At 44.6% G+C, this 72,089-nt stretch overlaps 3 protein-coding genes across 3 annotated transcripts; 1 reads left to right on the top strand and 2 right to left on the bottom strand.

Moving 5' to 3' along the window:
* The first annotated feature begins 51,906 nt into the window (after positions 1–51,906).
* On the top strand, positions 51,907–57,091 carry LOC124693247 (galactoside 2-alpha-L-fucosyltransferase-like). Its single transcript, XM_047226719.1, has 2 exons — positions 51,907–52,174; positions 55,509–57,091. Exons 1-2 carry the CDS (start codon positions 51,907–51,909, stop codon positions 56,933–56,935), a joined length of 1,695 nt encoding a protein of 564 aa, XP_047082675.1. The 3' UTR covers positions 56,936–57,091.
* Positions 57,092–57,219: 128 nt separating this feature from the next.
* LOC124693246 (photosystem I chlorophyll a/b-binding protein 5, chloroplastic-like) lies at positions 57,220–59,299 on the bottom strand. The gene is made up of 6 exons (XM_047226718.1): positions 59,035–59,299; positions 58,822–58,954; positions 58,164–58,276; positions 57,916–58,020; positions 57,718–57,806; positions 57,220–57,638 (listed from the first exon to the last, which is right to left on the bottom strand). Exons 1-6 carry the CDS (start codon positions 59,235–59,237, stop codon positions 57,502–57,504), a joined length of 780 nt encoding a protein of 259 aa, XP_047082674.1. The 5' UTR covers positions 59,238–59,299; the 3' UTR covers positions 57,220–57,501.
* Positions 59,300–62,928: 3,629 nt separating this feature from the next.
* LOC124688500 (ethylene-responsive transcription factor ERF109-like) lies at positions 62,929–63,975 on the bottom strand. Its single transcript, XM_047222171.1, has one exon. The coding sequence runs from the start codon at positions 63,858–63,860 to the stop codon at positions 63,102–63,104; it is 759 nt and encodes a 252-aa protein (XP_047078127.1). The 5' UTR covers positions 63,861–63,975; the 3' UTR covers positions 62,929–63,101.
* Between the last annotated feature and the right edge of the window lie 8,114 nt (positions 63,976–72,089).

Here is a 72,089-nt window from a genome sequence, read left to right as displayed (position 1 = left end):
ACATCTGACAAGTGTATTAGGTGTGTTGGGGACACAAGAGACTTCTTGTATCTTAATTGCGAGGGTTGCTTGAGAGGGATATCTTTGACCTCTACCTCCACGAGTTCGATAAACCTTGGGTGATTCACTTAAGGGAAACTTGCTTGCTGTTCTACAAACCTCTGCTCTTGGAGGCCCAACACTGTCTACGAGGAATAGAAGCGTGCGTAGACATTAAGCTATTTTACGGCGCCGTTGCCGGGAGGTAAGGTAAAAGGTATTCACATCCTCCGACTACTAAGCTATTTCCTAGCACTGTTGCCGGTGTGTGAGTGCTCGAAGCTATTTCCTTTAGATCCTGCAATTGCATCTTTTTGTTTCTTGTTTTTATTTCACTAGTTAGGCTTAATGGAAAACAACAACAAAATTAGAGATCTTTATGAAATTTATATTGAATTAGGACATGAGGTGTTTGAAGAGAAAATTAAAAAACCTATGGAACTTTATATGCATGCTAATGGCAATGTTATTAGTATGAATGCTTTGAACACCATTGTTGCTAATGCTATGGAAAATTCAAAGCTTGGGGAAGCTGGTTTTGATGAGCATGATATTTTTAGTCCCCCAAGCATGGAGGAGAAAATTTACTTTGATGATACTTTACCTCCTATATATGATGATTACAATGATGACTATCATATTTTCGAGTCCACCTACTATTGAGGAGAAAATTAATTATGATTACAATATGCCTCCTATATATGATGATTATGGTGATGAGAATAATAATGATAGCTATTTTATTGAATTTGCTCCCACTACAATTAATAGTAATGACTATGCTTATGTGGAGAGTAATAATTTTATGCATGTAGTTCATGATAAGAATGTTTCATGTGATAGTTATATTGCTGAGTTTTTTCATGATGCTACTAAAAATCTTTATGAGAGAGGACAATATGGTTGTAGGGATTTTCATGTTACTAAAACACCTCTCTTTTTGCTGAAAATCTTGAAGTTGCGCTTGTCTTGTTTTCCTATGCTTATTGCATTATGCTTACATGACTTGTTTATTTACAAGATTCCTTTTCATAGGAAGTGGGTTAGAATTAAAAGTGTTTCTTATTTTCTTTTGATGCTCTCTTTTGCTTCAACTCTTATTTCTTGCGAGAGCATCATTAAAATTACTGAGCCCATCTTAATGGCTATAAAGAAAGCACTTCTTGGCAGATAACCCATGTTTTTATTTTGCTACTGTTTTGTTGTGTCTTGGAAGTTGTTACTACTGTAGCAACCTCTCCTTATCTTTATTCTATTGCATTGTTGTGCCAAGTAAAGTCTTTGATAGAAAGTTAATACTAGATTTGGATTTCTGTGCAGAAACAGATTTTTAGCTATCACGAATTTGAGTTGTTCTCTCTGTAGGAAAATCGTAAAATCTTAAAAAAAATCATGCGTAATACTCAGATATGTACGCAACTTTCATTCAATTTGAGCTTTTCCATCTGAGCATGTTAAGTGCCTCGAAAAAATTCGTCTTTACGGACTGTTCTGTTTTGACAGATTCTGCCTTTTATTTCACATTGCCTCTTTTACTGTGTTTGAGTGGGTTTCTTTGCTCCATTAAATTTCAGTAACCTTGGGTAATGTCCAGAAGTGTTGGGAATGATTGTGTCCTCGCTGAACATGTGAGTTTTTGATTATGCACTAACCCTCTAATGAGATTGCTTTGAGTTTGGTGTGAAGGAAGTTTTCAAGGATCAAGAGAGGAGGATGATATAATATGATCAAGAAGAGTGAAAAGTCTAAGCTTGGGGATGCCCCCGTGGTTCATCCCTGCATATTTCAAGAAGACTCAAGCATCTAAGCTTGGGGATGCCCAAGGCATCCCCTTCTTCATCAACAACTTATCAGGTCACCTCTAGTGAAACTATATTTTTATTCCGTCACATCTTATGTGCTTTACTTGGAGTGTCTATGTGCTTTTATTTTCTTGTTTGTTATTTTCATTCTCTGAATAAATCGGATCCTAACATGCTTGTGTGGGAGAGAGACACGCTTCGCTTTTTCATTTAAACACTTGTGTTCTTCGTTTTATTTTTCATGTTCATGGCAAAAGCTGAAAGCCGCAGCACTTATTGCTATTCGGTTGGAAATAGAAAATGCTTCATGTGGTAGTTGGTATATTGTCTTGAATAATTTGATACTTGGCAATTGTTTTGAGCTCTCAAGTAGATCATGTTTAAGCTCTTGCATCATGTAGTTTAAACCTATTAGTGGAGAACTACTTGTAGAGCTTGTTGAAATTTGGTTTGCATGATTGGTCTCTCTAAGGTCTAGATATTTTACTGGTAAAAGTGTTTGAGCAACAAGGAAGACAGGTGTAGAGTCTTATAAGGCTTGCAATATGTTCTTATGTAAGTTTTGTTGTACCGGTTCATACTTGTGTTTGCTTCAAACAACCTTGCTAGCCAAAGCCTTGTACTGAGAGGGAATGCTTCTCGTGCATCCAAAACCTTGAGCAAAAACTATGCCATGTGTGTCCACCATAACTACCTACTATGTGGTATTTTTCTGCCATTCCAAGTAAATACTTCATGTGCTACCTTTAAACAATTCAAAAGTTATTATCTCTTATTTGTGTCAATGTTTTATAGCTCATGAGGAAGTATGTGGTGTTTTATCTTTCAATCTTGTTGGGCAGACTTTCACCAATGGTCTAGTGGCTTCATCCGCTTATCCAATAATTTTGCAAAAAGAGCTGGCAACGGGGTTCCCAGCCCCAATTAATCAACTTTCATTAATAATTCTCTTCACATGTTTTGCCCTGATTCATCAGTAAGCAACTTAATTTTGCAAATAGACACTCCTCCATGGTATGTGAAATGTTGGAAGGCACCCGAGGATTCGGTTATCCATGGCTTGTGAAAGAAAAAGGTTGGGAGGAGTGTCATCTATAAATAAAACTAAAGTACATGTGTAAACAAAAGAGAAGAGGGATGATCTACCTTGCTGGTAGAGATAACGTCCTTCATGGGATCCGCTCTTTGAAAGTCTGTTTGACGAGGGGGTTAGAGTGCCCATTACCATTCGTTGACAACAACAAACACCTCTCAAAACTTTATTTGTATGCTCTCTATATGATTTCAAAACTTGAAAAGCTCTAGCACATGATTTAATCCCTGCTTCCCTCTGCGAAGGGCCTTTCTTTTACTTTATGTTGAGTCAGTTTACCTACTTCCTTCTATCTTATAAGCAAACACTTGCGTCAACTGTGTGCATTGATTCTTACATGCTTGCTTATTGCACTCATCATATTACTTTGTGTTGACAATTATCCATGAGATATACATGTTGAAAGTTGAAAGCAATTGCTGAAAATTAAATCTTCCTTTGTGTTGCTTCAAAACCTTCTATTAAGAATCTATTGCTTTATGAGTTAACTCTTATGCAAGACTTTTTTATGCTTGTCTTGAAAGTACTATTCATGAAAAGTCTTTGCTATATGATTCAGTTGTTTAGTCATTATCTATTTGTTAGTAAACTATAGACCATTCCTTCGAGTCACTTCATTCATCTCATATGCTTTACTATAGTATTGATCAAGATCATGTTGGTAGCATGACACTTCAGAAATTATTCTTTTTATCGTTTACCTACTCGAGGGCGAGTAGGAACTAAGCTTGGGGATGCTTGATACGTCTCAAACGTATCTATAATTTCTTATGTTCCATGCTAGTTTTATGACAATACCTACATGTTTTATTCATACTTTATATCATTTTTATGCATTTTCCGGGACTAACCTATTAACAAGATGTCGAAGTGCCAGATCCTGTTTTCTGCTGTTTTTGGTTTCAGAAATTCTACACAGGAAATATTCTCGGAATTGGACCCCACGAAGACAGAAGTCAATATTTTGCCGAGACGGACCCAGAGAGCCAGAGAAGGGCCAGAGGGGGGCCAAGGGGCTCCCACACCATAGGGGGGCGCGGGCCCACCCCTGGTCACGCCAGATGGGGAGGGCACCCTGGGGCCCCTCCGAGGCCGCCCTTCCGCCTATATATTGTCCCAGATGCGAAAACCCTAAAGATATCAGTCATATTCCACGAAAAGTTACGTAGCCGCCGCCATCGCGAAGCCAAGTTCGGGGGACAGAAGTCACTGTTTCGGCACACCGCCGGGACGGGGAAGTGCCCCCGGAATCCATCTCCATCGACTCCATCACCATCTTCATCGCCGTTGTTGTCTCTCATGATGAGGAGGGAGTAGTTCTCCCCCGAGGCTGAGGGCTCTACCGGTAGCTATGTGGTTCATCTCTCTCTCCCATGGTGTGACTTTATGTGATCATGAGCTTTGTAATCTAGTTGAATATGTAGATGTTACTCTTGTCTATTATGCACTCTAGAGGTTACTTTAATATGAACTCCGGAGTTACTCTCCACGATGTGATGGTGACAGTGTGCGCATCGTGTATGATTCCTTTATGACGTTGTGGAGCTTGTTTACTCCGGCTTGAGGTGTGCTTTTGCAGCCCTACACAATGAATGGTGTTTGTTATCCAACAAGAGAGTGTTTGAGAGTAGCATTTATTTATTCAATTATGTGATTGATACGTCCAAAATGTATCTACTTTCCCGAACACTTTTGGTATTGTTTTGCCTCTAATTTGTGTATTTTGGATACAACTAACACGGACTAACGCTGTTTTCAGCAGAATTGCTCTGGTGTCTCGTTTTTGTGCAGAAATCCAACTTTCAGGAAAATCCCCGGAATTTATGTCAAAGGTCTTAACTTTCCGGAAGAATTACGGAGCCAGAAGGGCAAGCCAGGTGGAGGCCCGAGGCCCCCACACACTAGGCCGGTGCGGCCCAGGAGGGGGGGCGCGCCGCCCTACTGTGTGGCCGCCTCGGCTGGCCTCAGATGCCCTCCTCTGGACTACTTAAGGGTTTCAATCTAAAAACGCGAGGCGAGAAGTCGAAGTCGCCAGAAACCCTCCAGAACGCCGCCACATCGCGAAAATCCGTCTCGGGACCAGAAACTCCGTTCTGGCACTCCGCCGGGACGGGGAATTGGAGGAGATCATCGCCATCATCACCACCGACGCCTCTCCATCGACCAGCCATGTTTCCCCCATCCATGTGTGAGTAATTCCCCCGATGTAGGCTGAAGGGGATGGTAGGGATTGGATGAGATTGGTCATGTAATAGCATAAGATTGTTAGGGCATAGTGCCTAGTGTCCGTAATTGGTACTTTGATGATATTGTTGCAACTTGTTATGCTTAATGCTTGTCACTAGGGCCCGAGTGCCATGATCTCAGATCTGAACATGTTATTATTTCATCATGATATGCATTGTTTTATGATCTTACCTGCAAGTTGTATACACATGTCGTCGTCCGGAACCCGAGGCCCCGAAGTGACGAATCGGGACAACCGGAGGGGATGGCAGTGATGTGAGGATCACATGTGTTCATGGAGTGTTAATGCTTTGCTCCGGTACTTTATTAAAAGGAGTACCTTAATATCCAGTAGATTCCCTAGAGGCCCGGCTGCCACCGGCTGGTAGGACAAAAGATGTTGTGCAAGTTTCTCATTGCGTGCACGTACGACTATATACGGAACCCATGCCTATGGATTGCTTTGTACTTGGACACCGTTTTATTATTATCTGCAAATGCCCTGCTTTGATTGTTACATGAGTTTCTCTCATCCATGCAACGCCCGTCATCCATCCATGTACCTACAGTATTTTAATCCTGCTGTTTACTAAAATCACTACTGCTGTCTCTGTTACTCTGCTGCTGTTATTTCACTACTGCTACTGCTATAAACTATTACTACTGATAAACTCTTGCGAGCAAGTCTGTTGCAGCTGAATTGACAACTCCGTTGTTAAGGCTTTCAAGTATTCTTTGTCTCCCCTTGTGTCGAATCAATAAATTGGGTTTTACTTCCCGCGAAGACTGTTGCGATCCCCTATACTTGTGGGTCATCAAGACTATTTTCTAGCGCCGTTGCCGGGGAGCATAGCTTTATTTGGAAGTTCACTTGGATTGATATTGTTTGCTGCAAATTCTCCATCATGGGTAAATCTTGCGATCCTAAAGTCGCCATATTACCATCCACTACAAGAAAAGGTACAACTCTGAGTACCTCTGCTGCTCTTGATTCACCATCTGTGATGAGTCAACTTGTTTCACCGCCGCAAGCTTCACTTGCTGGTACTTCTGCTGAATCTGAAAACTCTTATAATATTGATAATGTTTCTGTTGTGCTTGATGATAGTGGTTCATTGGGATCTTTTCTAGATGCTACAATTGCTAGGTCTAGACAAATTGAAAATACTGAAACTCCTAATGCTTGCTACACTCGTTAATTCACCTGAGTCTGTTGATTATTCTAGTGATGATCCTGATGAGGATTATGTGGAGCTTAATGATGATTTTATTGATAAATGCAATGCTATTACTGATGCAAGAAAAATTAAAAAGTTTCTCGCACAACATACTGTTAGATATAAGCTATCTCCTGATCCTAAATTTGCCACATCTCCTATAAACATTAAGGATAAAGATTATGATTTTTCTCTTGATCTATCTCATATAGCTGTTGTAGAGAAAGCACCCTTTTGTGGCACTGAAAAAGAAAGTGCTGTAGAACATATGAATGAACTTTCTTCTATGAGTAGCTTGTTTTCTGATGATGTCAAGATGCGTACTTATTTTGTTGCTAAAAATTTTCCTTTCTCATTAGAGGATGATGCTAAAACTTGGTATAATAATTTGCCTCCTGGTTCTATTAAAAGTCCAGGTGATTTGCTTAATGTTTTCTTTCGGAAATACTTTCCTGCTAATGCTCAACATGCTGCTTTACAGAAAATTTATAGCTTTGACCAGGAAGATGGAGAGAAACTTCCTGAAGCTTGGGCAAGATTTTGTTCTCTTATCAGAGCTCGACCTGGACATGATTTGGAAAAGCATGATTTACTTGATATATTCTATAGTGGACTAACCGTTGAGTCTAGAGCATATCTGGATAGTTGTGCTGGTTGTGTTTTCAGGAAAAGAACTTTAGACGAAGCTGAAGAATTATTGGCTAAAATAGGCCGGAATCATGATGATTGGACTACACCTGAACCAACTCCGACACCAATATTGAAGAAGAGGGGTTTGATTAAATTAAATGATGAAGATATGAGGGAAGCCAAGAAGTCTCTTAAGGAGAAAGGTATTAAATCCGAAGATGTGAAAAACTTACCTCCCATAGAAAATTTATGCGAGATAATTCCCCCTTCATCCATGATTGAGGTAAACTCCCTTCAACGCTTTACTAGGGAAGATATTCCGTATTCAAAACCTCCTGCTCAATGCTTAGATGAGTTTGATAATTATATTGTTAAGCAAGAAAATTTTAATATGAGAGTAGAGAATCATCTAATGGAAAATTCTCAAGCTATTAGCAATTTGCATGATATTGTGGAGAGAATCTCCAATGATGTTAAGATGCTTGTTAAACATTTTCATATGGTTCAAACTCAAATTGATCAACTCACTAAAGTGCAAAATGACTTATTAAAAAATAATTCTAAAGAGAAACATGCTTATGAAGTAACAACTAGAGGCGGTGTTTCTACCCAGGATCCTCTATATCCTGAAGGGCATCCCAAAAGAGTTGAACAAGATTCCCAACGAATTGAACCTAATGCTCCTTCTAAGAAAAAGAAGAAGAAACATAAAAATGTCGTAGAATCCTCTGAACCTGTTAATGATCCTAATGGTATTTCTATTTCTGATGCTGAAACTGAAAGTGGTAATGAACATGATAATGATAATGATAAGAATGATGCTTCTGATAAAGAAGAAGTTGAAGATGAAAATGAAAAGCATGCTAAAAATAAAAAGTATACTAAAGAAGATTTTACTGCTAAGAAACATGGTAATGAAAGGGAACCTTGGGTACAAAAGCAAATGCCTTTTCCTGCTAAGAAACTAAAATCAAAGGAAGAAGAACATTATAATAAATTTTGCGATTGGATGAAACCTTTATTCTTGCAAATCCCTTTGACTGATGCTATTAAATTGCCTCCTTATTCAAAGTATGTGAAAGATATTGTCTCTAACAAAAGGAAAATTCCTAATGAGGAGATTTCCACTATGCTTGCTAATTACTCTTTCAATGGCAAAGTTCCAAAGAAGTTGGGCGATCCAGGTATACCGACCATTCCTTGTTCTATTAAGAATAATTATGTTAGAACTGCTCTATGTGATTTGGGAGCCGGTGTTAGTGTTATGCCTTTTTCTCTTTATAAGAGACTTTACTTAGATAAGTTGCTACCTACTGATATATCTTTGCAAATGGCTGATAAATCTACTGCTATTCCTGTTGGTATATGTGAGGATGTTCATGTTCAAGTTACTAATAACTGCTTGATATTAACTGATTTTGTTGTGTTGGAAATGCCCGAAGATGATAATATGTCTATTATTCTTGGGAGACCTTTTCTTAACACCGCAGGGGCTGTTATTGATTGCAATAAAGGAAAGGTTACTTTCAATGTCGATGACAAGGAGCATACTGATGTCTACGTTCCCCCTCCTTTCCTGTAGACAGTGTTGGGCCTCCAAGAGCAGAGGTTTGTAGAACAGCAGCAAGTTTTCCCTTAAGTGGATACCCAAGGTTTATCGAACTCAGGGAGGAAGAGGTCAAAGATATCCCTCTCATGCAACCCTCGCAACCACAAAGCAAGAAGTCTCTTGTGTCCCCAACACACCTAATAGGTGCACTAGTTCGGCGAAGAGATAGTGAAATACGAGGTGGTATGAATAAGTATGAGCGAGTAGCAACGGTGCCGGAAAATAGCTTGCTGGCGTGTAGTTGATGGTGGTAGTATTGCAGCGAGTAGTAACACGGTGAAACAAGTAAACAAGCAGCGATAGCAGATATTTAGGAACAAGGCCTAGGGATTACACTTTCACTAGTGGACACTCTCAACATTGATCACATAACAGAATAGATAAATGCATACTCTACACTTTTGTTGGATGATGAACATATTGCGTAGGATTACACGAACCCTCAATGCCGGAGTTAACAAGCTCCACAATTTGTTCATATTTAAGTAACCTTATAGTGTAAGATAGATCAACATAACCAGATAGATCACATCAATACCATCATAATGATAATTAACTCCACAATCTACAAGAGATCATGATCATAGCCTACGACAAGAACCACACGGTGCACACACTAGTCACCTTTACACACGTGCAGGAGGAATAGAACTACTTTAATAACATCACTAGAGTAGCACATAGATGACTTGTGATACAAAACTCATATGAATCTCAATCATGTAAAGCAGCTCATGAGATCATTGTATTGAAGTACATGGAGAGAGATTAACCACATAGCTACCGGTACGGCCCCGAGCCTCGATGGAGAACTACTCCCTCCTCATGGGAGCAGCAGCGGTGATGAAGATGGCGGTGGAGATGGCAGCGGTGTCGATGGAGAAGCCTTCCGGGGCACTTCCCCGCTCCGGCGGGGTGCCGGAACAGAGACTCCTGTCCCCCAGATCTTGGCTTCGCGATGGCGGCGGCTCTGGAAGGTTTTCCGTATCGTGGTTCTTCGCATCAGGGTTTTCGATCCAGGGGCTTTATATAGGCGAAGAGGCGGCGCAGGAGGGTCGAAGAGGCGGTGGCACCATAGGCTGGCGCGGCCAGGGCCCAGGCCGCGCCACCCTATCATCTGGGGCCCACAGGGCCCCCCTCTGGCGGCTCTCGGGTGTTCTGGATGCTTCCGGTGAAAATAGGAACCTGGGTCTTGATTTCGTCCGATTCCGAGAATATTTTGTTACTAGGATTTCTGAAACCAAAAACAGCAGAAAACAGAACCGGCACTTCGGCATCTTGTTAATAGGTTAGTTCCGGAAAATGCACGAATATGACATAAAGTGTGCATAAAACATGTAGATAACATCAATAATGTGGCATGGAACATAAGAAATTATCGATACGTTGGAGACGTATCGGCATCCCCAAGCTTAGTTCCGCTCGTCCCGAGCGGGTAAAACGATAACACGAGATAATTTCGGAGTGACATGCCATCATAATCTTGATCATACTATTTGTAAAGCATATGTAGTGAATGCAGCGATCAAAACAATGTATATGACATGAGTAAACAAGTGAATCATAAAGCAAAGACTTTTCATGAATAACACTTCAAGACAAGCATCAATAAGTCTTGCATAAGAGTTAACTCATAAAGCAATAATTCAAAGTAAAAGCATTGAAGCAACACAAAAGAAGATTAAGTTTCAGCGGTTGCTTTCAACTTGTAACATGTATATCTCATGGATATTGTCAACATAGAGTAATATAATAAGTGCAATAAGCAAGTATGTAGGAATCAATGCACAATTCACACAAGTGTTTGCTTCTTGAGGTGGAGAGAAATAGGTGAACTGACTCAACAATGAAAGTAAAAGAATGGCCCTTCGCAGAGGGAAGCAGGGATAAATCATGTGCTAGAGCTTTTCAAGTTTTAAAATCATATAGAGAGCATAAAAGTAAAGTTTTGAGAGGTGTTTGTTGTTGTCAACGAATGGTAATGGGTACTCTAACTACCTCGCCAACCAGACTTTCAAGAGCGGCTCCCATGAATTTTTATTTTTGGGTGGCACTCCTTCCAACCTTTCTTTCACAAACCATGGCTAACCGAATCCTCGGGTGCCTGCCAACAATCTCATACCATGAAGGAGTGCCTTTTTATTTTAGTTTTATTATGATGATGACACCCCCCCAACCTTTGCTTACACAAGCCATGGCTAACCGAATCCTTCGGGTGCCTTCCAACAATCACATACCATGGAGGAGTGTCTATTTGAGTTAATTAATTCGGGACTGGGAATCCCATTGCCAGCTCTTTTTGCAAAATTATTGGATAAGCGGATGTGCCACTAGTCCATATGAGAGTCCGTCAAAAGTAAATGACAAGGTTGAAAGCTAAACACCACATACTTCCTCATGAGCTATAAAACATTAACACAAATTGAGAAGCATTTTGAATTATTTAAAGGTAGCACTCAAGCAATTTACTTTGGAATGGCAGGAAATACCACATAGTAGGTAGGTATGGTGGACACAATTGGCATAGTGGTTGGCTCAAGGATTTTGGATGCATGAGAAGTATCCCCTCTCGATACAAGGCTTAGGCTAGCAAGGTTGTTTGAAGCAAACACAAGTATGAACCGGTACAGACAAAACTTACATAAGAACATATCGCAAGCATTATAATACTCTACACTGTCTTCCTTGTTGCTCAAACACTTTTACCGAGAAAATATCTAGACCTTAAGAGAGATCAATTATGCAAACCAATTTTAACAAGCTTTACGGTAGTTCTCCACTAATAGGTTTAAACTACATGCAAAAACTTATGATCCACTTGAGAGCTCAAAACAATTGCCAAGTGTCAAATTATCCAAGACATATGAGGCATTTTCCTTTTCCAACCAAATAAAGATAAGTATTGTAGCTTCCAACTTTTATCATTGAACATTAAAAGTAAAACGAAGAACAAGTGTTCATATGAAAAAGCGGAGCGTGTATCTCTCCCAATCAAGGATTGCTAGGATCCGATCTTATTCAAACACAAACAAAACGAAAATAAACACACAGACGCTCCAAGTAAAGCACATATGATGTGACTGAATAAAAATATAGTTTCGGGGGAGGAACCTGATAAGTTGATGAAGAAGGGGATGCCTTGGGCATCCCCAAGCTTAGACGCTTGAGTCTTCTTGAAATATGCAGGGATGAACCACGGGGGCATCCCCAAGCTTAGACTTTTCACTCTTCTTGATCATATATCATCCTCCTCTCTTGACCCTTGAAAACTTCCTTCACAACAAACTTCTCATAAACTTCATTAGAGGGGTTAGTACTCAAAAAAAAATTTGAATCCACCTTGGTCCTGTAGTGACATATTGCAAGAACTCAATAAAACATTAGCTACAGCTCTCTACGTCTAGAAAACCTCGCTTAAAGTCCACAAGAGACAATGCAAAAAACAGAGACAGAATCTGCCAAAACAGAATAGCCAGTAAAGACGAATTTTAATAAAATACTTCCGTTGCTCAAATCAGAAAACTCAAAACTAATGAAAGTTGCGTACATATCTGAGGATCACTCACGTAAATTGGCATAATTTTCTGAGTTACCTACAGAGAATTTTGCCCAGATTCGTGACAGCAAAGAAATCTGTTTCTGCGCAGAAATCCAAATCTAGTATCGACCTTCGATTAGAGGCTTCACTTGGCACAACAAAACACAAAACTAAGATAAGGAGAGGTTGCTACAGTAGTAAACAACTTCCAAGACACAAATATAAAACAAAGTACTGTAGCAAAATAACACATGGGTTATCTCCCAAGAAGTTGCTTTCTTTATAGCCATTAAGATGGGCTCAGCAGTTTTAATGATGCACTCGCAAGAAATAGTATTTGAAGCAAAAGAGAGCATCAAAAGGCAAATCCAAAACACATTTAAGTCTCACATGCTTCCTATGCAAAGGTATCTTGTACACAAATAAATTCATGAAGAACAAAATGACAAGCATAAGAAGATAAAACAGGTGTAGCTTCAAAATTTTAAGCACATAGAGAGGTGTTTTAGTACCATGCAAATTTCTACAACCATATTTTCCTCTCTCATAATAGCTTTCAGTAGTGTCATGAGCAAACTCAACAATATAACTATCACATAAAGCATTCTTATCATGAGTCTCATGCATAAAATTATTACTACTCCCAACATAAGCATAGTTATTCTTATTAATTGTAGTAGGAGCAAATTCAACAAAGTAGCTATCATTATTATTCTCATCAAGTGTAGGAGGCATAGTATTATCATCATAAAAATTACTCTCCATAGTAGGCGGCACCAAAAGACCACTATCATTATAATCATCATATATGGGAGGCAAAGTATCATCAAAGAAAATTTTCTCCTCAATGCTTGGGGGACTAAAAATATCATGCTCATCAAAGCCAGCTTCCCCAAGCTTAGAATTTTCCATATCATTAGCAACAATGGTGTTCAAAGCGTTCATACTAATATTACTACCGAGCATGCAAATAAGATTCCATAGGTTTTTTAATTTTCGCATCAAACAATCCATGTTTTAAATCAGGAAATAGAATAAGAAGCTCATTGTTGTCCATTATGCCAAACTAGTGTAAACAAGAAACAAAAAGATGCAATTGCAGGATCTAAAGGAAATAGCTTTGAGCACAAACACAATGGCGCCAGAAAAGTACTTTACCTGGAACCGAAGTATGAGTGCCTTTTTACCTTTCCTCCCCGGCAACGGCGCCAGAAAAGTGCTTGACGCGTAGTTGACGAGGGAGGAAAAGTGCTTAGTTGCCGGGCTTGCCAATGTGTGAGTGCCGTTTACCTTCCCTCCCCGGCAACGGCGCCAGAAAAGTGCTTGATGTCTACGTTCCCCCTCCTTTCCTGTAGACAGTGTTGGGCCTCCAAGAGCAGAGGTTTGTAGAACAGCGAGCAAGTTTTCCCTTAAGTGGATACCCAAGGTTTATCGAACTCAGGGAGGAAGAGGTCAAAGATATCCCTCTCATGCAACCCTGCAACCACAAAGCAAGAAGTCTCTTGTGTCCCCAACACACCTAATAGGTGCACTAGTTCGGTGAAGAGATAGTGAAATACAGGTGGTATGAATAAGTATGAGCGATAGCAACGGTGCCGAGAAAATAGCTTGGCTGGCGTGTAGTTGATGGTGGTAGTATTGCAGCGAGTAGTAACACGGTGAAACGAGTAAACAAGCAGCGATAGCGATATTTAGGAACAAGGCCTAGGGATTACACTTTCACTAGTGGACACTCTCAACATTGATCACATAACGAGAATAGATAAATGCATACTCTACACTTTTGTTGGATGATGAACATATTGCGTAGGATTACACGAACCCTCAATGCCGGAGTTAACAAGCTCCACAATTTGTTCATATTTAAGTAACCTTATAGTGTAAGATAGATCAACATAACCGAGATAGATCACATCAATACCATCATAATGATAATTAACTCCACAATCTACAAGAGATCATGATCATAGCCTACGACAAGAACCACACGGTGCACACACTAGTCACCTTTACACACGTGCAGGAGGAATAGAACTACTTTAATAACATCACTAGAGTAGCACATAGATGACTTGTGATACAAAACTCATATGAATCTCAATCGTGTAAAGCAGCTCATGAGATCATTGTATTGAAGTACATGGAGAGAGATTAACCACATAGCTACCGGTACAGCCCCGAGCCTCGATGGAGAACTACTCCCTCCTCATGGGAGCAGCGGCGGTGATGAAGATGGCGGTGGAGATGGCAGCGGTGTCGATGGAGAAGCCTTCCGGGGGCACTTCCCTGCTCCGGCGGGGTGCCGGAACGGAGACTCCTGTCCCCCGGATCTTGGCTTCGCGATGGCGGCGGCTCGGAAGGTTTTCCGTATCGTGGTTCTTCGCATCGGGGTTTTCGATCCAGGGGCTTTATATAGGCGAAGAGGCGGCGCAGGAGGGTCGAAGAGGCGGTGGCACCATAGGCTGGCGCGGCCAGGGCCCAGGCCGCGCCACCCTATCATCCAGGGCCCACGGGGCCCCCTCCGGCGGCTCTCGGGTGTTCCGGATGCTTCCGGTGAAAATAGGAACCCGGGTCTTGATTTCGTCCGATTCGAGAATATTTCGTTACTAGGATTTCGAAACCAAAAACAGCGAGAAACAGGAACTGGCACTTCGGCATCTTGTTAATAGGTTAGTTCCAGAAAATGCACGAATATGACATAAAGTGTGCATAAAACATGTAGATAACATCAATAATGTGGCATGGAACATAAGAAATTATCGATACGTTGGAGACGTATCACATACCGTTTATTTTTCCAAGAGGATTGATAAAGTATGTGGAGTTAATACTATTTCTAATGTGAGAACTATCAAAGTTGGAACTATTGATTGTCCTATATATGAGCCTAAAGAAGGATATCAAAATTTTATGATTGGATCCATATCAATACAATTCAAGGTAACATGATTGATTTGAGGTTTATTTCTTCTTATGTTATGTAAAATTTATTTGGTGGCAAGACTTGATCAACCTTGTTAACAAATACTTTTTATATGCATAGAGGAACTAAACAACATCTCTTTCTTTCTCCACTTGTTTTACTCGCTGTAGCAATACCTTTGTATCTTTATTTTATTGCAATGTTGTGCCAAGTAAAGTCTCTAATAGAAGGTTGATACTAGATTTGGATTTCTGCGCAGAAACAGACTTCTATCTGTCACGAATTTGAGTAGGTCTCTCTGTAGGTAACTCAGAAAAATCTGCCAATTTACGTGCGTGATCCTCAGATATGTACGCAACTTTCATTAGTTTTGAGTTTTCTGATTTGAGCAACGGACCTCTTAAAAATTCGTCATTACTGGCTGTTCTGTTTTGGCAGATTATATCTCTGTTTTTTGCATTGTCTCTTGTAGACTTTAAGTAAGGCTTTCTAGACGTGGAGAGCTGTAGCTAATGTTTTATTGAGTTCTTGCAGTGTGTTACTACAGTACTAAAGTGGATTAAAGTTTTTTGAGTACTAACCCCTCTAATGAAGTTTATGAGAAGTTTGGTGTGGCAGAAGTTTTCAAAGGTCAAGAGAGAAGGGTGATATAATGTGATCAAGAAGAGTCAAAAGCCTAAGCTTGGGGGGAGGTATACCGGCATCACTCATTCTTTGCATATTATAGTTGCTGGATACTTGCACATACTTGTTTAGCTTCTTAAAGTGGTTTTCTAATAAGAGGGAGATGATATTTGGGGAAGTGCTGCCTGAAAACAGATTCTGGACTGATACCAAAAAAATTCTCAAAAACAGCCAGAACGTTATTTTGCAAAGCCAATTTTTTTGCATGTTCCCCAGGTTGTTATCTAACTTTCATTAGCTGAACACTTTTCAAGCTGGGCAGCGGAATAATTTCTTAAAAATCGATTCTTATCTATCTGTCAAGTTTGACGAATTCCTGCTGCTTTGTGTTTATGTGACTCTTCTAGTTTTCATTTTCTTATTTTTGCTTTGTTTCTTTCCTAAAACACAAAAAGACCAAAAATATTTCTGTTGTTGCTCTTCACCATTTGTTTATTTTGGTTTTCTTGCTTTTATTTTGCTTTATTTGCTATCGTTGATTTGCTATAAGAAAATCCAATTTTTTTTTGCTTTGTTTGCTTGCTTCCTTTTGTTCTTGTTTCCAATTCGAAAACACCAAAAATATTTGCTGTTCTTCTTTGGTTTTATAAAGTTCATTATGAGTTCAATGGTCTTCGGTGGCTGGAGCGTGGTTTTCATTTCATATTATCCAAGCTACACAAGTGAAAGGCAATAATGACGATCTACGACAATTCGACTGTGGTGAGAGGCTGATATGAACTCTATTTGTTTTCATTTTTGTACATATACTCATCCATGTGAGCATGCTTAGTTGGTTCATGTGAGTTATATGTCATTTAAGAAAGTCTAGTAGTTCATGATCTCTCATGATTAGCTCCAATTTATTAATATGAGTAGCATGTCATGGATGTTTGCTTGCATTGTTTTATTCATAAATAGGTATGACATTGTGGTATCCTCCTCTGAATAATCCATTTGAATCGACTTGGCACATGCTCACGCATGCACATGACTGAACAAAAGTCAATTAAGCCTCGATGATTTACCTTGCTTCAGAGTTCTTGTATCACTTTTATGCCTCCGTTAATTTATTTTGCCGCAAGCATGATTATGACGATGGATTGCTCTCTTGATTGTCGCTCCCAGTCTATTGCTAGCCTTCACTTGTACTCGAGCGGGAACGCTGCTCGTGCTTCCAAACCCCTGAAAACCAAGTTGTTCCAAAGTGTCCACCATAAATACCTATGCATGGCATTTCAAACCATTCCAAGTAAATTCTCTTGCGCTACCTTTAAACCTTCAAAATGCTTCTCAATTTGTGTTAATGTTTTATAGCTCATGAGGAAGTATGTGGTGTTTATCTTTCAACCTTGTCATTTACTCTTGGCGGACTTTCATAATGGACTAGTGGCACATCCGCTTATCCAATAATTTTGCAAAAAGAGCTAGCAACGGGGTTCCCTGCCCCGATTAATCAAACTTCATTAATAATTCTCTTCACATGTTTTGCTCTGATTCATCAGTAAGCAACTTAATTTTGCAAATAGACACTCCTCCATGGTATGAGATTGATGGAAGGCACCCGAGGATTCGGTTAGCCATGGCTTGTGTAAGCAAAGGTTGGGGGGAGTGTCACCCATAATAAAACTAAAATACGTGTATAAACAAAAGAGAAGAGGGATGATCTACCTTGCTGGTAGAAATAACGTCCTTCATGGGAGCCGCTCTTGAAAGTCTGGTTGGCGAGGTAGTTGGTGTACCCATTACCATTCGTTGACAACAACAAACACCTCTCAAAATAATTTTACTCCTGTTTTTAAAAATGAAAAGCTCTAGCGCATGTTAATCCCTGCTTCCCTCTGCGAAGGGTCAATCTTTTACTTTCATGTTGTGTCACCATCCTTTCTTTGAGTACTTTCTTGAGAGCACAACTGTCATTCTTATTATAATATGCTTGTCCCAAAATATGATTGACTGTGGTATAACTTTGATGCTTTGATCTTTGACGATCTCTATTTCTAGTCTTTCTATGAACCTCAGAGGTGCCTGAGTATTTATGTTTTGCTGATCAAATACGGGCAAGCGAGATACCACTTTATCATACCCTTTTATGAACATTGCAATCCTGCTTATAGACATGATTCATGATGCTTATTATTAATTGTTGGTACCTTTCCATGATTGACATAGCTAATAGATGATCTTATTTGCATGTATCTTATTATGAATTGCCTAAGTACTTGTCCATATCATGAGAATATTTACATCATATGAACAAATGTGTTCGTGAAAGTTCTTTTATCGCATCAGTTGTTAACTGAATTGCTTGAGGATAAGCAATAAGCTAAGCTTGGGGGGAGTTGATACGTCCAAAACGTATCTACTTTCTCGAACACTTTTGCTATTGTTTTGCCTCTAATTTGTGTATTTTGGATACAACTAACACGGACTAACGCTGTTTTCAGCAGAATTGCTCTGGTGTCTCGTTTTTGTGTAGAAATCCAACTTTCAGAAAAATCCCCGGAATTTATGTCAAAGGTCTTAACTTACCGGAAGAATTACGGAGCCAGAAGGGCAAGCCAGGTGGAGGCCCGAGGCCCCCACACACTAGGCCGGCGCGGCCCAGGAGGGGGGCGCGCCGCCCTACTGTGTGGCCGCCTCGGCTGGCCTCCGACGCCCTCCTCTGGACTACTTAAGGGTTTCGATCTAAAAACGCGAGGCGAGAAGTCGAAGTCGCCAGAAACCCTCCAGAACACCGCCACATCGCGAAACTCCGTCTCGGGACCAGAAACTCCGTTCTGGCACTCCGCCGGGACGGGGAATTGGAGGAGATCATCGCCATCATCACCACCGATGCCTCTCCATCGACCAGCCATGTTTCCCCCATCCATGTGTGAGTAATTCCCCCGCTGTAGGCTGAAGGGGATGGTAGGGATTGGATGAGATTGGTCATGTAATAGCATAAGATTGTTAGGGCATAGTGCCTAGTGTCCGTAATTGGTACTTTGATGATATTGTTGCAACTTGTTATGCTTAATGCTTGTCACTAGGGCCCGAGTGCCATGATCTCAGATCTGAACATGTTATTATTTCATCATGATATGCATTGTTTTATGATCTTACCTACAAGTTGTATACACATGTCGATGTCCGGAACTCGAGGCCCCGAAGTGACAGAAATCGGGACAACCGGAGGGGATGGCAGTGATGTGAGGATCACATGTGTTCACGGAGTGTTAATGCTTTTCTCCGGTACTTTATTAAAAGGAGTACCTTAATATCCAGTAGATTCCCTAGAGGCCCGGCTGCCACCGGCTGGTAGGACAAAAGATGTTGTGCAAGTTTCTCATTGCGAGCACGTACGACTATATACGGAACACATGCCTATGGATTGCTTTGTACTTGGACACCATTTTATTATTATCCGCAAATGCCACTGCTTTGATTGTTACATGAGTTTCTCTCATCCATGCAACGCCCGTCATCCATCCCCGTGCCTACGGTATTTTAATCCTGTTGTTTACTAAAATCACTACTGCTGTCTCTGTTACTCTGCTCGTTGTTATTGCACTACTCGCTATCTGCTATAAAGCTGTTACTACTTGATAAACTCTTGCGAGCAAGTCTGTTTCCAGTGCAGCTGAATTGACAACTCCGCTGTTAAGGCTTTGAAGTATTCTTTGTCTCCCCTTGTGTCGAATCAATAAATTGGGTTTTACTTTCCGCGAAGACTGTTGCGATCCCCTATACTTGTGGGTCATCAGTGATCATTGTTGAGAGTGTCCACTAGTGAAAGTATGATCCCTAGGCCTTGTTTCTAAGCATTGAAACACCGTTTCCAATAAGTTCTGCTACATGTTCGCTTGCTGCCATTTTTATTTCAGATTGCAACTACTACTTATAATCATCCATATTACTTGTGTTTCACTATCTCTTCGCCGAACTAGTGCACCTATACATCTGACAAGTGTATTAGGTGTGTTGGGGACACAAGAGACTTCTTGCATCTTAATTGCAGGGTTGCTTGAGAGGGATATCTTTGACCTCTACCTCCCTGAGTTCGATAAACCTTGGGTGATTCACTTAAGGGAAACTTGCTGCTGTTCTACAAACCTCTGCTCTTGGAGGCCCAACACTGTCTACAGGAATAGAAGCGTGCGTAGACATCAGCGTATGACGTGGGCATTACCCTTTGGGTAACTGACATTGCCCTATCCTGTGAGGCCCAACTGGAGGCCCATGAAGATACCCGATGGTAAGGCGGGCCACTAGGACGGTGTTGGAGAAGATTCCCTGAAGAACAAGACAGAGAGGAGCCGAACAAGGAAATTTTAGAGCTAGGTCTTTTGTAAACCTAGTCGTACCCGGACAAATCTCTTGAGACCTGGCCTTTATAGAGGCCAGGAGAGGGCCTGCCGAGGGACAGACGAACAATCTTATTAACTTTAGCCACAATAAGTCTAGAGCTAGGTCGCCGCATCACTTAGTCTCTCGACGAGATCACAGCCGAAACCTTCGGCACCCCATTGTAACCCGATATTTTCATAATCAAGATCAGACAGGCAGGACGTAAGGGTTTTACCTCATCGAGGGCCCCGAACCTGGGTAAATCGCTCTCCCCGCTTGTCTGTTAACCGATGTCTCGTGTCAGCCTACATGATTTCCATCAACCCTAAGCCCCAATCGGAGGGCATTGCCGAGGAGTACCCTCGATAGTTGGCACTGTCTGTGGGAAGCCTGTCGGCACAAGGCAGGTCATCGGCAGTACCAGTCACGTCGGTGGCGTTCGTGCTCGAGTCGCCAACACCGTCAGATCCGAAAGATTCAGTTCGCTGCGGGTCCTTCGTGTTCATACCGCACACCGAGGCATCGCATCCGATCTCTGCAGAATCACGCGGCAACATGGATACTACTTTCGGTGGTGTTCACTTCATCATCGATTCCAGAGGGTTCCTTCGCCTCCCTAGTTCGAACGCATCAAGTCTAAGAACTTCGGTTCCAGAAGATATCGCGCCAGCAGCGACCTCGGCAGCCTTATCCAGGAGTGCGGAAGAAGGCAGTCGAGGCAACTTCGGCGCCATAGTGGAGCAAAGGAAAAGACGAAGGGACTCACGTCGCGAAGAAGAAGAGCAAATCGCGACTCACCCCCGACAATACAAACGAGGATGCCACAGCACGCAGTCGCACAAGAATCGCCTTTGCACACCTTACCTATCAGCCACAGAGCAACTCGAAGCACCATGTTATCTGCACTCTTATATCGATCCAAAGGATGGCCATGAAAAATCCAGTCATTTGCTTAGGAATTGTCGGCAGTTCCTCGAAATTCGGCAGTTCTGCGACGACCTTAGGGCCAAGGCCACGGCAAGAGTTCATACGATGGAAAGGAGAGCAGGATCCTACAGTTATCCGCCAGACCATACATACCAGCAGGAGGAGACAAGTACGTATCAGCCGAAGTGTTTCCAGAAACTCGCGGACATGTCAACATGATCCACAAAACCAGCTTTTCAAAGAGAGAGGTCAAGAAGTTCTCGCGAGAAGTAAAGTACGCGGAAGTTGCCATGGTCGACACACCCGAATTCATCGATTGGTCAGATCAAAGCATATCTTTCAGCAAGGCGGATCACCCAAAGGCCGTTCCAAGACCTGGACATGATGCCCTAGTCCTTGAAGCGCAGATCGGAGGATACAATATGAGGAAAGTATTCATGGATGGAGGAAGCGGCCTGAATCTGTTATTTACCAGCACAATGAAAGCAATGGGCCTAACAGTCGACATGCTAAGAGAGTCCGATACAGGATTCCATGACATCATACCGACTCGACCCGCTTATTCCCTCGACAAGATATCGCTGGACATAGTTTTCGGCACACCTAGCAACTTCAGAAAGGAGAAGATCGAGTTTGAAGTAGTTGACTGGGATTCTCAGTACCATGCCATCCTCGGCAGACCTGCGTTTGCCAAATTCATGGCAGTACCCCATTACGCGTACCTGAAACTGAAGATGCCAGGCAATAATGGGACAGCGATAACCATTCATGGAAGCTTCTCCCGTTCAGATAGTTGCGACAGAGATTTCCAAAAGATCGCCTCGAAATTCGGGGCTAGGGAAGAACTTAACGCAGTTGATGCCATCACGGACCACACGAAGCCACCAGCCGATAATCGAAACGTAAGATCCGATGAGTTTGACGTCGCGAAAGAATCAAAGAAGCAGCAGGTGCATCCCTCTGACCCGTAGAAGATAGTCAACACTTCGACGGACCTTCTTGTCGCATAGGAAAGCGCGCTCATCGAGTTCCTCCGTGAGCGCTGGGAAATATTTGCATGGGAACCATCCGACATGCCAGGTATTCCCAGGGAACTCACTGAGCACGCCCTCAATGTTGACCCAAAGGCCAAACCAGTACAACAGTCGATGCGCCGGTTTTCTGAGCCAAAGAGAAAAGCAATCGGCGAAGAGGTTAGTCGGCTCCGCAAGGTAGGATTCATTCGGGAGCTCAAGGAAGCTGAGTGGGTGGCCAATCCCGTCATGGTGCCAAAGAAAGACACAACCTCTCTTCGCATGTGCATCGATTACACAAGTCTTAACAAGCATTGTCCTAAGGATCACTTCCCACAGCCTCGTATCGATCAGATAGTCGACTCCACAGCAGGATGTGATCGTCTCTCTTTTCTCGATGCATACTCCAGGTACAACCAGATCAAGCTCAAGAAGGAAGACCAGGAGTTAACCGCGTTCATCACCCCGCATGGCGTATTTTGTTACAACGTCATGACTTTCGGGTTGAAAAACGCAGGAGCAACCTACCAGCGGTGCATGCAAGCTTGTCTTGGAGAATAGATCGGAAGGAATATCGAAGTTTACATTGATGATATCGTGGTAAAGACGAAGCACGCCGCCACTCTCATCGACGATTTGCGGGAAACCTTCGACAACCTCGACAAGTATAAAATCAAACTGAACCCGAATAAATGTTTCTTTGGGGTGCCTGGAGGGCAAGTACTCGGGTACTTCATCTCAGCCAGAGGAATAGAGGCCAATCCCTTGAAGATCAAAGCTATTCTCGACATGGAACCGCCAAAGAATTTGCACCAAGTGCAGCAATTGGCAGGACGGCTGGTAGCACTCAGCAGATTCATTGCCAAGCTAGGAGAGAAAGCTTTGCCCTTCTATAGCCTGATGAAGAAGTCAGAAAAATTCGAGTGGACAGACAAGGCGCAAGAGTCTTTTGACAATCTGAAGAAGATATTATCGACATCTCCAGTACTTGTGACTCCACACGAAAAGGAAACACTACTTATGTACATAGCAGCAACGGTGCAAGTCTTCAGCAGCGTCCTGGTTGTCGAGCGAGAAGAAGCAGGAAGTGTTCACGGCGTGCAAATACCCATTTACTACCTCAGCGAAGTGCTCACGCCAGCAAAGCAGAGGTACCCCCATCACCAGAAGTTGGCATATGCAGTATGGAGAACAGCTCGTAAGCTACGCCATTATTTCACGGAACACCCGATCATTGTCGTGAGTGAGGCACCGTTGAAGAATATACTCACTAACCCAGAAGCCACGGGTCGAGTGTCCCAATGGGCCATCGAGATAGCGCCACACGACATTATCTACGTCAACCGAACGACGATCAAATCCCAAGTCCTTCCAGATTTCGTGGCAGATTGGATCCAGTCACAAACACTGGCAACACCCGACATGTCTGGTTCATGGACAATGTACTTCGACGGGTCTAAGAGGAGTACAGGCGCAGGAGCAGGGGTGATACTGATATCGCCACAGGGAGACAAGATGAAGTACATCCTACGTATGAATTTCTCCCTGCCGACAAATAATGAAGCAGAATACGAAGCGCTGTTGCACGGAATGAAGATGGCAAAGGCATGTGGGGCAACTCGCCTGGAAATTTATGGAGACTAGAATCTGGTGGTACAGCAGTCGATGAATTTATGCGACGCGGTCAGTGACAACATGATCACCTACTGACAGTTATACCAGAATATGGAATCCAAGTTTGAAGGGTGCGAACTTAAGCATATCGGCAGAGCTAGCAACGAGGAAGCCGATGCCCTGGCAAACATTGGATCCATGTGTTCCCCCATTCCAGACGGAGTGTTTTACGAAGTTATCACTCGACGATCGATAAAGGAGAAAGCGTCGGCACCTCCTAAATCATCGGCTGATGATCCAGAGGCAAGCCTGTAGCAAACTGCCGAAGAAATTTCACCTCGATCTGCAGAGAAGGTCCTCCTCCTCGAACCCCTATGGACCAAACCATTTTTAGCGTACCTGACAGAGCAGCAGTTACCAGAGGATCCGGTGGAAGCAAGACGAATTGTGAGATGATCAAAGGCCTTCACTATTGTAAACGGAGAACTCTACAAGCATAGCATATCTGGTATATTTCAAAGGTGTATCGCCATCGACGACGGAAAAGCACTGCTACGTGAGATACACGAAGGAACCTGTGGACACCACACAGGCAGCAGGGCCCTCGTGGCCAAAGCTTTTAGAGCAGGATTTTACTGGCCAACGGCGGCATCGGATGCCCGAGATCTGGTTATGAAGTGCGACCCCTGTCAGCGTTTTGCAACAAAACCACACGCTCCCGCAACGGATCTGATGACAATACCTCTGGCATGGCCCTTCGCACAGTGAGGACTCGACCAAGTTGGACCACTGCCGAGATCGTCACCTGGAGGTCATACATATTTCCTATCCACGGTCGATAAGTTCACCAAATGGATCGAAGCTGTGCCTGTCCGAAATCAGAAAGCCGAAACTGCCGTCCGATTCTTCAGGGGAATAACTTGTCGATTTGGCATGCCTCACAGCATCGTCACATACAATGGAACTAATTTTGACTCCAAAAAGTTTCGGAAGTTTTGCGATGACTGTGGCATTAAGCTAAAATTCGCATTGGTGGCACACCCCCAAACCAACGGCCTGGTCGAAAGGATCAATGGTCTAATAGGATATGGCCTCATGAAACGCCTTACGGGTGCGGCTGGGACCTGGGTCGAAGAATTACCAACTGTGCTCTAGATTTTACGCACTACACCCAACAGGTCAACCCAATACACCCCGTTCTTCTAGGTACACGGAGCCGAAGCGGTTTTGCCAGCCGATGTTCGGTTCGAAGCCCCTCGGGTGACCGCGTACACGGAAGCTACTTCCAACATCGGGATGCAGGATGCCGTGGCCCTCCTTGATGAAGCTCGGGACATTGCCTTGGCAAGAACAACGGTGTATCAGCAGGCGCTAAGAAATTATCACAGTCGACGAATACGCAATCGAAGTTTCAGTATTGGAGATATGGTACTGCGGCTGAAGCAAGAAAGACATTCGAAGCTCGAATCTCCATGGGAAGGGCCGTTCATCATCACTAAAGTGATACCAGGCGGAGTTTATCGGCTTAAGAATCCAACTTCAGGAGAAGACGTTGAAAATCCATGGAACGTCGCACATTTACGACGGTTCTACGCATAGGATATAATTATACCCTGATACGTCTCAAACGTATCTATAATTTCTTATGTTCCATGCTACTTTTATGATGATACTCACATGTTTTATACACACTTTATGTCATATTTATGCATTTTTCGTCACTAACCTATTGACAAGATGCCGAAGAGCTAGTTGCTGTTTTCTGCTGTTTTTGGTTTCAGAAATCCTACAAAGGAAATATTCTCGGAATTGGACGAAATCAACGCCCAGGGTCTTATTTTTCCACGAAGCTTCCAGAAGACCGAGGGAGATACAAAGTGGGGCCACGAGGTGGCGCCACACTAAGGCGGCGCGGCCTAGGGGGCCCGCGCGGCCCTGGCGTGTGGGGCCCTCGTGTGGCCCCCCGCGTTGCCCTTCCGCCTACTTAAAGCCTCCGTCGCGAAACCCCCAGTACCGAGAGCCACGATACGGAAAACCTTCCAGAGACGCCGCCGCCGCCAATCCCATCTCGGGGGATTCTGGAGATCACCTCCGGCACCCTGCCGGAGAGGGGAATCATCTCCCGGAGGACTCTTCATCGCCATGATCGCCTCCGGATCGATGCGTGAGTAGTTCACCCCTGGACTATGGGTCCATAGCAGTAGCTAGATGGTTGTCTTCTCCTCTTGTGCTATCATGTCAGATCTTGTGAGCTGCCTGTCATGATCAAGATCATCTATTTGTAATGCTACATGTTGTGTTTGTTGGGATCCGATGAATATGGAATACTATGTTATGTTGATTATCAATCTATCATATATGTGTTGTTTATGATCTTTCATGCTCTCCGTTGCTAGTAGAGGCTCTGGCCAAGTTGATACTTGTAACTCCAAGAGGGAGTATTTATGCTCGATAGTGGGTTCATGCCTCCATTAAATGCGGGACGGTGACGAACGTTCTAAGGTTGTGGATGTCTCGTTGCCACTAGGGATAAAACATCAATGCTTTGTCTAAGGATATTTATGTTGATTACATTACGCACCATACTTAATGCAATTGTCTGTTGTTTGCAACTTAATACTGGAAGGGGTGCGGATGCTAACCCGAAGGTGGACTTTTTAGGCATAGATGCATGCTGGATAGCGGTCTATGTACTTTGTCGTAATGCCCAATTGAATCTCACTTTACTCATCATGATATGTATGTGCATTGTTATGCCCTCTCTATTTGTCAATTGCCCAACTGTAATTTGTTCACCCAACATGCTATTTCTTATCGGAGAGACACTTCTAGTGAACTGTGGACCCCGGTCCAATTCTTTTACATCTGAATACAATCCACTGCAAACATTGTTCTTTACTGTTCTTCGTATACAAACATCATTTTCCACACCATACATTTAATTCATTGTTTACAACAAGCCGGTGAGATTGACAACCTCACTGTTAAGTTGGGGCAAAGTATTTGGATTGTGTTGTGCAGGTTCCACGTTGGCGCCGGAATCCCTGGTGTTGCGCCGCACTAAACTCCGTCACCAACAACCTTCACGTGCTCCTTGACTCCTACTGGTTCGATAACCTTGGTTTCTTACTGAGGGAAAACTTGCTTCTGTACGCATCACACCTTCCTCTTGGGGTTCCCAACGGGCGTGTGCTTTACGCGTCATCAAGCTCTTTTTCTGGCGCCGTTGCCGGGGAGATCAAGACACGCTGCAAGGGGAGTCTCCTACTTCCAATCTCTTTACTTTGTTTTTGTCTTGCTTTACTTTATTTTATTTACTGCTTTGTTTGCTTTCTTATATAAAAATACAAAAAAATTAGTTACTTGCTTTACTTTATTTATTATCTTGTTTGCGTTCTCCATATTAAAAACACAAAAAATAAATTAGTTACTTGCATTTACTTTACTTATGTCATCATGCTTTCCTCTAAGTTCACTCCGAAAGATATACCGGTAGGGCAAGGGTCTATCATTGGAAGAGATAATATAGAAGAATTTTTACCCATGTTAGTATGGATGAAAATTTTGAAGATATACCATTATTAAAAGTTGCTCCTACTTATGAAAGTGCTTCTGCCTGTTTAGTACACATGTTGGAAACTAGATTCGTTAATCTCAATCCCATAATGCAACATATGTTTCTTACACTTTCTGATATGGAGATGGGAGAAAAGAGAGATTTTGTTTTAAAAGTCCTTGTTAGAGAATTTGAAGATATAGCTAAAGAAGCTAGAAAAGTTTTTATTGAGCATAAGATGCTTGGTTTGTTCACTGATTTTAAAAGAACACTTGAAAAGATGGACATGGATAGATTAAAGTACACTAATAATGTCAATGGTGAGGGGGAGATTAAAGCACCGATACCTGGCAAGCTCTTAGGAATGCATGAGGCTCTAGAAAAGAATTTTGATTGGCTTGTTCCTGAAAATTTGTTTGATGAGAATAGTGCTTGCACGTAGTTGACGTATTGCAACGGCGCCAAAGTAGCTTCCTTGTGACGGTAAAGCACTCGTCCGTTGGGAACCCCAAGAGGAAGGTGTGATGCGTAAAGCAGCAAGTTTTCCCTCAGTAAGAAACCAAGGTTTATCGAACCAGTAGGAGTCAAGAAGCACGTTGAAGGTTGATGGCGGCGAGATGTAGTGCGGCGCAACACCGAGGATTCCGGCGCCAACGTGGAACCTGCACAACACAACCAAAGTACTTTGCCCCAACGAAACGAGTGAGGTTGTCAATCTCACCGGCTTGCTTTGTAACAAAGGATTAGATGTATAGTGTGGATGATGATTGTTTGCGAGAAAACAGTAGAACAAGTATTGCAGTAGATTGTATTCGATTAAAAGAATGGACCGGGGTCCACGAGTTCACTAGAGGTGTCTCTCCCATAAGATAAATAGCATGTTGGGTGAACAAATTACAGTTGGGCAATTGACAATAGAGAGGGCATGACAATGCACATACATGATATGATGAGTATTGTGAGATTAATTGGGCATTACGACAAAGTACATAGACCGCTATCCAGCATGCATCTATGCCTAAAAAGTCCACCTTCAGGTTATCATCCGAACCCCTTCCAGTATTAAGTTGCAAACAACAGACAATTGCATTAAGTATTCGTAATGTAATCAATAACTACATCCTCGGACATAGCATCAATGTTTTATCCCTAGTGGCAACAACACATCCACAACCTTAGAACTTTCTGTCACTCGTCCTGCATTTAATGGAGGCATGAACCCACTATCGAGCATAAATACTCCCTCTTGGAGTTAAGAGTAAAAACTTGGCCGAGCCTCTACTAATAACGGAGAGCATGCAAGATCATAAACAACACATAGGTAATAGATTGATAATCAACATAACATAGTATTCTCTATCCATCGGATCCCAACAAACACAACATATAGCATTACGGATAGATGATCTTGATCATGTTAGGCAGCTCACAAGATCCGACAATGAAGCACATAAGGAGAAGACAACCATCTAGCTACTGCTATGGACCCATAGTCCAGGGGTGAACTACTCACTCATCACTCCGGAGGCGACCATGGCGGTGAAGAGTCCTCCGGGAGATGATTCCCCTCTCCGGCAGGGTGCCGGAGGCGATCTACTGAATCCCCTGAGATGGGATTGGCGGCGGCGGCGTCTCTGGAAGGTTTTCCGTATCGTGGCTCTCGGTACTGGGGGTTTCACGACGAAGGCTATTTGTAGGCGAAAGGGCAGAGTCGGGAGAGTCACGAGGGGCCCACACGCTAGGCCGGCGCGGCCAGGGCTTGGGCCGCGCCGCCCTAGTGTGGCGCCGCCTCGTGGCCCCACTTCGTTAGTCCTCCGGTCTTCTGGAAGCTTCGTGGAAAAATAGGCCCCTGGGCGTTGATTTCGTCCAATTTCGAGAATATTTCCTTACTAGGATTTCTGAAACCAAAAACAGCAGAAAACAGCAACTGGCTCTTCGGCATCTCGTTAATAGGTTAGTGCCGGAAAATGCATAAATATGACATAAAGTATGCATAAAACATGTAGATATCATCAATAATGTGGCATGGAACATAAGAAATTATCAATACGTCGGAGACGTATCAAATAGCAAGCCTAAAAGTAATGAAAAAGGAGACTCTGAAACTTACATAGGTAAGATACAATGCATTGTTGAGAAAACTCCAAACCCCGCTGTTGATGCTTCGTCTCTTGATAATACTTGATTCACACTTTCTGCGCCTAGCTGAAAGACGTTAAAGAAAAGCGCTTATGGGAGACAACCCATTATTTTACTACAACACTTTTGTTTTATATTTGAGTCTTGGAAGTTGTTACTACTGTAGCAACCTCTCCTTGTCTTTATTTTATTGCATTGTTGTGCCAAGTAAAGTCTTTGATAGTAGAGTTGATACTAGATTTGGATTGCTGCGCAGAAACAGATTTCTTGCTGTCACGAATTTGAGTCGCCCCGTCTGTAGGTAACTCAGAAAAATATGCCAATTTACGTGCGTGATCCTCAGATATGTACGCAACTTTCATTCAATTTGAGCATTTTCATCTGAGCAATTTTAGTGCCCCAGAAAAATTCGTCTTTACGTACTGTTCTGTTTTGACAGATTCTGCCTTTTCGCATTGCCTGTTTTGCTATGTTTGATGGATTTCTTTGTTCCATTAACTTTCAGTAGCTTTTTGCAATGTCCAGAACTGTTAAGAATGATTATGTCACCTCTGAACATGTGAATTTTTGATTATGCACTAACCCTCTAATGAGTTTGTTTTGAGTTTGGTGTGGAGGAAGTTTTCAAGGATCAAGAGAGGAGGATGATACAATATGATCAAGGAGAGAGAAAACTCTAAGCTTGGGGATGCCCCCGTGGTTCATCCATGTATATTTCAAGAAGACTCAAGCATCTAAGCTTGGGGATGCCCAAGGCATCCCCTTCTTCATCGACAACTTATCAGGTCACCTCTAGTGAAACTATATTTTTATTCCATCACATCTTATGTGCTTTACTTGGAGCGTCTTTATGTTCTTGTTTTTGTTTTTGTTTGAATAAAATTGGATCCTAGAATTCATTATATGGGAGAGAGACACGCTCCGCTGTTGCATATGAACACATATGTTCTTAGCTTTATTCTTAATATTCATGGCGAAGGTTTAAAGCTGCCGTTAATTGTTATATGGTTGGAAACGAGAAAATGCTACATGTGGTAATTGGTATAATGTCTTGAATAATTTGATACTTGGCAATTGTTGTGCTCATATAGATCATGTTTAAGCTCTTTCATCATGTACTTTGCACCTATTAATGAAGAAATACTGTACAGCTTGTTGAAATTTGGTTTGCATGATTGGTCTCTCTAAAGTCTAGATATTTTCTGGTGAGGGTTTGAACAACAAGGAAGACAGTGTAGAGTCTTATAATGCTTGCAATATGTTCTTATGTAAGTTTTGCTGTACCGGTTCATACTTGAGTTTGCTTCAAACAACCTTGCTAGCCTAAGCCTTGTATTGAGAGGGAATACTTCTCGTGCATCCAAAATCCTTGAGCCAAAAACTATGCCACTTGTGTCCACCATACCTACCTACTACATGGCATTTATCTGCCATTCCAAAGTAAATTGGTTGAGTGCTACCTTTAAAATTCCATTCTTTGTCTTTGCAATATATAGCTCATGGGAAAAATAGCTTAAAAACTATTGTGGTATTGAATATGTACTTATGTATCTTATTTCTTAATAACTTGCTTGTTGAGCGATAACCATATTCCTGGGGACGCCATCACCTATTTCACCTTTGTTGAATATCATGTGAGTTGCTATGCATGTTCGTCTTGTCTGAAGTAAGGGTGATTTATCATGATCAAATGGTTTGAGTATGCATATTGTTAGAGAAGAACATTGGGCCGCTAACTAAAGCCATGATCCATGGTGGAAGTTTCAGTTTGGACAACAATCCTCAATCTCATATGAGAATTTTATCTGTTGTTGAATGCTTATGCATTAAAGAGGAGTCCATTATCTATTGTCTATGTTGTCCCGGTATGGATGTCTAATTTGAGAATAATCAAAAGCGAGAAATCCAATGCGAACTTTCTCCTTAGACCTTTATACAGGCGACATAGAGGTACCCCTTTGTGACACTTGGTAAAAACATATGCTATGCAATGATAATCCATGTAAATCCAAGCTAATTAGGACAAGGTGCGGGCACTATTGGTAATCTATGCATGAGGCTTGCAACTTATAGGATATCTTATACATAACGCATATGCTTTATTACTACCATTGACAAAATTGTTTCTTGTTTTCAAAATAAAAGCTCAAGCACAAATATAGCAATTCATGCTTCCCTCTGCGAAGGGACCATTCTTTTACTTTTATGTTGAGTCAGTTTACCTACTTCTTTCTATCTTAGAAGCAAACACTTGTGTCAACTGTGTGCATTGATTCCTACATACTTGCTTATTTGCATTCATCATATTACTTTGTGTTCACAATTATCCATGAGATATACATGTTGAAGTTGAAAGCAACTGCTGAAACTTATATCTTCCTTTGTGTTGCTTCAAAACTTTCTACTAAGAATCTATTGCTACTAGCAACGGAGAGCATGCAAGATCATAAACAACACATATATGATAGATTGATAATCAACATAACATAGTATTCCATATTCATCGGATCCCAACAAACACAACATGTAGCATTACAAATAGATGATTTTGATCATGATAGGCAGCTCACAAGATCTGACATGATAGCACAAGAGGAGAAGACAACCATCTAGCTACTGCTATGGACCCATAGTCCAGGGGTGAACTACTCACGCATCGATCCGGAGGCGATCATGGTGATGAAGAGTATTGATACTTGTCTTGAAAGTACTATTCACGAAAAGTCTTTGCTATATGATTCAGTTGTTTAATCATTGTCTTTACCATTGCTTCGAATCACTTCATTCATTACATATGTTTACAATAGTATTGATCAAGATTATGATATCATGTCACTTCGGAAATTATCCTTGTTATCGTTTACCTACTCGAGGACGAGTAGGAACTAAGCTTGGGGATGCTTGATACGTCTCAAACGTATCTATAATTTCTTATGTTCCATGCTACTTTTATGATGATACTCACATGCTTTATACACACTTTATGTGATATTTATGCATTTTCCGGCACTAACCTATTGACAAGATGCCGAAGAGCCAGTTGCTGTTTTCTGTTGTTTTTGGTTTCAGAAATCCTACAAAGGAAATATTCTCGGAATTAGACGAAATCAACGCCCAGGGTCTTATTTTTCCACGAAGCTTCTAGAAGACCGAGGGAGATACAAAGTGGGGCCACGAGGTGGCGCCTCACTAAGGCGGCGCGGCCTAGGGGGGGCCCGCGCCGCCCTAGCGTGTGGGCCCCTCGTGACGCCCCCGACTCTGCCCTTCCGCCTACTTAAAGCCTTCGTCGCGAAAACCCCAGTACCGAGAGCCACGATACGGAAAACCTTCCAGAGACGCCGCCGCCGCCAATCCCATCTCGGGGGATTCAGGAGATCGCCTCCGGCACCCTGCCGGAGAGGGGAATCATCTCCCGGAGGACTCTTCATCGCCATGATCCCTTCCGGATCGATGCGTGAGTAGTTCACCCCTGGACTATGGGTCCATAGCAGTAGCTAGATGGTTGTCTTCTCCTCTTGTGCTATCATGTCAGATCTTGTGAGCTGCCTATCATGATCAAGATCATCTATTTGTAATGCTACATGTTGTGTTTGTTGGGATCCGATGAATATGGAATACTATGTTATGTTGATTATCAATCTATCATATATGTGTTGTTTATGATCTTGCATGCTCTCCGTTGCTAGTAGAGGCTCTGGCCAAGTTGATACTCGTAACTCCAAGAGGGAGTATTTATGCTCGATAGTGGGTTCATGCCTCCATTAAATCTGGGACGAGTGACGAAAGTTCTAAGGTTGTGGATGTGCTTGTTGCCACTAGGGATAAAACATCAATGCTTTGTCTAAGGATATTTGTGTTGATTACATTACGCACCATACTTAATGCAATTGTCCGTTGTTTGCAACTTAATATCGGAAGGGGTGCGGATGCTAACCCGAAGGTGGACTTTTTAGGCATAGATGCATGCTGGATAGCGGTCTATGTACTTTGTCGTAATGCCCAATTGAATCTCACTTTACTCATCATGATATGTATGTGCATTGTTATGCCCTCTCTATTTGTCAATTGCCCAACTGTAATTTGTTCACCCAACATGCTATTTCTTATCGGAGAGACACCTCTAGTGAACTGTGGACCCCGGTCCAATTCTTTTACATCTGAATACAATCTACTGCAAACATTGTTCTTTACTGTTCTTCGCATACAAACATCATTTTCCACACCATACATTTAATCCTTTGTTTACAGAAAGCCGGTGAGATTGACAACCTCACTGTTAAGTTGGGGCAAAGTATTTGGATTGTGTTGTGCAGGTTCCACGTTGGCGCCGGAATCCCTGGTGTTGCGCCGCACTACACTCCGTCACCAACAACCTTCACGTGCTCCTTGACTCCTACTGGTTCGATAACCTTGGTTTCTTACTGAGGGAAAACTTGCTGCTGTACGCATCACACCTTCGTCTTGGGGTTCTCAACGGGCGTGTGCTTTACGCGTCATCATACCCCTCTTGTTATTTGACAGCCCCTAAGCTTGTCTTATGTTATGAATAAAATTCTGATCAGGTTTTCTACCTTTATTTGTTCCAGGCCTCACCATCCAAACAAAATCGTTCAAGGCCCTTGTCATTGGCTCTTACTCCCATCGGGAGCGCAGGCCAGAAACACGTTCGCACTGTGTCGTTAACTAAATACTTCCATCGGGAGCTAAAGTTAATGACACACAACAACCCATCCAAGCCTTGAGAAAATACGCGAGTGCTGCTGTCGATGGACGTACAATCACAAACAAGGCTCAAACCGGTGCACCGCGTGACGAAGCCAAGCGCCTAATCCCTCGATTACTCGACGGGTGTCGCTCATGCAAAACTTACGTATCGACTCCGCAATACACTTGCAAATACAACGGAGTCGTCGGGTGAGCAGGCTGACTTGATCACTCGGCCGCCCCCGACAAAAAATTATTAATCGAATTAGCAAATTCACCAGAAGTACACAATGTGCGAAACACACATTAAATTTAGATGAGATTATCCCTTGCAGGTACAAAGTCATTACATATGCGTGAACGCATAAATTCATGGCAGGTTTCCCTGATCCTCTCGGGCTTTCAGATCTCTCTCGATACCTGTTTCAATTCGTGAGATGATAGTATATGCAGGATTTCTAGCAATATCGTAATACTGGTCTAAACTCCTTTTGGTGCTTGCTATGGCCTCCAAATCTAATGTCGGGTGGCACGCTAACACTGAAGCAAAGGCAAGTTCAGCTTCGGCCAGGAGTTCTTTTCGCACCAACAGTCGAATCCTTTCAGGGGTCTTGAATCGAGTAAACAGAGCAGATAAAGTTTCGGGTGCTTGGTCCAGAGGAAACAATGTTTTCCAGACCATCAAAAGATGAGCGTGGAACTTGTCGAAGTAGTAATGCACCTTCTCTGCTCGGTGTTCGAATTTTGCCACAACAAAAGCCTTCGGTCGATGGGACCACAACTCGCGCTTCGGGTGAGCGATATCAGTCATCGCTTCGATCTTTTCGTGGATTCTCTTATTTTCCTCTGATTCGTCGGAAGCTACGACTGTCGAGAGGCAAAGGTTAGCTAAGGAACATTCAAGTTTCAGTGAAAACCGACGGATGGACAGGAACATTCAAGGTAGCAACATGGAGACGATCGAGAGCGTGTTGTTCAATGGCAGTCGCAATCTCGCTCTTTCTTTTCACCAACGCCGCCATCGCATGAAGGGTGGTAATGTCTTTGTTTAATCGAGATACTTGATCACGCAAACGATGAACTAGATCAGACTCATCGCTAGCCGAAGGATTTAAAATAGGATCGGCACGAGAAGAAGATGAAGGAATCTGCAACACAATTTTCAGTTCAGAATAGCACTAATAAAAATTCCCACCGGGAGCGCAGGAGCGTATATATTACATTCAAAGGATTGTTGGTACTGGCAACAGAGCTAGAATAAAACAAGATTGGGCTAAAACTGTATCATGCCTTAGTTACAACTGATAGAGAAAGCATTCATTCAAGGAAGAGCTGACGATGAGCCAGGGGCAGCTTCAGACGCAGCTTTGGTCTTCGCCTCGTCAACAAGCTTGAGGAGTTGATTGGCACATGTTACTGCTGATTGTTTGAAGGGCTCGAGGCTGATTAGGCAATTATTTTCATCTACAGGCAATGCCTTAGACAACTTTTCTAGTTCAGAGCCCAGCCCATGACCCATTAGCAGCTGGAAAGTAAGTACCGCTCCAAACAAACGGGAACGATGCTTTAGTACCTCCACAGGCTCAGAAGGGTCGACGAGGAAAGCATCTGCCATTTAGCCAAGAGTCTTGTCCTGCTTCATCTTTGGGAAAATGATACGTCCAAAACGTATCTACTTTCCCGAACACTTTTGCTATTGTTTTGCCTCTAATTTGTGTATTTTGGATGCAACTAACACGGACTAACGCTGTTTTCAGCGAAGCGCTCCGGTGTCTCGTTTTTGTGCAGAAATCCAACTTTCGGGAAAATCCTCGGAATTTATGCGAAGGCCCTATTTTCCCGGGAAACTAACGGAGCCGGAAGGACAATTGAAGTGGAGGCCCGAGGGCCCCACACCATAGGGCGGCGCGGCCCGGGGGCCCGCGCGGCCCGTGGTGTGGCCCCTCGGCCGGCCTCCGACGCCCTCCTTCGGACTACTTATTCGCCTCGACCTAAAAACGCACGCAGAGAAGTCGAAGTCGCCGGAAACCCTCCGAACGCCGCCACATCGCGAAACTCCGTCGCGGGAGCCGAAGTCTCCGTTACGGCACTCGCCGGGACGGGGAATTGGAGGAGATCATCACCGCCATCACCGCCAACGCCTCTACATCAACCAGCCATGTTTCCCCCATCCATGTGTGAGTAATTCCCCCGCTGTAGGCTGAAGGGGATGGTAGGGATTGGATGAGATTGGTCATGTAATAGCATAAGATTGTTAGGGCATAGTGCCTAGTGTCCGTAATTGGTACTTTGATGATATTGTTGCAACTTGTTATGCTTAATGCTTGTCACTAGGGCCCGAGTGCCATGATCTCAGATCTGAACATGTTATTGCTTCATCAAGATATTCATTGTTTATGGTCTTACCTATAAGTTGTATACACATGTCGCTGTCCGGAACCGATGGCCCCGAAGTGACGGAAATCGGGACAACCGGAGGGAATGGTAGCGATGTGAGGATCACATGTGTTCACGGAGTGTTAATGCTTTGCTCCGGTACTCTATTAAAAGGAGTACCTTAATATCCAAGTAGTTTCCCTTGAGGCCCGGCTGCCACCTGCTGGTAGGACAAAAGATGTTGTTCAAGTTTCTCATTGCGAGCACGCACGACTATATATGGAACACATGCCTATTGATTGCTTTGTACTTGGACACCGTTTTATTATTATCTGCAAATGCCCTGCTATAATTGTTACATGAGTTTCTCTCATCCATGCAACGCCCGTCATCCGTCCCCGTGCCTACAGTATTTTAATCCTGCTGTTTACTAAAATCACTATTGTTGTCTCTGTTACTCTGTTGCTGTTATTTCACTACTGCTACTGCTATAAAACTGTTACTACTGATAAACTCTTGCGAGCAAGTCTGTTTCCAGGTGCAGCTGAATTGACAACTCCATTGTTAAGGCTTCCAAGTGTTCTTTGTCTCCCCTTGTGTCGAATCAATAAATTGGGTTTTACTTCCCTCGAAGACTTGTTGCGATCCCCTATACTTGTGGGTCATCAAGACTATTTTACGGCGCCGTTGCCGGGGAGCATAGCTTTATTTGGAAGTTCACTTGGATTAATATTGTTCGCTGCAAATTCTCCATCATGGGTAAACCTCGCGATACTAAGATCGCCATATTACCATCCACTACAAGAAAAGGTACAATTCTGAATACCTCTGCTGCTCTTGATTCACCATCTGTGATTGATAAACTTGTTTCACCGCCGCATGCTTCAAATGCGGGTACTTCTGCTGAATCTGAACACTCTCATAATATTGATAATGTTTCTGCTGTGCTTGATGATAGTAGTTCGTTGGGATCCTTTCTAGATGCTACAATTGCTAGGTCTAGACAAATTGAAAATACTGAAACTCCTAATGCTACTACACCTGTTAATTCACCTGAACTTGATTATTTTAGTGATGATCCTGAGGAAGATTATGTGGAGCTTAATGATGATTTTATTGAAAAATGCAAAGCTACTACTGATGCAAGAAAAATTAAAAAGTTGCTTGCAGAACATGCTTGTTAGATATAAAGCTGTCTCCCGATCCTAAATTTGCCACATCTCCTATAAACATTAGGGATAAAGATTATGATTTTTCTCTTGATCTATCTCATATAGCTATTGTTGAGAAAACACCCTTCACGTGGTACCTGAAAAAGAAAGTCTTCGTTGAACACATGACTGAGTTATCTACTCTAAGTAGCTTGTTTTCTGATGATGTCAAGATGCGTACTTACTTTGTTGCTAAAATCTTTCCATTCTCATTAAAGGATGACGCTAAAACCTGGTATAATAGTTTGCCACCTAGCTCTATTAAAAGTCCAAAAGAATTGCTTGCTGTTTTCTTCCGGGAATACTTTCTCGCTAGTGCTCAACATGCTTGCCTTGCGAGAGAGTTTATAATTTTGATCGGGGAGATGAAGAGAAATTGCCCGAGGCTTGGGCGAGATTTTGCTCTCTTATTAGAGCTCGCTCGACCATGATTTAGAAAAGCATGATTTATTTGATATATTTTATAGCGGACTAACCGTTGAGTCTAGGGCATACCGGATAGTTGTGCTGGTTGTGTTTTCGGGAAAAGAACTCCGGACGATGTCGAAGAATTATTGGCTAAAATAAGCCGGAATCATGATGATTGGACTACGCCTGAACCAACTCCAACGCCAATATTGAAGAAGAGGGGTATGATTAAATTAAATGATGAAGATATGAGGGAAGCCAAGAAATCTCTCAAGGAGAAAGGTATTAAATCTGAAGATGTGAAGAACCTTCCTCCCATAGAAGATATATGTGAGATAATTCCCCCTTCATCCATGATTGAGGTAAACTCCCTTCGACGCTTTACTAGGGAAGATATTCCGTATTCGAAACCTCCTGCACAATGCTTAGATGAGTTTGATAATTATATTGTTAAGCAAGAAAATTTTAATATGAGGGTAGAGAATCATTTAATGGAAAATTCTCGAGCTATTAGTGAATTGCATGGTATTGTGGAGAGAACCTCCAATGATGTTAAGATGCTTGTTAAACATTTTCATATGATTCAAACTCAAATTGATCAACTCACTAAAGTGCAAAATGACTTGTTAGGGAATAATTCTAAAGAGAAATATGCTTATGAAGTAACAACTAGAGGTGGTGTTTCTACCCAGGATCCTCTATATCCTGAAGGGCATCCCAAAAGAATTGAACAAGATTCTCAACGCATTGAACCTAGTGCTCCTTCTAAGAAGAAAAAGAAGAAGAAACATAAAAATGTTGTAGAATCCTCTGAACCTGCTAATGATCCTAATAGTATTTCTATTTCTGATGCTGAAACTGAAAGTGGTAATGAACATGATGATGATAATGATAAGAATAATACTCCTGATAAAGAAGAGGTTGAAGAAGAACCTGAAAAGCATGTTAAAAATAAAAAGTATACTAAAGAGGATTTTATTGCTGAGAAACATGGTAATGAAAAAGAACCTTGGGTGCAAAAGCAAATGCCTTTTCCTGCTAAGAAACTAAAATCAAAGGAAGAAGAACACTATAATAAATTTTGCGATTGGATGAAACCTTTATTCTTACAAATCTCTTTGACTGATGCTATTAAATTGCCTCCTTATTCAAAGTATATGAAAGATATTGTTACTAACAAAAGGAAAATCCCCAATGAGGAAATTTCCACTATGCTTGCTAATTACTCTTTCAATGGCAAAATTCCAAAGAAGTTGGGCGACCGAGGTATACCTACTATTCCTTGTTCTATTAAGAATAATTATGTTAAAACTGCTCTATGTGACTTGGGAGCTGGTGTTAGTGTTATGCCTTTTTCTCTTTATAAGAGACTTTATTTAGATAAGTTGATACCTACTGATATATCTTTACAAATGGCTGATAAATCTACTGCTATTCCTGTTGGTATATGTGAGAATGTTCCTGTTCAAGTTACTACTAACTGCTTGATATTAACTGATTTTGTTGTGTTGGAAATGCTCGAAGATGATAATATGTCTATTATTCTCGGGAGACCTTTTCTTAACACCGCAGGGGCTGTTATTGATTGCAATAAAGGAAAGGTTACTTTTAATGTTGATGATAAGGAGCATACCGTCTATTTCCCTAAGAAGATTGATAAAGTATGTGGAGTCAATACTATTACTAATGTGAGAAGTATTAAAGTGGGAACTATTGATTGCCCTATATATGAGCCTAAAGAAGAATATCAAACTCTCGTGATTGGATCTATATCAATACAATTCAAGGTAACATGATTGATTTGAGGTTTATTTCTTCTTATGCTATGAAAAAGTTATTTGGTGACAAGACTTGATCAACCTTGTTAACGAATACCTTTTACATGCATAGAGGAGATAAACAACATCTCTTTCTTCCTCCACTTGTTCCAGTTGCTGTAGCACTTTTAATTTGCAAAGTTCTTTAGTTATTTGAAGATTTCAAAAATTTTCCTGGCCAGTAATAATAAACTAAATACCCAGAAATGTGCATTTTTCAAAGTTTTCAAAAATTCACAAAAATTATACCGTTGGTCCTATTTTTCGACGAGGCACCTGGGAGCACCAGAGGATGACCTGTGGGGCACCAGAGGGCGCCAGACCACAGGCCGGCGCGGCCAAGGAGGTGGCCGCGCAACCATGTGGTGTGGGCCCCCCTCTGCCCCACTTTGTCATCTCTTTCTCCCAGACTCTTCTCTCTCCCGAAAAAACTCATACCAAGTTCCTCTCTCTCGCGTTTTTGCTCCAGAACTCCAGATTTCTCGATCTCTTTGCTCAGCTCAGATTTCTGTCTGAAATTTGGCACATTTGCTCTTCGGTATGTGACTCCTCCACCCATCCAAGTAGAATTTTGTTTGGTTGAGTATATCTTGAATATTTTGCTGCTGTAGGTAACATGTTTAGTGAGCTTGCATGCTTGTTCTAAGTGGTAGAAACTAGTTTTGATGCATGATAAGTACTCTAGCAAGTTCCTATGGTAGTTTCCCTCAATTATATGTCACCAAATCAAGTTTTATATTGTTTGTTGAAAAATTTCAGAAAATGGAAGGGAGCATGCACCAACTTAACCAACAAGAATTAGAAGTCCAACAGGTCATGAGAGTTCACCGGGAAGAAGGAGTATACCCCGCTTATTATCCGTGTGAGGATTTCATGAGAAGTGCAGGGATCTTGCAGGACGTTCGAAGTTTAATCTCTCGTGCAGGATTGGATGATTTTGTTGATGGGGAACCATGCCAATATGTAAAACTGACTATGTCAGTAGTGCAGGATTTTAAATTCAATCGGTCACAATCTAATCCCATGGTTCAGTACAAAATTTATAATAAAACTGTCAACTTGCCATTCAGTGATTTTTGTGCAGCAATCAGAGTGCCGCAATGGGGATCATGCGAGAAGATAAGGGAAAAAATTAGTAGAATTGCCTGCACCTTCTCTGTTTAACCTTGATTCCAGGGAGGATTGGTCAGTCACGGAAAGTGCAGTTAATGCATACATAGAGGGAGGAAGCCATCGTGCAAGAGGAAACACGGAGGAGGTCGAGGAACACCTTGATTCGACATCCGATGCAGCAAGCTCTTCACATCAACACATTGGGCATGAGGAGCCTCCACGCTTTTCTTCTGCATCGGTACCTTATTATGACTACTCCATGTATGATCCACCGGCGTGGAACCCAGACCCTCGCTGGGGTTGATCTCCACTTAGGCCAAAAGCCTAAGCTTGGGGGGAGGTATACCGGCATCACTTATTCTTTGCATATTATGGTTGCTGGATACTTGTGTATACTTGTTTTGTTCGTTTGAGTGGTTTTCTAATGAGAGGAAGATGATATTTGGGGAAGTGCTGCCTGAAAACGGATTCTGGACTGTTACTAGAAAAATTCGTATGCACAGCCAGAGCGTTATTTTGAGCTGCCAATTTTTGTGCAGGTTCCCCAGGTTGTTATCTAACTTTCATTAGTTGAACACTTTTCGATCTGAGCAACGTAAGATTTTTGTAAAAATCGATTTCTGTACTGCTGTCAGGTTTTGGCAGATTTCTGCCATCTCGCTTTTATTTGTTTCTTTTGGTTTGCTATTCCTTGTTTTTGCTTTGTTTCCTTCCCAAAACACAAAAAGACCAAAAATATTTCTGTTGTTTCTCTTCACCATTTGTTTGCTTTGGTTTCTTGCATTTGTTTCACTTTATTTGCTGTTTCTAGTTTGCTATAAGAAAAACCAAAAAGATTTTACTTTGTTTATTTGTTTCTTTTTATTCTTGTTTCTAAATTCGAAAACACCAAAAATATTTGCTGTTCTTCTTTGGTTTGTAAAGTTCTTTATGAGTTCAATGGTCTTCATTGGCTGGAGCGTGGTTTTCATTTCATATTATCCAAGCTACACAAGTGAAAAAGCAATAATGACGATCTACGACAATCTGATTGTGGTGAGAGGCTGGTATGAACTCTATTTGTTTTCATTTTTGTACATATACTCATCCATGTGAGCATGCTTAGTTGGTTCATGTGAGGTATATGTTATTTGAGAAAGTCTAGTAGTTTATGATCTCTCATGTTTAGCTCCAATCTATTAATATGAGTAGCATGTCATGGATGTTTGCTTGCATTGTTTTATTCATAAGTAAGTATGGCATTGTGGTATCCTCCTCTGAATAATTCATTTATATCGACTTGGCACATGCTCACGCATGCATATGACTGAACAAAAAGTCAATTAAGCCTCGATGATCTATATTGCTTCAGAGTTCTTGCGTCACTTTTATGCCTCCATTAATTTATTTTGCCGCAAGCATGATTATGACAGTTACTGCTCTCTTGATTTGTCGCTCCCTAGTCTATTGCTAGCCTTCACTTGTACTGAGCGGGAACGCTGCTCGTGCTTCCAAACACCTGAAAACCAAGTTATTCCAAAGTGTCCACCATAAATACCTATGCATGGCATTTCAAACCATTCCAAGTAAATTCTCATGCGCTACCTTTAAAACCTTCAAAATACTTCTCAATTTGTGTTTATGTTTCATAGCTCATGAGGAAGTATGTGGTGTTTAGCTTTCAACCTTGCCATTTACTTTTGACGGACTCTCATATGGACTAGTGGCACATCCGCTTATCCAATAATTTTGCAAAAAGAGCTGGCAATGGGATTCCCAGTCCCGAATTAATTAACTTTAAATAGACACTCCTCCATGGTTTGTGATTGTTGGACGGCACCGAAGGATTCGGTTAGCCATGGCTTGTGTAAGCAAAGGTTGGGGGAGTGTCATCATCATAATAAAAATAAAATAAAAAGGCACTCCTTCATGGTATGAGATTGTTGGCAGGCACCCGAGGATTCGGTTAGCCATGGTTTGCGAAAGAAAGGTTGGAAGGAGTGCCAAATAAATATGCAATAATTCATGGGAGCCGCTCTTGAAAGTCTGGTTGGCGAGGTAGTTAGTGTACCCATTACCACTCGTTGACAACAACAAACACCTCTCAAAATAATTTTACTCCTGTCTTTATAAAAATAAAAAGCTCTAGCGCATGTTAATCCCTGCTTCCCTCTGCGAAGGGTCAATCTTTTACTTTTATGTTGTGTCTACATCATTTCTCTAAGCACTACCTTGAGAGCACAACTGTCATTCTTAGTATAATATGCTTGTCTCAAAATATGCTTGATTGTGGTATAACTTTGATGCATTTATCTTTTGACAATCACTACTTCTAGTCTTTCTATGAACTCCAGAGGTGCCGGGCATTTATGTTTTGCCAATCAAATACGAGCAAGCGAGATACCACTTTATCATACTCTCTTATGAACATTGCAATCCTGCTTATATACATAATTCATGATGCTTATTATTAATTGTTGGTACCTCTCCATGATTGACATGGCTGTTAGATGATCTTATTTGCATGTGTCTCATTATGAACTGCTTAAGTATTAGCCGTAGCATGAGAATATATACATCATATGAGCAAATGTGTTCGTGAAAGTTCTTTTATCGCTCAGTTGTTAACTGAATTGCTTGAGGACAAGCAATAAGCTAAGCTTGGGGGAGTTGATACGTCCAAAACGTATCTACTTTCCCGAACACTTTTGCTATTGTTTTGCCTCTAATTTGTGTATTTTGGATGCAACTAACACGGACTAACGCTGTTTTCAGCAGAACTGCTCTGGTGTCTCGTTTTTGTGCAGAAATCCAACTTTCGGGAAAATCCTCGGAATTTATGCAGAAGGCCCTATTTTCCCAGGAAACTAACGGAGCCAGAAGGACAATTGAAGTGGAGGCCCGAGGGCCCCACACCATAGGGCGGCGCGGCCCAGGGGGGGCCCGCGCGGCCCTGTGGTGTGGCCCCCTCGGCCGGCCTCCGACGCCCTCCTTCGGACTACTTATTCGCCTCGACCTAAAAACGCATGGAGAGAAGTCGAAGTCGCCAGAAACCCTCCAGAACGCCGCCACATCGCGGAACTCCGTCGCAGGAGCCAGAAGTCTCCGTTCTGGCACTCCGCCGGGACGGGGAATTGGAGGAGATCATCACCGCCATCACCGCCAACGCCTCTACATCAACCAGCCATGTTTCCCCCATCCATGTGTGAGTAATTCCCCCGCTGTAGGCTGAAGGGGATGGTAGGGATTGGATGAGATTGGTCATGTAATAGCATAAGATTGTTAGGGCATAGTGCCTAGTGTCCGTAATTGGTACTTTGATGATATTGTTGCAACTTGTTATGCTTAATGCTTGTCACTAGGGCCCGAGTGCCATGATCTCAGATCTGAACATGTTATTGCTTCATCAAGATATTCATTGTTTATGGTCTTACCTATAAGTTGTATACACATGTCGTTGTCCGGAACCGATGGCCCCGAAGTGACGAAATCGGGACAATCGGAGGGAATGGTAGCGATGTGAGGATCACATGTGTTCACGGAGTGTTAATGCTTTGCTCCGGTACTCTATTAAAAGGAGTACCTTAATATCCAGATAGTTTCCCTTGAGGCCGGCTGCCACCGATCTGGTAGGACAAAAGATGTTGTGCAAGTTTCTCATTGCGAGCACGCACGACTATATATGGAACACATGCCTATTGATTGCTTTGTACTTGGACACCGTTTTATTATTATCCGCAAATGCCCTGCTATGATTGTTACATGAGTTTCTCTCATCCATGCAACGCCCGTCATCCGTCCCCGTGCCTACGGTATTTTAATCCTGTTGTTTACTAAAATCACTACTCTGCTGTCTACGTTACTCTGCTGCTTGTTATTTCACTATCGCTACTTGCTATAAAAGCGTTACTCTCGATAAACTCTTGCGAGCAAGTCCGTTTCCAGTGCAGCTGAATTGACAACTCCGCTGTTAAGGCTTCCAAGTGTTCTTTGTCTCCCCTTGTGTCGAATCAATAAATTGGGTTTTACTTCCCTCGAAGACTGTTGCGATCCCCTATACTTGTGGGTCATCAGAAAATCATCGATAATAACCTCGATAACGCTCCCTTGGTTCTTTGCAAAAGTCCCAGGACTTGGACGTTGGACTCAGCGGCGAGTGACAAGGCGTCAGACATGGAATCCTCCTGAAGTTTGCGAGCCCGATTGATGGTTATATCGGCAGCACCTGGAAGAATATAGATAAGCAACATGGAGGAAAATACTGGACAAAATATACGCGCCAAGGAGCTTACCCAATAAATTCGCAATGGATTCACGGAGGACGCCTTCCTTTTCATCGGCTGCGAGTGCGGCCTCGCGTCTAGCGTCTTGCTCATCCTTCATCTTTTGCTTCAGCTTCTTCAGCTCATCCTTCAGCAAGATGTTTTCATTCCTAGCATCGGCTGCAAGCCTGTTAGCTTCCAGCACCTGGTCAGCCGAAGTCTTGATGGACTTCCGAAGATGAGCATTTTCAGACTCCAGGCGGGTGAATTGCTCAACAAAATCTGCCACAGCGTCAAATGTGGCATAAATCGGCTGCAGGGTAAAAGATCTAGAAACCTCATTCGAATATAGAAATTCAGCGAAAAAGATCAAGAAACCTTAGTTGAATATAGAAATTCAGCGGAAAAGAAGGAAGCCAAGTCGAGTAAATCATTTACGTAGTCACGAGCAGCCGATGGAACGGGAGCATCGCCAGAAGGGATAACCTTCGACACCGGGATCTTTTCCACGGCCGTCCTTGAGGGCGGCGTTGGTTCGGCGGGCGAAGGGTTCGACTCCTTGGCTGACTCGGACTTCCCAGAGAATAACTTAGCCCCCTTTGCGAGAGGAACATCGTCGCTATCATCAGAGCTGCTTGGAACGCAAGGGTGATCAGCATGCAGAATAGAGAAGGATAGTTACGAAGGAAAAAATAGGCACTCACAGGTCTAGGTCATCTTCGACGGCGAAAAATCCTGTCGAACTTTTCACAACAGGAGGAGGCGATGCAGTTTCATCGGCATCATTATCTTGCCCGCTAGGACTCGATTCAGCCGTTGTGATAAGATCCTCGTTTATCCTTTTACACCGCCTGCTCCTGGTGAGAGCATCATCCTCGGGGGCTTCGCCCTCCTAGGCGTCGCTGTCTTCAAGAATGTGTTGGGCGTCCTCAGTCTCTTTAGAGTCACCATCGTCATCCTCTGGTTCCACACTGCTTTCGGGTGAAGGAGGATAGCATTGAGCCAAGGTGGAGGCTTGTCGATAGGAGAAAAATCAGTGAAGAGTCGAAGGGCGGCACAACGATAGTAATAAAAGCAAGTAACAGTAAGAATTACCTCAGCCGGAAGGTGTTTGAGATCGTATGGGGGACGAGCCGAGATCAACACAATGTTGTCCTTCATGCTGAGACACGTCAGCCGAAGCACCTTGTCGCGAAGCTCATCACTCGACAGGTCGGCAGAGCTGACTCTCGACTTGTCATCCTTGCCGAACTACAGCCACAACTGATGGGGCCGGGACATCAGATGTTGCACCCGACGTTGTAAGAACACTGAGACTACCTCAGTGCCACACATCGTTAAGCCTCCTGTGTTCTTCAGATCTACGACCTGGTCGAACAGCTTGTCGGCTATGGTGCTTTCTTCAGGAGACAGGGCGTTTCGCCAGGACTTCTTCGGCTGAGCCACCAAGACGTCCTCGAACGGAGGAAGATTGGAGCGCCGCCCAGACACCGGGGTATCTCGCAGATAGAACCATTTGTTGTGCCAGCCCTGGACAGACTCCTTCATTGGGTAGTTGAAGTAATCAACTTCCTTTCTGACAACAAAGCCAACACCACCAACGACGGGGGGGCCATTGCTGTCGTTGTGACGCTTGATGTAGAAGATTTTCCTCCAAAGACCCCAGTGGGGATCAATGCCGAGGAAAGCTTTGCAGACGGTGATTAAGATGGAAAGATGAAGGATGGAATTTGGGGTCAGCTGCCAGAGCTGGATCCCATAGAAGAAAAGAAGAGAACGAAGAAATTCGTGGGCAGGAAAAGAAAGCCCGCGAAATAGAAAGGCGACGAACATAACAGTAAAGCCCTTCGGGGGCTTTGGGCGAGAAGCTGGACCTAGAAGACGAATGTCATCGTCAGACGAGGAGATGAGACCGAGGGTGCACAGCCTGTTAACCTCGCGGTTGGAAATGCTGGAGGCGCCCCAATCGCGGCTAACCTTGGTCGCGCTCGAGGTGCTGGTGCTCTTCTTCTTGCCCACGGCGCTTGGGGTTCTTGAGAAAAGGAACAGAGGAACAAGGACAGGTTGGGGAAGAAGATGATCAGTGTAGAAACATAAAAAGTGAAAACAACAAGAAGGCTCCCTATTTATGCCACGGGATTGATGGGAAATCGTGGCCATAACTCCATAGACATCGTGGGAGGTGGACGAGATCTGGTCGTACACGTGTCGCTCCAAGAGGAGAAAGGAACCGGCGGCCCATTATTCCCACGATGTGCGAAAATCGAGGAGGCACCTCGGTCAGTACGCATGCACTGGTCATTTCCTAAAAACTGCCTGTGCAGAACTAGGGTGGGCCCATTAGGTCAAGTCTTGTCAATCAAACCACGACAGTGGTCGCGTCATCGGTGATGTCATGAAGCCAGCTGAAAAACGGAAATCATCGGATGGTCAACTTGAGTCTACGCACGGATCACAAGCATCCGCATATAGACTCGGGGGCTACTCCCATCGGGAGCGCTGGACGCGCACCCGATAAAACATGAACTCGAAGATATTCCTGTGGAGAAATATTTGAAGAAAAGGAGGGAATGCTTAGTTCGAGTCTGCACCCGGTCGCAAACGCCCACGCCCAGACTCGGGGGCTACTCCAATCGGGAGCGCTGGACGCGTACCCGATAAAACTTTTTTGCACTCTAAGATCATGCCCGGGGACTTGATTCTGTGTAGGGTAACGCTATTTTGCCATCGGCAGTTAACCAGCAAAAGCTGGGCACGTTACACAATATCCATTACGCGTTAAAACTTTACTAAAAAATACAAGCCCCAATACAAATGTATCAGGTGACCTATGAAGATCTACAGAAACTTCGGTAGAAGAAGACGTTCGAGTGGCACAACTTGAGTCTACGCACGGATCACAAGCATCCGCACATAGACTCGGGGGCTACTCCCATCGGGAGCGCTGGACGCGCACCCGATAGAAAGAGATGATGCTATTACAAGATGGACAAGAACAATCAAGGGGGAAGAACATTCGATGGAGGCATGCTTTAGTCTCTACCCGAAATATCTCCGGCTAGACACTCGGGGACTACTGACGTGGGCATTACCCTTCGGGTAACTGACATTGCCCTATCCTGTGCGGCCCAACTGGAGGCCCATGAAGATACCCGATGGTAAGGCGGGCCACTAGGACGGTGCTTGGAGAAGATTCCACGAAGAACAAGACGAGAGAGGAGCCGAACAAGGAAAGTTTAGAGCTAGGTCTTTTGTAAACCTAGTCGTACCCGGACAGATCTCTTGAGACCTGGCTTCCTATATAAAGGCTAGGAGAGGGGCTGCCGAGGGACAGACGAACAATCTTAGCAACTTTAGCCACCATAAGCCTAGAGCTAGGTCGCCGCATCACTTAGTCTCTCGACGAGATCACAGCCGAAACCTTCGGCACCCCATTGTAACCCGATATTTTCATAATCAAGATCAGACAGGCAGGACGTAAGGGTTTTACCTCATCGAGGGCCCAAAACCTGGGTAAATCGCTCTCCCCGCTTGTCTGTTAACCGATGTCTCGTGTCAGCCTACAGGATTCCATCAACCCTAAGCCCCAATCGGAGGGCATTGTCGAGGAGTACCCTCGACAGCGTACATGTTTGATAAGCAACCGAGGATCATCATGTGCTCCTCGTCTTGGGCGGCGGCTGCCATCTCTTCTCGCATAAGCTCGACGAACATCTGCTCCTCCTCTTCGTCCGAGTCCATGGTCGGCGAGGCAAATGGACGAACACCTGAAGGGCGTGGTCGAGGCAAGCCGAGCCGCGAACGACGAGGAGTAGGCCGTCGTCGGAAAAGAGGCAGGCGCAGAAGCAGGCAGATAGGCCAATGTCGAAAGACGGCGGAATATAGGCAGGTGGGGAAGGAGGGACGGCGGAATCTGGGCAACAAGCCGGCGGGGTGGTGCCGGCAGCGAGAGATATACGAGGGGTGGGGGAGATTTTGAGCGAGGTGGCGGTGGGGTTCGTGTGTCGAGTCACCGATAGATCGGGCTCTTCCCCGCTTTTCACTCGTCCGGACTCCCCGATAGCTCTCCGGGGGACCGGGGATGGCGTGGGCTCGCCGGATGGATTTAGGCCCAAATACGAACGAAAACGAAGAATCGGGGGCGCGACTGGGCCGATTTTCGCCATCCGAATGAGAAAAACGTCGCTCGGGGGCCTCGTCGGGGAGATGAGTGAGGATGCTCTTACTCACTACTTTTCTTCGTGACCTTTATCCTTTGGCTAGCCAGCCAAACGGAGCAGTGTTAGCTTGGATCTTAACCAGCCTATGGGTACTGGGTATCGCATGAACCCATCACTAGGAGTCTAAGAGCATCTCCAATAGGCGCGCTAAAACGCGCGCGGGAAAAATTGCCGGTTTGGCGCGCGCGGGCGCCTGCGCGAAGCTCCAACAGACGCGGGAAAAAACACGCGCTAATTTTTTTACCGCGCGCGCGTTTGCGCTACTCCGCGCGGGAGAATTTCCGCGACCGCTGCCGCGCGCTATAAACACGACACGTGTGAACGCGCCAACGACCTGAACTCTCCACGCGCCACTTCATCCCTGATCCGCTCCGTCTCTCTCCCCGCCTCTTTCTCTCTCCCGCCGACGCTCCGCCTCCACACCGACGCTCCTCTCCGCGCCTCCGCCTCCGCGCCGCCGCCCCTCCTCCGGCTACCACGGCGTTCGGACGTGGCCGAGCAGCCGGTTCGACGCGGAAATCCGCTCCGGCGACGAGCGGATCCGCCTCGGCACGTTTGATACGGCGCACGAGGCGGCGCGGGCGTACGACACCGTCGCCTGGCAACTGGGCCGCTCCCGCCGTACCATGAACTTTCATGATGTCTTCACGCGGGAGCAGGCGGAGATGCTCGCGCCGCCGCCGCCGGTGATAACGCGCGAGCAGCAGCGCCGACATCGGGAGTTGGAGCAGCGCCTCCTCATCGCCGAGCGCGACGAGGCGATGCGCCTCGAGTGGGCACGCCGCTTCCCCGAAGACGTCGCCGCCATGGGAGCCTTCTACGCGCAGAAGGAGGAGGAGGAGAAGGCGGCAGCGAAGGCGGAGAAGAAAGCCAGCCGCGACAAGCGCCGCGCCGAGTCCGCGGCGAGGAAGGCTGCGAGGGCCGAGAAGGCGGTGAGGAAGGGTCGTCCACCATCGTCCTCTCCTCCTCATCCTCCTTCGAGTGGACGACGACGCCGGTGTCGGAGACGACTCCGGGCACCCACTCCTCGGACTTCGACCGGGAGTCGGACGAGTAGTTTCGATCTGTATTTTCGTCCTCTATGTCGCGTTGTATCGTTGAACTTTTAATATATTCGTATTTTCGATCAAATTTTCATAGTTTGTTTGATTAATTTTGAAATGAACGGTCGAATTTAGCAGTTTGCGCCGCGCGCGCTGCAAAATAGAGCCTCCGGCGGAGGTGCTTTTTTCCCACACCAACGCGCGCTGCAAAATGAAGCATCCGGCGGAGAAAAATTCGGTATCACGCGCGCCAGCGGTTTATAGGGCGGCGAAATAGAGGTTTAGCGCGACCGACTATTTGTGCGCTTGTTGGAGATGCTCTAACACTCAGTGCAGGTAACGAAACGGTGTGCAGAACGCGACGCGGAATTGGTTTCCACCGGGCCTAAACTGGAAAACATGGAAAAAGCACGAGAGCAACCAAACACGCCCTAGCTGATCCCACGCATAGTAGTGTACATGGATTCAAAGTTCGAACTAGGTAAAAAAGTTAATACCTGGGGCCTCTAGTAAAGTAGCGTGTCAAATCATAGTGAGCTTGGGCCAAATGGTCAAATCATAGTAAAGATAGGCCGAATATAGGCTATTTTAGTCAAAATTTTCCAAATATAAAAATATTTTTTTCTAAAAGGGTGCATAAGTATACGCGGAAACCACAAATATAGAAATATAACGTCGTTTTGCTTTCGATGTGAAAAAAGCTGCATGAGTATGTGCGGAAACCACAAATGAACTCCGAGCTCCATGGTGGCCTTTTTTTCTTTTCTAAAAGGGTTCGAGATTGACATTCACAAGTTTCAAAAATTTCAGAACAAAAGTCCTGGCTTTGGATAATGTTGAGCTCTACCGTAGTGGGGAATTCATTTTTTAAAATTCTAGGCTATAGGAAACTGACAAATTTGATAGAATTTGAAGTTTGAACCGCGTGCACTATCGCGGCACCCAGATTGCCAGATCTAAAATTTGATAACGGACTGCACCTACGCTACGACACCTCGGCGTGGCACGCCCCGTGCTTCAGCGCCAACCAAAGCGAACCAGGCCCGCGCCGCGTCACGCGGCACGCTCCGCTCACCGGCCGCCGAACCCGGCGCGCCGCTCGTCCGGTGCCCCGCACAGGAAACCCGGCGCCCGCGCGGCCGTGCCGCACAAAAGTAATGAGAAAACCCGCCGCTGTCGCCACGCCGACGCCGAGGAGGCGCGCGCGCCCCAGTTCCGTTCCACCGACGCCGGTCACATCGTCTCCTCCCCGTCCGGTGCCACTTTTTCTCCCCACCCACCCGAAGCACATCGAAAGTTCAAAACCCCGGGCGCTTGTCCCCTCTTTATATAACAGCCCCAGACGTGCCTGCCACGAGACGTAGCGCCTCCCGTCTTTTGACCTCCGTGCTTTTTCCGCCGCGCCGCGGCGGAAGGCAGAACTCTGGGACTCGGGCGCCCGCCCGCCACCGACGGATGGACCTCAAGGAGCGGATCCGCCGCTCGCCGTCGCAGCGGGAGGAGGAGGCGCTCGTGGCGGCGGCGGCGTCGCCGCGCGGGAGGAAGGGCGGGGCGGCGATGCTGCTGCTGCGGTGGTCCGTCTCGGCCGGCGCGCTCCTCGTCTTCGGCGTCCTCCTGCTCCTGCTCGCCGGGGGCTCCGCGGCGCGGAGGGGCCAGTTCCTCGGCGCCGATTCTTCCTGGGACGGTGGCCGCCACGATCTGCGCCTCGTCCGTCCGCCCGAAGGTACGCTCGTAACGTCGCTTTCCATTTCCGTGTTTCAGCTGCGCTAGGACCACCGCTTTTCTGCAAATTCTGAAACCTATGAGTAGTAGTACTAGCACATTGGATGGCGACGTTGCATTTGGGATTACAAGCCTGGCGAGTGGCGCCTTTAATGTTGTTTCGGCTCCATGACAATGTTCGCTTCTCAGGAAAAATATCGACTACGTACTTTTTTTTAGAATTTGTTGGCGCAGTTTATATTCCCTTGAGGATTGTTGCTAGCTGCTACAAAGGTAGATGATTATTTCAGTATCACCTTCGGTCAGTGAAAATGTGTTGTAACTTCTCCGTAGCTGAATTTTAAGGCACAACTTTCTTCAGAGTTCAGTCCACCGTTTCTGTGCCAATTCCAAAATCTATTGCTCGTGGTAGTAATACTAGTACTCGTGGGTGGCCATGTTACATTTGGGGTGACAAGCCTGACGCCTTTAATGTTGTTTGGGCTCCATGACTTTGTTCGCTGCGCTTTTATCATTCTCCCTCGTTAGGGCATGTCCAATGCACTGTCCTAGAGGTGCTGCTTCACACCTTTAGTTAGGTTCGGGTGGTCCAAAGTAGGTTCGGATGACGAAGTAGCCTCCTCTTCAAGAAGTGGGATCTTAAGTCCTAAAAGCATGCTTTTTGGAGAGAGAGAGATACATAGTGTCATATTTGTGGGATCCCTTCTCTCTTTTTTCTAACTAAAGTTGTAGCTTCCATTGGAGAGATAAAATTCACCATGTTGGTTCTTACAACTTTTTTACATGAAGCAGCTAGTTGTGTATGCCACCATTGCTCATGCCCTTAGTGTAAGTTCTGCAGGAAAAAAATATTGTGTACTCTTTTCATAATTTTTTGTCGCTGTTTATTCTCTTGAAATTTGGATTGTTGCTACTAGCTGCTACAAAGGTGGATGATTATTCACTAACGCCTTCTGTCAGTGAAAATGTGTTAGTATAACTTCTCCGTAGCAGAATTTTAAGGCACAACTTTCTTTAGAGTTTAATCCACCGTTTCTGTGCCAATTCCGAAATCTATTAGTAGTAATACTAGCACTCGTGGATGGCGATGTTACATTTGGGGTGACAAGCTTGGCGCCTTTAATGTTGTTTGGGCTCCATGACTTTGTTCGCTGCGCTCAAACTCCCTCGCTAGGGTAAGTTCTGCAAAAAAATAAAATGTCGAGTACTTTTTTTTTAATAATTTTTTGTAGCAATTCCTCTTGAACTTTGCACTGTTGCGAGTTGCTACAAAGTTTGGTGCTACTGTTGCCAATGAAAATGTGCTCTAACTTCTCCGTAGCAGAATTTTGAAGCAGTGTTCTTCAGATCATTGTGTCTGTAGTACGAGGGCAATGATGACCGCCTGCGTGCAGAATGTGTGGGGTTTCGAATGCTGTACTAAGGCCTCCTTACATGTTTAGTACTCCCTCTGTTCAATGATTCTTATCGTGATTGAAGTTCGAATTTGAATTAAAATCATGACAAGAATTTTTTTTTTTGGAGAATTCGACAGGTGAGCTGCACGATATATTGATAGAGGAAGATTTGGCTCAGTTAATAGGAAAACCGGGCCCAAAAACCATACAGAGCGGCCGAGTTTATGAGGGAAACCGGCCAAAAAACCGCACAAATATCGAGCCTCATCGCCCACACGAAACCAGACTACCGACGACCAAACACACACCACCAAACCCGGAGCCGCTGCCCCGATGTCCCCTGCTCGGAGGCGAGCCGCAACACCGCACGGCATGGATGTCTTGTAGCCCAAACTACCAAGGCGACCACCCGCAGACCACGAACGCCGCGCCAAAAGATCCGGGGCCGCCGCCCCGACATGCCAGCCACACCGACCGTCCTGTCGCGTAGGCCGGGCCGACGAGCTCGCTACCCACATAGCACCAACACGCCACCCATGCCTTGCTAGACCATGACCACACCCCATGGAGTCAAAGTTGCAAGACCTTCCGAGGCCGCCGCCTCGGCGTACGTCAACCGTCCGGGGCCGCCGCCCCGGCATCCACTACCCCCGACAACAAGGCAACCATGCACAACTGGCACACATCTACCGCACCACGAGGAACACGGACTCCAAAAGCGGCGCCTTCAGGAAGGTAACGGCAACGGCACAGTGTGTCGCCGCCGCTCGCTCCGAGGAGCAGAGGTTTTCACCCGGAGAACGCAACAACTCGTGACAGCAGGAGACCAGGCTCCCCGATGAAGTCCTCAACAGGGGAAACGGTACCCAGAGGCACCGCCAACATCGGCACCAATGGTGCAAGGCTTTCGCCTAGAGTGTCAACGCTGACGACAGGCCAAAGAAGGCCTTGGTCGTAGGCGTGGCGAGCCGCACAGAGAACCTTGTTGCCGTCCACCAAAACGCCCAACACTCGCCTGAGCAGCGCAACCCGACCAGACCGCTGCAGAAGGCAGCAGATCGGCCGCCCACCGCCAGGCCTGGACCCTAAACCCTGGATCAGAGAGAGTAATTGTTTGTACTAGTTACTAGGTTTACCGCCTAAAATTGTGACGACCTTAGCATATTACTAGCATCCGTACTACTATCTCCGATCCATAATAAGCGTCAGGGCTTTAGTTCAATTTAATCTAAATTAGAACTAAAGCCTGGGAAGGGCGGGCCTGGTGCAGCGGTAGAGCTTCACCGCCTGTGACCGAGAGGTCCCAGGTTCGAGTCGCGGTCTCCTCACATTGCACTTCGTGAGGGTAAGGCTTGCCACTAACACCTTCCCCAGACCCCGCACCAGTGCGGGAGCTCTCAGCACTGGGTACGTCCTTTTAGAACTAAAGCCTGGACATTTATTATGGATCGGACAGAGTATTATTATTGGCCTTGGTAAACAGCCTCAACTTTGTCTAGTTTATGTTTCATGCTACTGTTGTTCCGTGTCTTGTCTGGTTTATGCATGATGCTATCATTTTCTTGTCATTTACTAATATGTCAACTTCGTAGTGGTTTATCTGTGTTCCTATCTGCATATGTTTATTGAACCGATGAGAAGTCCCCAGTGTCCAATTTGGCTAGTAGCAGGGTTCTGTGCTAGGCAACCCAGGTTTTACTCTGCAGCAAAATAGTATATCCGCCCTACAGTGTATATTTGACCGACAATAGAACTTTGAATAATAACTTTTATAACTAACAGGCTTGAGTAATTCGTGCCTACCTCAGTTTTGTACTGGCATCAATGACCCTTCACCAAAAGATGAACTTTTTTTTTTTTCATTTGTCTTCTAAATAAAGTATAACGCTTATTTATATATGAATGCTGACACAATGTTTTTTGTTGTTTTGTTTGGAGAAGGTGGCACTTCAGGATCTCCGCAAGTTGTCAAGGACAAACTACTCGGTGGTTTGTTAGTTCCTGGTTTTGATGAACAGGCTTGCCTAAGTAGATACCAATCAGCACTGTATCGTCGAACATCACCCCACTTTCCATCTACCTACCTCTTGGAAAGATTAAGGGAACATGAGGCTCTCCAGAAGAAGTGTGGTCCACATAGTGAATTCTACAGGAAGGCTGTTGAGCAGCTTAAGTCTGGCCAGGATATTAAGGTTATGGACTGCAACTATTTGGTCTGGATAGCTTACAGTGGTCTGGGGAACAGGATCTTAACAATTGCCTCAGCATTTCTGTATGCCATCCTTACAAACAGAGTCTTGCTTGTTGATGGAGATAAAGGCACGGCGGATCTGTTCTGTGAACCATTTCCTGAAACTTCATGGTTCCTACCGTCAGATTTCCCTGCTAAGCAGTTCAAGAACTTCAGTGCTGGCTCTCCTGAGAGTTATGGAAACATGCTGAAAAGTAAAGTTCTTCAGTCTAGCCCTGCTTTTCTGTATCTTCACTTGGCTCATGACTACAACGACTTTGATAAGCTTTTTTTCTGTGAAGATAACCAGCAATATCTTCAAACAATCCCATGGTTGATCCTAAAATCAGATAATTACTTTGTACCTTCACTTTTCCTGATACCAGCATACCAAGAGGAACTCATGAAGCTTTTTCCCCAGAGAGACACTGTTTTCCATCACTTGGGACGTTACTTGTTTCACCCTAGCAATGTCGTCTGGGGCATGGTTACAAGATACTATGATTCTTATCTTGCAACAGCTGATGAAAAGTTGGGTATCCAAATCAGAGTCTTCGATACTGAAACTGGTCCATTTCAGCATGTCTTGGATCAGGTCCTTGCGTGCACGCTGAAGGAACACTTGTTGCCAGAGGTTAATACTCAAGCGCCAGTTGTCCCATCACGGAAGGCCATGTCGAAAGCTGTTCTAGTTACTTCTTTGAACTCAGGATACTACGAAAAATTCAGAAACATGTATTGGGAACATCCTACCACAAATGGCGAGACAATTAGTTTCCACCAGCCTAGTCACGAGGAACATCAGAACTCAGACAAGAAAATGCATAACATGAAAGCGTGGGCAGAGATATATCTTTTAAGCCTATCTGATGTTATGGTTACTAGTGCATGGTCAACTTTTGGGTATGTTGCCCAGGGTCTCAGTGGTTTGAAGCCATGGCTTCTGTTCAAGCCTGAAAACCGAACTGCCCCTGATCCACCTTGCCGCCAAGATTTGTCCATGGAACCTTGTTTTCATGCTCCACCTTTCTACGATTGCAAAGCTAAGAGAGGAGTTGATACAGGAAAACTTGTCCCACATGTAAGGCATTGCGAAGATATGAGCTGGGGTCTTAAGCTAGTTGATCAGAGTTAGTGGTATACATGGTGCGTATGTTCTATCCAAATCATATATGTACAGTACAAGCTCATATATGCTTTAGTTGTATGGTATAGGTGCAAGTGCAACTCTGTTTTTATATTACAGGAAAAGCCTTTTCAGACTTAGTTAATATAGATGCAATGACATGAACTGCTGCATTTGTTCCCAAGTACATGTTCAACGCTATTATAGTTTCCTTTTCTCTGTTTTATTTTCCACCGTGACTTTCATTGAAGCATATTACTGAAGCACAAACATATACTGCAGACAAGAATCAATTGCAAGAACCAGAAACATCATTTGTTTCAATAAACTATAAGTATATCTTGTTTGCATTTCAAGAAATTACAATTGTTGTCCCACCTGTACTGGCAACTGTCTGTTGAGTTTATAATATTTTCGGCCCCAGAAGTTTGGTATTCAATTTGTGTGATTGATAAAACCTTGAAACAGAGGAGCTCAGAGAAAGGGTGCATCCTGTAATTAAATCACTATGATTCGTTGTGCTACATCTTTAGTTGCAAACAAAAGAAAAAAACAAAATTTGTGGATGAGATTTTTCATGAAGAGGTGAGTGCGTGAACGATATTTTTGTTGAACGGGTCTGAAAGGTGTGTCAAAAGATTGTCGATGGGCCCAGCATGAGTCACAGATGCTTGCACAATAAAGCCAAGCATAGCAACCATTGCCAACCTCCCTGTGATTGATGGAAATAATGTTAGATATTACTACAAGTTTATCTTACAAGGAATTGTACGTATAGAAAGTGAACCTACCATTCTTAATTTCTTTCAACTTCACTTCATGTGCATTCTCTATGTCTTTGGCAAGTCCCATTGGATTAAATAATGGACCCCCAGGGTATCTGTTCATGATTGTTAATTTTAATAATAACTTATTTTAAGCACAGAACCACAGACTTGCTCAGATGAATGGCTTTGAATTTTCATTTTGGAGCATGTTGCAGCACTTACCCTGGCTGTAAGCCTTCAAGTGAGGCTTCTATCCCAAGGAATGTCCCTTCCTTTGCTTGTGAACCTGGATGAAGAAAGTCCATATACCTCTTGGTCTCGACAAATCTGTCGAGGATCAGAGTAATGATAGAAACAGGTCAGTTTTGGACTGTTTGAATTCATCATAGTCTACACCATATAAAACTTCTGACCTACTGAACAAATTATTTTTACCAATCCTAGAACGTTTCAGTTGGATGCTAAATTACCCCATCAAGAGAAGCTGGACAAAGAAGAGAGCTGTGGTGTTGGCGAAGTCAAATTTTGTAGCACCTGCTTCAAACCACACTGGTAGGTTGCTGATTCCTGATTCTCGGATCAACTACAAAAAAACATGTCAATTTGATTCCATTCTCCGCTGTGCTTTTTTTTTCCCGAAATGGAGGATGAGGCACGGGGTCTCATCCTTCATTTCTGAAAAAAAGCACAGTTGAGCATGGATGACATTGATTAAGTGACCATGCTTCAATGTCCTAAGAATGCTATCATGCTAGCAATCATTAGAACCACCAAATATTTTCGGTGTCTGAAAGTAACCTCTAGAGAAAAGTGATGCACAAGTACAAATGTACAATATTTGCAGTGGTTTGACAGTACATTAAAAATATCCTAAGTTGCTCGTTTAGAAAATGGAGCTGCTATCTTGGATATGGCTTGGCTGCCATTGTGATTGTTATTGTCATTTGGCTAGATAGTACACACTGTGTCATGCTTGGTTTCTCACTGTTCTTTTCACAGGCTATCCTAATTCAGGCACCTCCTCAGAATTTTTGCAAACTGGAGATTCAGTGCTAGGTTTATCAGAACTGAGAAGAGAATACTAATTTTGACAGGGATCGGCAAGGAGTTCAACTGAGAGAAACTCACATCGGTTCCAAGGATGCCGGCAACCCCTGCCATGGCAAACCGGCAGTGCACAAGCTCGGCCTGAACATACCACTTCAAGTCTTCAGGTTGCTCTCCGAGCCCCAGTGGATCGAACCCGTAATCACCAGGTAGCCTGCAACCATGAAAGCCACACAATCTATCAGCCTAAGAATCCTCGCACCCTGCAGAGAACAGAGATTGGCAGTAACTGACGTGCCGTCGAGGTACGTCGGCGGGTCTAGTCCAGGAAGCCATGTTGCCCGCTCGGCGATAGCTCGGACCTCAAACCGAGCTCGCAGCGAGTGGGCATGGTGTCCGGGTACAGCGGCCGTGCTCCTGCTGAAAAGTGTGGGCGGCTTGGAGGAGAGGGTGCAGGTGTGGACGACTCGTCCGTGGGTGTTCGCTGCTAATGCCATGGCGGCACCGGACTTGGCTGATTGCTCGCCGAACTGCAGCCGGCTAGGGCCCTCCTTCTTTGCTGCTGTTTTGCTGGGGCCGTGTGGGTGTGTGTCTCAGACAGATCAAAACCGTGGATATGGAACTTGAGGCGTTCAGACATCCTAGCTTCAGTGGTTCCGGAAATCTAGAGTCTGCCTTGTCAGTTGTCATGGTGCCAGGCCGGACCCTATTGAACGTATTGGGCCTCTGGCCCAGGTCTGAGACGACATGGAGATCTTTCTGCACTTTTTTTTTGTGGCCTGGACTATGACAGTCTTACGCCAGCCTGAACAATTTTATACACCACTCAAAGGTATGAGGATTATTACAAGCATATTTTAGAGGGGCAGAGGAGCTGAATAAAAGGGTGGGGGTTAGGGGGGGGGGGGGGGGATTATAACCATTACACCAAGAATTAAGAAGAGAGGTCGATGATGAAGAAAGCCCAAAGCCTAACATCCTCAATGCACCTCTGTGAGACAAGAGAGAGATCCTCAACGATGTTGTTGAAACTAAGAGCGTTTCTTCTCTTCCATATGCTCCAAGCAATGGCGGTGTTGATGGTGGATTCTTCGAAACTGTGGAAGCACGAGAGCAAAAAGTCGGTGAAGCTGGCATAAGCTTGGAGTCGAAGTTGTGGTGGAAGAAGCGATTTTTTTTTGCACATCCAATAAAGCGATTTCCTAGCTGCGGCGTCGTGACCTACCGTTCAGGTATCGACCGTTCATCTCTCTTCGTGACACAATTAAGTTTCAATATTTATAACTTGGTCTATGCATGTAGGGGTGCACGAATCATGATATTTTTCAATGGCTGATTTTTTTTTGCAAAAAGGACACTCGCATTAAAAAACATCGAACAATACAAAGCACCTCAACAAAATCGAAAATTACAATGAAATCCTTGAGATACCCTTCGTCTTTGCCACCGCTCCTCCCTAAGCCGGCCTGATGTTGTTGATTGCGGACGAGAAGTCGTCGAACGGGTAAAAAAGACCACATTCGTAGATGAAGAAGAAGGAATAACCGTAGATGAATATCCTTGACGATCTAGAGATCCCCACAACCAGAAGAAGTCCTCGAGAACGACACCACTCCCACAAGTTCCGTGACATTGTCGCCGAGAAGGGGCTAATGCTGGGTAGACTTTATAGGACAAGGCGCCTCCGCCACCACTTGAGTGCCTCCCCACCAATCCTTAACCCAAACACTAGAAAAACGGATCCCTCCCACCAACACGGGCCGAGATCCACCCCGCCTTCATGGCCCGAAGGCCACATAAGTGAGGCAGATCTGCGGCGGTGTGGACGGGAGGTAGGGAAACCCTAATCGTCTGTGCATGTTTCTCTCGCGGCAAAGGGGTACAATGCTTTGGGATCAATGGTGGATTCTTAACCGGTAGGTCATGGTGCCCGCTAGAATTGCATTTCCGGCACATTTGGCTGCTTTGTGCAGCACGAGCCGAATTGTAGATTTGAGAGTGACAGCCGAGTGCCACTCGTGTTGATGACGTGGTTGCAGTATGTTCCACATATATACCAAAATGTCTTGACATATACCAATGGGAAACAGAAACTTATGCCGGAGCTAAAAGGAAAACAAAGGTCAATTTACGAATAAGAATTTCGGACGGAAACTAGCACGAGGTATGACTTGATGCTTTGTATTTATCTCGTGTGTTTCTCCACTTCGTGTACAAAATGTACAGTAAGTCAATTCCTAGTGCCCATTTGTTTCAGAAAGAATCTTAAAATGATCTTGTGCTTGTGTTACATGTTGGGAACATGCTTCTCTAACAATGGGGATAATTAGAAAAATGATCTTTTTTTTTTTTGAACCAGGGGCGGTCCCAGAGGGACCTAGGAGCTTCCATTAAACAGTGGCATAATTACAAGGAGGACCGGTAAGTAAAAGAAAAGTACACATAGGTCCAAACTTTTTGCACTAGGGACCCTGAAAAATACACAGAAAATGCAATCAGGTCCAGCTCCAACGCCACTGCTTGTGCAAGCCACGATGCGATCAAGCACAACACCGCCGGGGACATGGCCACTTGGGGTGAGATGCGGGAGCCAACTACACCGAAGCCGAGGGGCCTCCGAATCGGCATAGAAGCCGAGGAGGTTTGATTTCACCGCAAACGCCGGCCGGGAAGAACCGATGCCGACGATGAGGGGGAGTAGTCGCCGTACGACCATCTTGAACGACAGCCGACGAAGAGCTGCCGTGATTCCACTCCCGGGAGCAGCATCCGCAATCCCCTGCTCGTAGGTTTGGTGCCGGCTGACCACCGAGTTGCATGCCGGAATCCTCCGGATCGCCATGACCGGAGGGAGAGGCTTGCAAGCCATGGCCGCCAAAACCAATCCCGCGAAGAAACTGACCTTATTCAAGACGGAGATCCCCGCCGCCATCCTCCTCACCGCATCCGGCTCCAACCAATGGAGCGCCACCGTGAGTAAGAAGAGCTTCAAGGCACCGCAGATCTGGCCGGAGAAATCTGCAGCTTCTCTCCCGGCATATTGCCGACAACCAGCATAAAGCTGAACCAAACTAGCATAAAGCCAAGATCTAGTACTAATCCTACAACTACTATGTACATGAAATCCGGCGTCTCTCCTTTGCCATCTCCGGCCAGCTAATCTGGCGAGAGAAGCTCGGGATTGACCCGGAGAATCACGAGGGACTCTCAACGGAGGCAGAAAACGAGAGGACAGAGGAAAGGGCTAATTAGAAAAATGATCCATACATCTCTAACACTACAAAACAACTCCTAAAATGATGTACACACTCTTAAATTCCTCGAAAAGAAAAATGAAAAAGACTAGTGCAGTTGCAGATGGGGAGGCGGAGAGAGACAGTCTTGGAGATCTTCTTTCAAGATGGAACTCGTGCTTCTTATTCTAATCGATAGCTAATTTGTCAAGGAGAATCTTCCGATCCTTGTTGATAGTTAAAGATCTGGTGATCACCTGGCTGACGTGATGCTGAAGGAGGAAGCTAGTCCGCTTCGCGGGCTGCGCGAGGGGATTTCCGCGTACCGTCGTACTGTACTCACTATCTGTATACTAGTAGTTGCATAAAATAAGGTATACGTCTCTCTCTGTAGCCTCTAGAACAAGTAATGCCAGTTCAACGTGGTTGGCTGCGAGGTCTGGACGGTGACTGCGCGTAGGCCTTGTTAATTTAGAGAAAGGATGACAGATCGTCTTCTGGTTCTGGAATCTCTCTGAACTCTTAAGAAATACTCTTGTACTAAATCCGAGTCAATTAAAAAGGAACGGAGGGAGTACTTTGCATGCACCAAGGGGCATCTTGTAGATATGTTCTTTGTCTTTGTCTCGAAAGCAAGTACTGTGTTCCTTCCTTCGTCTCGAAAGCAAGTATAATTCTACGTTCTTCATACTAAAATACCGGTACTAGTCAAAAGTGACTAATAACCGTTTCGACAAGAAAAAAGGTGTAGAGACAGGCGGTGAATTAAATAGGACAAGACAAATAATCGCTTTTACGCCACAAAAATGCATGGAACACGTCATGTGATCCGGTCTAGGTCTTATATCAGCTTTAGTTGTGATCGTGATCGGCACCTTTCTTAATGGTCAAAAAGGCAGTGGAAAACATCGGACGAAAACGAGAGATGACCTCGATCTGAAGCACTGCACCAAAGTTCTCTATTCCAAATTAACTCCAAGAATTCCCAGACAATCTTGCGCGCGCGTCTTACATGTGTAGAAACTGTAGGAGCTATTCTTCTCCAAGTCATGTTTGTAACAAAAGAAATGATAAAAGTTAAGGAAACAACGAGCTACAGTGGCCACGATAGATCGAGATCATGGCGCTTTAGACCAGATCGAAGCTGCCATCGTCAAGCATCATGATCTCCTGTAAGCCGTCCCAGATCTCTTTCTCCCTCCCCACCGGCGCCCTTTCCTGCTCCGGAAGCTGCCTCACGTGGGCTGGCGACGACGCGTTCGACCCGCAGTTCTCGCGATTGCTCTCCGGCAAGTGCTGCGGCCTCGGCTGCACGGCCGCCCAGGAAGAACCAGTAGCAGACGCAGACGCCGACACAGAAGATGATGCGGCGGCCGGGAAGTTGAGCTTGGCGCGCTGCCCGCGGAACTCGAATGCGGCGACGTCGTAGGCGCGCGCGGCCTCGGCGGCGGTGTCGAAGGTGCCGAGCCATTTGCGGACGGCGCGGTGCGGGTCGCGGATCTCTGCCGCCCACTTCCCCCACGGCCGTTGCCGCACGCCCCTGAACTTGCTCCCTCTCCTGGCGCGCCGCTTGCCCACGCCGCCATCCTTCACGAAGCTCGCCGCCGAGCACTCCTCGTCCTCGCTGCTCGAGCCGGTCGTCGCCGCTGCAGCTGCGACGGACTCGCATCCTAGGCACCCGTCCGCGCCGCACCTGACGCATGTTGTCGCAGCGGTGGGAGCAGCAACGGCGGTGGCAAAGGGCGGCGTCGACGGCTCCAGGTGCAGCGTGGGGACGACGGTGTCCCCGGAGACGACGGAGATGAGGGCGCGGAGGAAGAGAGAGTTCTCCTGCTCCGAGTTGGGGAGCTGAAATCCGCCGGCGCCGCGCTCTAGCCTTGGCACCATGACGACGGCGCACCTACGTACGTGATCAGGTCGGTGCTGGAAGAAAGATTTGGGTTGGTGTGGTACTAGCTAGGTTGATGAGTTCTCGTGATCTGCTCACTGATGTTTCAGGGTGTTTGGCGCTGCGGCTTTATACTGGGGCGTGCATGTCCTCCCCATTTTAAAAGGGGCAGATTTGGGCACGTTCTTATCGTGGGAACGGAGGTGTGCTGGACTGATGATTATCCACATCCACGTAGCCCTTTGTCGCTGGTCATCACCATATTTGAGCTGTTCACACCAAAATTTATTTCTCCAAAATCAGGTAAACATTCTGTGGCGATTTTGAGACTAAATTATATATATTCTAGAGGCTACAATTTGTGCATCTCTGATTCCCTGCTTATTTAGGCAACCCATCTTTTAACGGCAATATTCCTATTTTTGGTCTACAAGATACGGGCGGGTCATTCATTCGGTGGATCCTTCTTTTGAGATAACAAGATTTATAATCGAAGATGCGGAGTTTAAGATTTCGCAAAAGAATGAGGGAGAATATTGTAATATGTAAATTTTAAGGTCAAGATGGACACTGACGGTCGTCTCGACTAGAGATGCATACCTGTTTGGAGCTCTTTCATCCCCAACAAAGTAAAATTCTTTGGCGACCTCACACACATGGATATGCTTAGCACAAGAGCCAACTTCATGTGTAAGAATATTTGAGACTATGCCGCTTGACCTCAATGCACTATGCAATGCGAGTACACCTACCACCTATCCTTCATCTAACCGTAGTCAACTTTTGTCTGGATGAAAATCGAAGTCTCTCCTCTAGCCAGCCCCTTTTGTCAGATTTGGATCGCGCCATTGTCGGTGCCTTCACGTTGATCTAGAATTCAATGACACAAATCATGGTGGAAGATTTGGGAATGCGCGCAGTGCAAATGTCTTCCAAGCAATTCTTAACACTTAGACACTATCGTAGGAAAATTATTACCGATCTTACTCTTTGGTCATGCCGCGTAAGAAAAAAGATTTAAAGGTGGCCGCCTCGTCTTGGTGACGGCACCTATCTATCTGTAATATGTAATTATCGTTTTCTTCGAGGAAAGTTCAGGTGGGGATCCCCCCCCCCCCCTCTCTCTCTGGTGTGTAGATGTTTGAGCTTGCATGTTGGTTTTTGGCCGTTTCTCTGTATTGAGGCCGGGGTTTTCAAAAAATTTATTAGCTACACAAAAATATTTTCTATTTAATGGCTCGCTTGAGCTCCCGGAGGTTGCCTAAAAAGTTTAGCTAAGATTCGCCAAATAGTAAAATCGAGAGTACCTAAAGCTAGGAAATGTGTCACAAAAATAGAACTAGTCGAAATTTGATTTGCACCGAATAGTAATGCCACTAGCTCAATATCTACTAGCTCACAAAATTAGTTAGTTGTTTGATTTATAGAACACATGATACCTAGCATCGTCCATCATGCTGCTACTCTAATATATTTTCGAAATATCTAATTTTGCTCTCGGTTCTAGCATATCCCAAACAGAGTGAGTATGTTGTGATTACGTCAATCTTTAAGCTCCACGACCACGAGTCAGTATAAAAATGTGTGTTTCTACTGTGAAAGACCATTTATATTTTATTTAAAAAGGCTCGTATAAAAACAGTTGAAACTGCTTTGTAGGGTACAGAATGACCGGCATTAAGTCGTGCTTAATTAGCAGGAGACCTAAAGTCCTCTTAGCTCAGAGATGGCACACTGTAAAACACGTTCTCCCAGCGGCCGTCCAAACACGACCGTACACATGATTTTTCTTCAAGCTATTGCGTGAAGCGGCTCGAAGTGGCGCTGTCTATCGAACGGAACGCTGACAAAGGGCTTTGACCGTTCTGTGGAAGGATGATTATAAAAGTCAAACCTCCCAAGGTGTGAAAGCGAAAGCGTGCAGGATCTAGAGCGTTGCTTTGTTTAGTACGGGCGGCTGATCGAGGTCGACAGGTCGGCAGATCATGCGACGGGCACCTCGCGTCCGCGCCGTTGTGGAAGTCGGCGTATCACCGTGAGACGGTTTTAATACTCCGTATCGGTTTAACGGATGCGCACGTAGTTTAGAAAATTGCTTTAATCATTATTTTAGTTAATAAGATACAGAATATATATCATAAAAATAATATCATTGGAAACCTCTTTTGAATACGAATCTAATAGTATAGATTTTATATTTTGTTGACCAAATGGATGATCAAACTTTATCTTAAACTACGTGTATGTCTGTTAAACTGGTCCGAAGGAAGTACTAGAGTTCTTTGTTTTCGGATTGGAGTGCACATGGCTTTCAGGCCGGCTCGATGATTTTGAAAAAAATAACAACTTTGTTCTTTTGCGATAAGTAATACTAGGACTATCTTGCAAGGAAACCTAGAGGGTGGGCAATTCGGGCAATTCAATAAAGAATGGATTTTGCGCTTAATTTTCAGTAATGGAGTAATTCTTAGTCAACTTTCATTAAATTGTATCGTAGTTTGTGCTAGGTATGAGTTGCAACTAAGATTTTGTCAAGTGTGAATGAGTCTGCAACTAAGATTGCTCATAGTAGGAGTAACATAGCTAGTAATATCACATATCTCAAGGCATTTTGGTGACATGGTATGCTAATAAATGAAGAAAGAGAGTGAGGTGGTAAAGCTGGTCATAGTGTGGAGTAAAACTTAGACTAGTAACATATGCCATGTTACTACTACCTCCGATTCAAGGAATTAGGCATCCTCGTTTTACGTGCTTTTCGTTTGACTAAGTATTACTTCAAATATATAAAGATTGTTTGTATAAAATTAACATCATTAAAAAGTGTTTTTCAATACGAATCCAACGATACTAATTACATATAATATAACCAAGATTTTGTTGCTCAATTTTTATGGTCAAAGTACCTTCATAGTGGGTAGTAACTTATACGTGGTGTCATGCATTGTATCATTTTTTATGTTGTAGACTCATCTTGCCTTGAGGTGTGTGATGTTATGGTAACATAGCTACTAGTTACCACCTCACTCTCTTTCTTCATTTATTAGCATGACATGTCACAAAAATGTCTTGAGATGTGTGATGTTACTAGCCATGTTACTCCCACTATGAGCAGTCTAACTAGTTATGTTACCATAACATCACACACCTCAATGCAAGATGAATCTACAACATAATAAATAATACAATGCATGACATCATATATAAGTTATTACCCACTACTACGTATAAAGGTAGTAACCTAGACTAGTAACATGGCATATGTTACTAGTCTAAGTACTCCCCACTATGACAAGCCTAAGGTTTCGTTACATGCTCATATAGGTTGCAACTAAGAAAAATGCATTGCTTCGTAATTCGTACTAGTCGCGAGTTGCAACATGATTTATAACTTAGAAAAATACCTTGGACCATTGCATTACTTCGTGATTCATAATAGTCAATAGTTGGATCGTAGATTCTAACGGAGAGGAGATGAGATCACCTAACTGAGAATCAAGTTATTCTCATTCGATTGAGAATTAAGTGAGAATTAGTCACTCCTTAAAGATAGACTCACCTGGTTTCATTGCTAACTAGGCTAAAGGTCATACAAGACACAATTAATTATAGGGCAACCATGTAAAACCTCGACATAGCACGATAACAACATAGCAAAACTAGCAAATCGTAAATTATTGCATTTTGTAAGATATTCTTGTCCGATGGAATCACAATTGTCTCATGATAGAAGGGCTCGCTGGCCCATCATGCTAAAGATATATCGTTAGAGTGAATCAGCCTGCGCTCCACCGTCTCCATGGATGTCCATTCCATTCAGCAAGAACTTGAGCTCGCATTCGATCTCCCTCCTTACCCTGGGAGGCTTAGAGTTCCTCGAACCGGAAGCACATAAGTGTCCCGAAGCCTTTAAAGCTAGCCCACGAAGCCATCTTCCACCACCAGGCACATACGCGCGCCGACCTTCGGTAGCATATGAAAACCAGGTCTTCAACAACACCCCCAAGAAAGAAAATGGTGGCCATTGGCACCATCTTGGATCCAAGACTTACCACCTTGTTGAACACCGGGGAAGGGTCCGACCACGTCCTCAGATTTTCTCGACCATGATTAACACATGAGATGAAACCAAAAAAAAACTTTTACTAATCTTCAATGGTAGTACAACCTTTTACTCCACAAAAATGCAAACAATAGTTTTTGCTCCACAAAAATGCATGGAACACGCCACGCGATCTAGTCTTACAGTAGTATTCTGTATCAGCTTTTAGTCCTGGTCGTGAAAGCGCTTTGCTGAATGGTAACAAATTGTGGAAAACATCGGATGAAAACGATTAGACACTGCAGGAAACACACAAAGTACTGACCTGTGCCAGCGGCTAAATCTCGGGGTCCTTGGCACAGGGTCCGTCCCCGCCAGGTTAGCAAACAACCGTCGGCACAGGAAATCCATCAGCACAAGAAGCCATGTGCCGACGACAATAGTTTCGGTCGTCGGCATAGCCTCTCCTCCATAACGGCGAGGTAACAGCGTCGGGCCTGGGTCGATGGCAAAGCTGTAGACATAGCTATTTTTTATTTTACCACATTAATCTTAGAAAAATCATAACTCAATCATTATAATTCAGAAAAATACAAATAATATATCAAATTTTCAGAAAAATAAGATCTATCTTGAAAAGAATATAAAACTTGGAATATTGCAAATATCTCAAAAAATCTTCTAAAAAATGAGCTATCATGTGCGATGTTTCATGGCTTTCACGCTGAACGACCAATGTTATGGCTAGAATCGTCGCATAGTTTCTGATAATATGCCCATATTGTTCATACATGTGTATCTTGGGATGGCGAACAATGTTGCTAGAGGAAGCTTTCATTTTTGTCGCACCAAAAAGCTATTTTCCATTTTCCAAGTCTCAAAAATGGGGTATTTTGTGAAGCAGCCACCAAATGAAAGTTTCACAATGGTACCATCCTATTTTAAAAAAATACTAGACCAACAGCATCCAGCGTTCAACATTGGTGGATGACATAAACGTGTACCGTCCAGCGTTGGCGGCAGCAGCAGCTGCGGCGATGTTGGCGGCAACAGCAACTGTCTATGGAGGATGACATAAACGTGTACCGTCCAGCGTTGGCAGCAGCAGCTGCTGCAGCTGCGGCGATGTTGGCGGCAGCAGCATCCTGGTTGTCGCCCATGTTGAGGTTGCCGAAGAGGTTGTCGATGTCCAGGAAGAAGCCGTCGTTCGGGAGCACCATCCTGTTGACTAAAAGATAGAATGTAGAGTATTTCAAAACAAATTTTAGAGCTAGAATGCAAAGTATTTCAAAACGAAGGGAGCATGGTTTTTAGCACGGAAACTAAAAAATTACTCAAGATGGCCAAAAACTATAATGTGTAACCATCTTGAGTACACCAATATTTATTTTTTACACTAGTTTTTGGCGAGATTACCACTAAACAATTGACGTAAGAAAATAGAGAACTTTGCATAAGATAAAGAAAAACATAAACTAGTCTCTTAAAAATTTATTGAGACAAGTAGTGCAATACAATACACATTATATTCTGGATTTTTTTTCAATTAATTGGCTTATATCTAGAACGGAGGGAGTATTAAAAAGAGGTTATTTGGATTGGAGCTGATGTCGCTTTCATGTTAGCTCGCGTTCAACCATTGTTTTTAAGAAATTTGCTTTACTCTTGCATTGATCTTTTGCGACTAAGTGTTAGTAGCATTTTGTTTCCACAACAAGAAAATAATAATACCCTTTTCTAAATTAAGTGATGCAGCTTGGTCAAGAACTCAAGATACATGACTATCTATACGTGTTTTAGTGTGTAGTAGGTCCGTTTATTTTAGAAAAAAGTTAAGACATTCTATTTAGAACGGAGGTAATAGTGGCATTTATTTTGTTCACTATTTGCATTGGTACATGAGTAACCGGTGCTCAAGACATGGTATGCTTGAATTTTAAATCATCTTGCACTAAAAATAATTATTTTAAGTGCATCTAAACATTATCTTTACAATTAAGGTGGAATCGAGGTGTCACATGTACGTTGTCACACTTTCACCTAATTATAAAAGTGCCACCGTAGACCCTCGCAAGATACGCCGCCTTCCCCTCGCATGCTCACTTTAGTTGACACTTTAGCTATGCGAACCTCGAGGTAGAGGAGAAGTTATGGTGATTTTACTCACATTCCTCGTTGGAGGTCGACGCAAGAGTGGAGAGCTCGATGGAGTGGTCGGAGTCGCCCTGCCGCAGCCGTTGATAGTTGACACCACCTACTTACCTTGCTTGCCGACCGGAGAAGACTGATGAAAGGGGGGAAATGGCGCTTTCGAAATCAGCGGTGAGAGGAGGGGTAGAAATAAGGGGGCGGTCACGGCGGGAGGTGAAGAAATCCTCCCGTCTCCTTTTCCGCTTGCGTGCGGGAGCTCGCGCCATCTCCATGGCCACACCAGCACGTGCCAACGTTGACACCTTTTGCTTGTCGGGAGCCAGGGAAGAGGTTGGCTCTGTGTAAACCGCCAACTCGGTCGTTCCAATGGGCCAAGCCTGGAGGCGTTTTAACACATGTGCCAGTTAGGACGTATCGCAACCCAGTCATCCAATCAGACTATTTTCTGCCTCCATACAAGCTACCAATTCTTCCTGCTTCTGTTTTGATGTTTTTGCGACAGACAAAGCCTATCGCTTTCTCAAAAAAAAAAAAAAAAGCCTATCGCAGATGAGAGCCGGAGAAAAATCCCCTGCAGATCTTCCTTCAAGATGGACCTCGTGCTTCTTATTTTAGTGGATATTTTTTTTTTGAAACGAGGCAAAAGATTTGCCATTTTCATTAATAAAGAAGAAGTACAGAATTGGCCAGTTTATTGGCGGAAAACCGGCCGAAAACCGAAACAAGTGCCCCGACGACCGTCATGGAGCACGACCGCCGTGGGGGCACAGAGCCACCCTGGCAACCCACACAAGATACACAGGCCACCGAAGCGAGAAGTCGTCGCGGTTGACCTTCAACGTCATCGTCATCACTCTTCAGCGACTCCGACTTCACCGAAGAACGAACCACCAAGACCTCACCGAAGCGGCACTGTGAAGCTCAAGCCGGCTACCGCCAAACAAGCGACTCCTCGTGAAGCAACAGGCAGCTCCGACTTTGATGACGGGCTCTGAAGAGGATAAGCGCAAGACATGCGCCGAGGAAGATCATCGCCAGAGGGCCACCCTGCAGGTCATCGTACGCTGCTCAAATGAAGAAACTCGACAAATCATAGCAGCTCCGACTCCACCGCAAGCGAAGCACAAGACGAAGAAGCTCGGACGCTCGCCGAAGCCAAGGTCTTGACGCTACCAGACCATTGCTCACCACCGCCATCGTTGCCACACAAGCCACCACACGGACCTCACACATCGCCGGCCACCCGCCGCGATGCCGTACGAGTCCAGCCTCGGGAAAGCACGGCGGGGAACAAAGTCTTCAAGACGACGCCCCCAAGAGGGAAGCGACGTGGATCGACGCCGTCGTCCGGCCCTGCCACGGCCTAGGCTTTCACCCGAAAAACTATGCTCCGGGAGCGGAGGAGGTCGAAGGCTCCATGAAGGCCCCCAAGAGGATAGCGACATCCGCAGATGCCGCGCCATCAGCTTTCGCCCGGAGCAGCCAGACCTCCGCACTCCCACGTTGCCGAACGGAGTTGAGGGAGACCCACAACGCCGCCGGCCTGCGAACCACTGGCACAAGCACCTCCCACGCGGCGACGACGCCACACCACGTGGGACCACCAACCTCACCGCCGGCTCCTCGGTCAAATCTGGCACCGCAGAGGAAGAAGCAGGGAGAGGGGCCGCCACCCCGCCCACCCTCGTCGGACAACAGCCGTGAGCCACCGTCGACGCCGCCACATCTGGGAGGAGCCGGAGCTCCGCCCGCCGCCGCGCTGCTTCGGACCACGGTGCGGATGGGGGCGCCGTGGGGGCGCCGAGCCAGGCCGCCGCCACGCCGGCCGAACCCGGAGCAAGCCCGAGCAAGCCCGAGCAAGCCCGCAGGAGCCCATCTGGGCCCGTGCGTGCGCCGCCAAGCCCCGTCGCGCCCCGCTGCACCACCGCCGCACCCCGACCTCGACCTGGCCGCGCACCACCACGGCCGCCCGCAGCCCCGCCGGCGCCCAGCCACCGGCCCCCTGCGCCTGCCGCACATCGCCGCGCCCGGGCGA

The sequence above is a fragment of the Lolium rigidum genome, chromosome 2 (genome assembly GCF_022539505.1).
Source record: "Lolium rigidum isolate FL_2022 chromosome 2, APGP_CSIRO_Lrig_0.1, whole genome shotgun sequence".
Taxonomy (NCBI): Eukaryota; Viridiplantae; Streptophyta; class Magnoliopsida; order Poales; family Poaceae; genus Lolium; species Lolium rigidum.
Note: the sequence above shows the minus strand (reverse complement) of the source record. Positions and strands in the feature narration are given on the sequence as shown.

Bases quoted from the DNA above. Each gene is read 5' to 3' on its own strand.
- LOC124693247 (XM_047226719.1), top strand. From the start codon at position 51,907: ATGGACCTCAAGGAGCGGATCCGCCGCTCGCCGTCGCAGCGGGAGGAG. The intron at 52,175-55,508 runs GTACGCTCGTAA...TTTTGTTTGGAG, and splicing joins CCTCGTCCGTCCGCCCGAAG to AAGGTGGCACTTCAGGATCT.
- LOC124688500 (XM_047222171.1), bottom strand. From the start codon at position 63,860: ATGGTGCCAAGGCTAGAGCGCGGCGCCGGCGGATTTCAGCTCCCCAAC.
- LOC124693246 (XM_047226718.1), bottom strand. From the start codon at position 59,237: ATGGCATTAGCAGCGAACACCCACGGACGAGTCGTCCACACCTGCACC. The intron at 58,955-59,034 runs GTCAGTTACTGC...TCATGGTTGCAG, and splicing joins CCGACGTACCTCGACGGCAC to GCTACCTGGTGATTACGGGT. The intron at 58,021-58,163 runs GTAATTTAGCAT...GATCCTCGACAG, and splicing joins GTCCAGCTTCTCTTGATGGG to ATTTGTCGAGACCAAGAGGT.